Genomic DNA, 72,089 nt, shown 5'->3' with positions numbered 1-72,089 from the left:
TGTATCACTATCATCTTGCTGGTGGAAGATAGCTCAAACTGAAGTGCCGGGCCCGTGAGGGTGGACCAAGCCGCTGCCCCCCAAGTGTACTGTCGAGCCGTGGAGAGAGCAGGCATCAGCCGAAGAACTCGTAGCCACACCTGCTGGGTCGAGGGACAGTCCCAAAGACAGTGACGCTGACTCCACCAAATGGTCACAAGCTGCACATGCACAAGCCAGCTCCCTACTGCTGTGGCTCTATGTGCGACCAGCCACTGAAACAAGGTGACTCGCCTCGGCTGTCTGGAGTCCCACAGCCTCTGCCAAAAAGCTGCCAAGAACTCGACTGTGAGGTCCTCCTCCTGCCAATGACGTGCTGCAGCGGGGCGGGCCTCTCTCTGTGCTACAAGTATATGACGTCCAAGCCGAACAGTGTACTGAAAGAAGGGGACTCCTGGGCGGTCTGCAGAAGAGAAGGGGTCCCTCCATAGCCACTCACCAGGATCCCACTGTACTCGTGCCAGTGGACAGCACTCCCAAGCCCATAGCCTCCAGTGTCCTGTCTCAAGAGCTACTGGGTCAGGGTCTAAGATGCAAGTCCTCCCACAGATGCCCACAACTCGGATCCTCTAGAAACAGCACTCTGCTACCTGCGGGGCCTCTACTGCAACTCGCTGTAAGCGTCCCCCACCTTGAAGCTCGAAGAACATGCCTGGGACAGTCTCTGAGCAAGCCCTGATTGAAATGAGAACCTCCAATCGTGTGAAGGCTCCCATCCACCGGGGTGCTACTGGCTCGAGAGGCGTGAGCCACTCAGCTGGAACTGACTCTGAGATGTCCTGACACATGCTCTGCACCCCTCTCATGCCCTGTAGCTGGACAGCCTGCACCTCCTCCGACAAACCTGTGAACTCTAGCCAGTCACCTAGAGAGCTCGCTGGACCAGCTGCCATGGGACCCCAAGAAACATGAGGCCGACTCCCAACCAAGTGGCCTCTCTGAGTGCTAACCATGGGGTTCCAGACGAGGGGTTGTCGTAGGCGCTCCTCCGTGCACGTCGGCGGTCTCTGCTCTAGGCCACGCCGTAAGAGCTCCCAAGATCGAAGCAAACTCACAGCAAATCGGTCCTCCAGTCTCCTGCTCAAACCAACTCGGCGCAGCTATGTAAAGATCCATCTGGTCGAAGGTTGCCAAGGGCCTCCTGACTGAGGCACCCTGGCACGAAGCCTCTGCAGCAAGAACTCCTTCCAGGGCTCCTCGCCTGGAAGAAGTCCTCTGACGACGAACTTCCCAAGAAGGGCTCTGTTCTGCTGTGCTGGATCAATGATCCCAAGCCCTCCCTGAGAACAAGGAAGTGTGATGACCGACCAAGCCACCTTGGCTCGGGCAATCTGAGTGTCGCGACCTGACCAAAGGAAGTTCCTGATCAGCCTCTCTACCTGGCTGATACAAGAACTCGAGAAGATCCAGCAAGAAGGGATGTACCACATAGTCGCCAACAACACCTTGTTGGCAACTACTACTCTACCAGCCAGCGAAAGTCGTGCTGAGCTCCAATGTAACAACTTTCTCCTGATGGACAGGAGAAGAGGAGCAATCTGCTGCTCGGGGGACAAGTCCAAACCAACCTGACAACCCAAGTACCGAACTGCAGTCCCTGGAGGAATCCACCTGAAACCCTCTCCTGGCATCCAATCTGGCACAGGAGCACTGCCAACCGAGAAAGCCACTGTCTTTCTCCAGTTGATCAGTGCGCCCGATGCACAGCAGAAGGTCTCCAAAGCCTGCTCACATCTGTATAAATTGGCCTCCTGGCCCTCTAAGTACAAGGCCGAGTCGTCATCAAACTCAACGTCCAGAAGCTCATCTCCCCGTATAGGGAGTGCTAAGCCCCTCAGACCAACCTGCTGTGACACCAAAAATCTGCTCATCGCCTCCGCATAGAACAGAAAGAGAAAGGGGGCAAGAGGACAACCCTGTTTGACCGATCGTGTGAGCATGAAGCGCTCACCTCTACCGCCTGCCAAAAGCACCTGACTGTGAGCCTGTCTGTACAAAGCTGACACCCCTCTGATCCAAGCATCTGAGAAGCCCATCCTGCGAGCGTGCCCTCTAGAAAGTCCCAGTCAACTCTGTCGTATGCTTTCTCAAAATCGAGAAGAAGAATCACAAGGTCCTCCCCACGGAGTCGTGCTAGGGCAGAAGCCTCCCAGAAGATGAAGATGTTGTCAAGGATACTGCGTTCCTTGACAAAACCTGTCTGAGTCCCATGTATAAGGCTCTCCAAAAGTGGTTGAATCCTCAAACTCAGAGAGCCTTGGCAAGAATTTTGTAGGCTGAGTTTAGGATGGTGATGGGGCGCCACTGTCGAATCTCATCCAAGGAGCCACCCTCCTTTGGAATGAGGTAAATCAGGCCCTCACTCATGCTATCCGGCATCACTCCTGTGAGCAGAATGTACTGAAAGGCACTACACAGATCTGGGCCAAGCAGGTCCCAGTACTCCAAGAAGAAACTGGGAGTCAGCCCATCCTCACCTGGACAACTACCACGAGGGAGGGCCCTAAGAGCCGTGTGCAGCTCCTCAAGCTGAAGAGGTATCTCTAGCCTCTGGCGCATCTCCTCAGACACAAGACAAGGCATCTGTGCCCAAACCTGCTCCCTGCATGCATCCTGTCTCTCTGACTGGGGCTCAGCCGACAGTAACTTACGGTAAAAGTCAGTAGCAATTGCACGCATATCCTCGGGCTCACAAACGACTGACCCATCTGGTCTCCTCAACTGATTGACCTTGGCATGCGAGTGCCGAGGTCCCACTGTCTCAAAAAAAACACTTGTCACTCTGTCACCCACTTGAGTCCACTGAGATGCCTGTCGGTGAAAGGCAAACTCATGGCGCCTCTCCTCTGTGCAAGCAAGCTCATGTCGAGCCTGCTGTAACTGCTCCTCCAACCATGGACTGTCTGGATGCTGCTCCTGCATCCTCTGTAGTGAAGCAATGCCTCGTCTGAGACGCTGCTCCTCCTCTCTCGCTGCAGCCCGTCGAGCCAGAGACTGTTGTAGAAAAAAGTGGCTAAGCTGAGCTAGGCCTAAGGCCACTCTGTCTGCAGGTAGAGCCTGGCTGTCCATGCCCTCTGTCCAGAGAGCCTCTACCCTCTCTCTGAGTGCTGAGTCCAACAAGACCCGCTCTGGGATGCGAAGCATCGTGCTCCCACTCCTCTGCCTGGCTGCCACTGTGAGGATCACTGGTGCATGGTCCGAGAAGGATGTCCCTGCCAGGATGCCCACTGAGCCCCCCAAGTCACTGAAGTGGTTACTAGTGTAGAAGCGATCTATCCGCGATAGATTCACTCCTCCCACTCTGCGGTCCGATCTAGAGAAGGCAAGACTCTCTGGAGGCCTCACAAAGCCAGAATGCTGCCATGTATCCGAGACCCTCAAAGTTATACACAACCTCTCCCAAGCTGCTAACTCGACTCCATGCACAGTAGCATGGCTGCCTCCGATCCTGTCAGAAGGGTCCTCCAACATGTTGAAGTCCCCTCCTACACACCAATGGTCAACCTGTGGCAAAGACTCGACAATCTGTGACCAAAACTCTGCACGAGCACTCGCCACATTGGGCGCATAGATGTTCAGGAAGCCCACAAGGCCACCCTGAAGCTGCATAGTAATCCACTGAGCCCTGCCTGGCACAATAATCCCTCTGCCCACAATGGCCTGCTGCAATGAGTCCGCAATAGTTATACATACCCCACCCTGGATGCCTCCAGGTCCGAAAGCAGCTGACCAAAAGGTATCATACCGTCCACGCAAAATCTGACCACATCGCCAAATGCGGCTCTCAGACAAATGGTGCTCCTGAAGCATAAGGAGATCAATCTCTCCTCCCACAAGGCAACGCTGAAGCTCCTGACGCAATCGGCCCCGCTGTCGCTGAAACTGGGACACACCTAGTCCCTGCACGTTCCACGAGACGATCCTCATATGGAGCGAGAGAGAATAGATGCTGCCGCAGCAGCAAGACGGGCTATCTTCGAGGCTGGCTTGGATGGGGAGTAATCCGCATCCGAGCGTCCTCTAGATAGGCAAGACTGCAGTGAGTGCCTGGCCCAAGCCCAAGCAGAGCGAGCCGTGCGTAAAGCAACCTCCTTTGTCCAGGAGTCCTCATGAATGTATACATAGCAAGGCAAACACTGCGTATCAGCAAAAAAGTACACCACAATGTGTCTACATCCTGCTGAGTCTGGGGGTGTCACCGCAAACTTGGCCAGTGGCCACAAAGTCTGCAGCAAATCTATAACTCCAAGTTCTCCCATGTGGTGAGAGAACTCGAGAACCTGTGTATGCAACCATCCCACCACTGAGTCTAGGGACCACTCTCTCTTGGTCCTCCCACAGAGGGGGAAGGAGAAACCAACTGTTGAGTCCAAGGCCTCTGTTCCCCTAGCGGCGAGGAACAAAGCGTGGACCCTGAAGCAGGCTGCCTCGTGGTCTGCTGCGGAATCGCCGAGGAAGCGAGTGAACCCGTAGTCGTAGAAATCCCAGCGGCGTCGGAGGTCAATGCTCGTCAGACCACGAGGGATAGCTGCAAGGGAAGATGTCTGAATCTGCGGAGGGGGCCGCAAGAAGGGCTGACCCTCTCTCGCTAGGCGACTCGTGGCAAAGGCGCTGCCAAGGGATCTCCTAGCCGCCGGCGAGGGACCAGTTTCCTGAGTCAATTGTGGTACTGGAGCAGGAGGAGGGAGAGAAGGAACTGGGGGGGACGGAGGAGAAGAGAAGCGGGGTGGGGCGACAGAGACAGGAGGGCGAGGAGGGGAGTAGGCGGGAGCAGAGGGCGGGGGAGGGGATGTGGAGGAGGAGGGGAAATCTGAAGGTGGGGCGGCTGGCGAGGGTGAAGCTGAGGTGGAGGCTGGCGTAGGGGGCTCCTCCTGCTCAAGAGGACCAAAGCGGTTCCCCGTGGGAACCCACTGCTGCTGAGTAGGCACCTGAGGGCCACTCTGAGTGCCAAGCTGTCGCTGTGGCCCCTGGCGTCAATGACCATTGGCCTGCTGCCACCCCTCCTCCGTTGGAGCCCCAGGCTCGGAGGATGGCTCTGAATCTGTGCGCTATGCCGCTGGCTGTGGCTGCGGCCCAGCCTTGGCAGGCTGGGGCTGAGGTTGAGGTGCAGGTCGTGGCCTCCTCCGTGGACAGGCCTTCGCTAGGTGGCCCATCTGTTTGCAAATGAAGCAATGATTCGGGAGACCCAAGTACTCCACACTCTGTCTAAACCAACCCCCACTCACCCGAGGCAGAAGGATGACCTTCGGGAGCGTGTGGGTATCTCTGACCAAAACTCGAACTGAAGGGATGCCAGCCGCCTTGGCAGCTACTGATGCTGCCGTACGAGGTGTCTCCAGGACAGTCCCGATGGCGGAGCCAATCCTGGAGAGAAGTGGAAGGTACTCCCTCCGTAAACCCGGAAAGCAAACTGAGATGGGGATGTCCGCCTCCTGTACGAGCACATCCGAAGTCGGGTCAAAACCATGTCGCCACTGTCGAAAGTGGGCGCGTGATGCTCGGATGGCCAGTGGACTCATAGCTATGACCTTGGAGGCCATCTCGGAAGTCTCAAACTCGATCTGGTGGTACCCCCGTCCGAGAATCTGGACATCCAAGATCTTGCCCACCTCTGCGAGAAGGCGGGCCTGGAGAATGTCTCGCAGCTCTCCTCTGCTAGGACGGGTGCCGAGAACCTTGCAGATGACTGAAGTCGCCTGCAAGCGCTCTACCTCTGCGGCAAGGCTCGCTTGCTCTGTTGTCGAAAGAGCAAGTCGAATGGTGGGCTCAGCGGGGTCGGGCGAGGGGGCTTTAGGCGAGTCCCTCTATGGCGAACTGGAGCCTCCATCTGTGTCTACTGCTGAGTCGAAGAAGCGAACGGTGAAGGAAGTCTGCAACCGAGTACGCCGAGCACTCGTCCGAAGAAGAAATGTTGTAGAGCCAGGTGTAGAAGACCTTCGGGAACAGTGAGGACGACGGGGCGGGGGGGGGGGGGGGACGGAGAGAGCGGCGAGCGAGAGACAAGAGGCTGCAGGCGGGGTGGGGGAGAAGCGGCCAGGGAGGAGGGGAGGACAGCGGACGGGCTGGAGGGAAGGGGGGAAGGGAGCGGACGGGCGGGGGGGGGGCGGCACGGGGCGAGGGCGGCTGGTAGCAGTGCACGAGGGGGGGGGGGGGCGGGTTAGGCTAGGCAGCGCGAGGGTGAGGGAGGCAGCGTGAAGGCGAGGGGGGGGCAGCACGGGGTGGCAAGAGGCAGTGCGAAGGGGAGGGGGGGCAGTGCGGGGGCTGGAGGAAGCGCGAGGGCGAGAGGGGGGGGGGGAGGAGGGGCAGCAGTAGCGAGCTTTCTCCTAGGCATGACATATTGTACGTTGAGCACGTTTCACTCATGAATGAGCACGAATGTATGCAGATTGTTCATGAAAAGCTGAAAAGTATGCATTCAAGGAAGTCACATTTCATGTCTCTTCCTTGGCATGGCACATTTGTAGAAAGAGCACATGAAAGTATGAGCACCAAGCATGGGTATTTCCGTTGTGAATTGCCACAGTTGATTGCTTTAGATCATAAGAGAAAGATTCCATCTCATTGTCTGCGTGTGTGAGGCGAACGGTTTGGCACTCCGTCTCTTTGTTCATCTACATTGCATGCATAGACTTTGAGGAAGACACGATTTTTTCTACTCACTTTACATGGGGTATGTTCATGGTTTTGTGTTGGAAGTGGTTTCAGGAATTTTCAGCCTCGGAGATTCTTGAAGAAGGTAGACGCATGACTCTCGACAAAGTTGAAGCATTGAAGGAGCCACAGAAGACTTTGTGTCGCTTTCGGCGCGGCCAGGCATTGAAGACCTTTATGAAGTTCAAGTATCGCATGACCCACACATCAGAGTGGGCCGACGAAGAGTCTCTTCCAGGATTCCGGATGCTATTGGCGATCTCCCTCGACGCCATACAGTTCGGTACTAGTACCTCACTTTGAAAAGGAGGGGATGTCACGTGACACATCCAACCCTATGTGTCAGTGGATAAGCTATAGCATGATCAAGGTTCAGTTCAGTCAAGTCAGTCTAGAATAGGAAGTGATCTGGCACTTTTGTGAGTCTGTTCGCAGACCGTGCATGTCCAGACACTTAGTGTAGATGCATATCCTCTGGTTACACACAGCATGATCATAAGCATTCCCATCAAAATCTATCAGAATCCTTCAAGGGAATTTTCCAGTGTATTTGACCTATTTTCCGTATTTTTGACATTTTTCACTTATTATTTTTAAGTGACTTTTGTTAGAAAGTAGGCAGGGCAAATTGAGTAAGTTTGTATATAAGCAAACCTAGACTAGCACTAATTGGCAAAAGAGGCAGCAAGAGCCCAAGCTCAACAGGCAACTTCTCAACAAGACACTTGGTGGATTTTCCTCCAAGCAAAGACCATCTCTCCCCTATCGTTTTCTCATTAGGCATCATCGCCCTCATCTGCATCAGCCTAGTGTTTTCAGCAGGAGGTTGTCGCCACACCTACCCCAACATCTAGCGTTTTGAAGACCTGCAGCCCTAGCGTTTTTGGAGACTCTTGCGATTGCAGTTTTTCAGCAAATACAACCTCAGCCATGCAGCGTTTTTCAGCCATGAAGCACCTGCAGATTCAGCCCGAAAGGACGATCAGTTTCAGCCCTTAAGAACCTGCAGTTTCAGCCCTAAGGAAGTGCAGATTTTCAGCCCTAAAGACCACCAGAATCAGCGTTTTCATTAGCGTTTTCGGCAACAACAGATTTCAGCCCATAGCGTTTTTGGACAGCAGATAAAAGATTGCAGATTTCAGCCCTTAGGTTGGTCTCGCCATCATCGTCGTCATCGCCGACATAGCCTAGGCTTGCATCAGTCACATGCATTCAGTTTGTACCAGTTTGTGCAATCAATAGTAGACCACTCTCACCATAGAGAGTGGGGCCTTCGGAGGAGGGTTTTACAACGTCTCTGGTGTCGTATTCTCTTCTCTATCTCTCAGTCTCATGCACTTCCATTCACAGTGTCCATTCACTTTGTTTGTGTCCATTGCACTCCCTCACTAAAGGAACGGAAGGCTCTCCCTTCCGTAAGAAAAAGGAACCTTGAGCACAGTTCGGAGCACTCATCTTGAGCAAAGTTCAAACATTCATCTCCCTTCCGTAAGAAAAAGGAACCATGAGCACAGTTCGGAGCACTCATCTTGAGCAAAGTTCAAACATTCATTCCGCTACACCTAACACGAGCTTACAGTGTTACCATCAGAGAACGATGAGGAAGCGCAGAGACCAAGGGGGGGGAGAGAGAGAGAGAGAGAGAGAGAGAGAGTCTCCTGAACCAATCAACTTTGGCAATGAATAATTGAATGCGTAGTACAATGGAGGCAAGGGGTTGCATATATAGCAACCTCAATAAATTGCCCTACCCAGACTTTGACAAATAAGTAAAATAAATACCTTAAAGCCAAAATAAATGATGGGATCACATAGGGCAGTTCACTTGAGATGCCAAAGCTCTAACACCCTCTTTGCAGCTCATAGTGGACATAAATAGTGAGACCAAGTCTATGAAAAAGCTGCCATGGACACTCGAGCAACACCGGTCATGCTGGATACACCTCGGATTTGCTACCCTCAACTTTGTACCTTAGAAGAATGCCATCTTGAGCATCAGTTGCCTTTTTAGAAAATTTGAACTGTAGTCCACACTACGTCCAAGAATCCCCATTTATGAACTGTGAACACATCACGTCCAAAAATAATACTCCAAGATAATGAAGTGTGGAACACATCTTGACCGGCCATGGGCCCTAAAACCCTAAACACCAAAAGCTTGGCATTTGGAAGTGATTTCCGAAAATTGCGCTAGCCTGCTGACGTGGTAGGGTGTACGGAATTGCTTAGGTGGCATACTGCACGGATTGTAAATTGTGCTGCTGGTGTTGACGTGGCAGGTTGTACGGATTTCCACATTTTGTGCTGCTAGCTGCTGGCCGCTTATGGAGGAGCTTTTGAGGTTCAATGCTTTTCAACTGATTGCATTTGGGACTCTGCTTTTGGGCATCCCTTGTAAAGTTTATAAGAGCCCTTTAGGCCTCACTCTGCAGAGCATCTGGACGTAGAGTCTGAGAGCAGAGGACCCTCGTGAGTTTGACCTTGTTGTGATCAATAAATAAAGAAATACCGAAAGGGACGCTAGTCTTTGGGGCCAATGCTTCTAGGCGCGGAACTCTGCTGTGCCGTGTCTCTCTCTCTCTCTCTCTCTCTCTCTCTCTCTCTCTCTCTCTCTCTCTCTCTCTCTATATATATATATATATATATATATATATATTAAAGTTCAGTGATTTTGAAGTTTTTGTTCGTGTGTTGTTGCTATTGATTTCTTGCTTGGAGTGTCCAAGCCTGCTACATTGCAAAGCTTGTAGCTGTGTTACCAAGCTTTGTTATGGAAGAGCCGAGAGGGCTCTTTTACAGTGGTAGAGGACCATTTTGAGCGTGGTAGGTGCATACTAGAGGCGGGATGAGCACGGCGAGGGCTGAAGTTGCGTCACCAAAGCTTTGGTATGGAAAAGCCGAGAGGCTCTTTTGTAGTGGTAGGGAAGAGATATGAGCGAGGTAGGCGCATCGAATATCCTGCAACTAGATATGTTTACCTACAGATACTTGATAGCTTCATTAACAAATCATTGAGTCCTTCTACTTGCATCAGTCCAACAACTATGCCTTGGCTGCTTTCAAGCACGTTTCTTAATCCTCATGCATTCAAATTTTTGTGTCGTCTGTGACATGCTATCAGCTGCATAAGAGTCACTCATTAATACATGCTGTAGTAGCTTTTTGTGCTTTTGTAAAAGGGCACCACATTTGGCATACATATGAGCCAAAGAATTGGCAAGCACAACATGTTTCCAAGAGCCTTTGAGCAATAATTGATGCAATGAGCACACTGAGAAAGAAGATTGCAGTAGGGGAGTTGCCCTCATGTTGCATCCCAACAAAAATAGTTTAGAGCTTCCTCGGCCTGCTCTTGTTGGCTTACCCAAGAACACTCCAAGTGACTTCATTTAGCGAGAAACCTCAATTTGCATCCAATTAAAACAGCCTAGAGCTGCCTTGCATCAAGGATGTTGGGCATCTCCTGCACTTAACCTGCTGCAAGAGACGACATCCAAGGGAGGATGCCCTTCAAGAAGTTTTTGTGCTATTGTGAGGAGACCACATTTGGTATACATATTGATCAAACCACCGCGAAGCATGACATCATACTCCTGTCTAGCAATCACATCGTGAATTCTAATACCCATGTGAGCCTTCCATAAGGCCACATGCCTTTAAGAGGTGAATGCATTCAGAGAAAGAGGTTTCGTTGAAACAATCGAGATTTCTTGGGACAGGCATATTGGGCATGTCTTGCAACCAAGACATTGCAGATGATGACATACTAGAGAGAATGCTTATCAAGAACTTTTTATGCTTTCGTGACAATACCACATTTGGCATACATATCAGCCAAGCTCTGCCAACCATGACATCCTCCACCAAGAATGCCAAACCAAGTATCTTCTCATTAATTCTCTCACCCATGTCAATGGCTCGCATAAGGCCAATGGGATTCAAGGTGCAAGCATATGCATTCAAATTGAATTTGGAGAGATGCATCCAGTGAAAACAGCCTAGAGCTTTCTGGCCTTGCGCTTGTCGCGCGTATCCCACAATCAGTGCATTCCAAGAGGCAACGTTCCAGAGAAGAAGCTTTCTCAAGTGCACCACTTTTGGCATGCATATCAACCAAGGCAGTGCCAAGCACCGCAATTTTTTTTCAACAGCCTCTGACTAACAATATAATTGTGAATTCCTAGCCACATGCCTTCAAGATGCATGCTTAGGTGACTGCATCTGCAGAGAGGCCCTCCCTTTCGATCAAGAACATCTTTTTTCAACATCTGACTAACAATATAATTGTGAATATTTGTGCCCATATCATTATCTTGCGTAGAGCCACATGCCTTCAAGATGCATGCTATGTGATTGCATCTAAAGAGAGGTCCTTGCTTCGCATTCCTATAGCATCTTCATAGAGCCACGTGCCTTCAAGATGTAAGCATAGCCTTCGAGACGAAAGTAAATTTGGATAGATACACTTGCTTTGCATTCGCTGAAAACAACCTAGAGCTTTCTGTTGCGCACATCCCGCAATCAGTGCATTCCATGAGGCGACATGCCGGACAGGAAGCTCTTCAAGCACTTTTTGTGCACTTGCTTGAGCGCATCACATTTGGCATACATATCTACCAAGACACTGCCAAGCTTGACATCTTTCCCTTCGCATCTTGTTAAAACAGCCCATAGCTTCCTTTCCAAAGCCGGTGACGATTGCTTCTGTATGGATTTGCCGCAGCTGTGGGGACAAGAAACCGGTGACGATTACAGGATATTCATCAACCACGAAAATTAAGAAAAGGAACTGCGCGCACACTGTGCTGCTGGTGGGCTGGGCTGCTTTCCTGCTTGGGTTTCAGAAAGCTAGAGACTCCCTATATAAAGAGCCTTGCGTCGTCGATAAAAAGAGCCGGTGCGTCTTGATGTTGCCGTTGAAAAGGCCACGACACGTGGAGCAAGGAGATGCGAGATTTTTGAACGGAGTTGTATAAAAGAGCAGGTGCGTCTTGATGTTGCCGTTGAAAAGGCCACCACACAAGGAGATGCGAGATTTTTGAACGGAATTGTATGCTAACGGAATAATCAGAAAATTTTCTTTTATTGCATGATAGATTTCTGTGATATTAAGCCTAGAACAATTGTTCTCACCACTTGCTTCTTTTGTAAGCCCATGAAATGAAATATACCGACTTCAAATATGAGATATTTCTAGGAGAGGATGTGTGTGTGTAGTTGGCATAACGAAACTTGAATCCGTCACAAAAGCAATCATTTTGTGGAGGCTTAACATGCACATCAGTTGATTGTCCTATGCATATGAGGAGAAAAAACTTGTCTCAAAATCAGCTATTTTATGGAGGTGTCACATGTGCATAAATTGCTTGTCATATGCGTTGAAGTAATTATTCACTATGCGGAGGTTTATATTTACATAAGGTGTTGTCCTATGCAGTAATTAGTTTGAGATAAACTTTTATATGCTGGAGGTTTGATATGTTCACTGATTTGCTTATTGTTGTAACATTAATGAGAGGATTATATGTTTGACTCAAGGATCTCTGTGCATACTTTATGGGCTAGGGTGAACTGGTTGTGTGGCCTAGCATTGTGGCAACTTCAGATCCACTAGTTTTGTGAAGAAGAAGAGAAGTTCTTAATGTTGTAGGAACAATCCCAAGGGACCTCAAAGATCTGTCCGACAGGGCTTGATGAACTCTGGGGATTTCTTTATTACTGAAGTATCTATCGGCATAACATGTGCTCTAGTTGTGTCCTAGTACTGTAGCAACTTGAGACTAGTAGTTTTATATACTTGGGATGTAATGCTAATTTACTCAAAAGGGTTCTTCTATATATAGTCTAGTAAGTGAGCGATATGATCGAGCGACACTGAGCATAGCCTTTGCACTAGGGTCAAGTATTATGTGTCAACAAATTTAAAGCTCGTAAGATTCAATTATTATGGTATTTGCAGATGGTCTAGCAAGTGGTTGATAGCTATGCGTCCACATTGACATTCTAGTAAACTAAGCAACATATTATCTTTGAACTTGCATTCTCTTAGCTAGGCTAGCCATTGAGCATTAGATAAGCTTCAGCACTTGGTAAATTATGAACGTCACCAGGCTCCCAAGCATGTGCTCCATTACTAGCACACATTGCCCTAAGTCTCCTTGACCATTCATTCGAATTACAAACTCATTCTTGGATATTGCAATGTTGGTGTCACAAACGGGAGCAATTAACAATATCAAATATACTCTGAAGCCAATTGAGAGAGAGAGAGAGAGAGAGAGAGAGAGAGGGAGAGAGGGCTAGGTTTGGACGATGGGTTGGTCCCTCTCCCCCCCCTCCAAAAATAAATAAATAAATTTAAAAATAATAAAATAGTAAAAAATAAAGAGTATCTTTATTATTAAGGAGAAGTCATAATACCAGGACTTCGAAGCCTCTGTTTCTCAATCTCATGCCAAAGCCTTAATCTGAAGGATCTTTGTTCCTTATTGAAAATCCTCGAGAACGAAGGCTCTCAACTCTAGAACTTACCTTCTAGTCTTAGGGCATGGTATCCCTAGAACTCTATTCGCAAAGTCCTCTTTTGTAGAAATCTTAGTATCTACCTTGCAAGGCTTGGACATGAAGTCCTTGATGTACTCCCAAACTTGGGGTGTGGAACCCTTTGGGATGATCTGCCTATGTTTCAATGCGCTTTTCTCCTGCAGAGGTTCGTGCCTCCCAATGTGGAAAGGTATGTAAGGTACAGTTCGGTTTCAATTTGTAAGGTACATACCTTTGTATTGATAAAATTTTAAGGTATGTAACAATACATACCCTTTTTTTTCAAAACATAAATTCTTCATTTTTACAAACATTACCTAATGTCTGCAATTATCGTGCTCCATAGACAACCATTCCTAAACCTTAATATCCATATCGCATCAGAATTCATATGAACACTAAGCACTTAGCACTACAATTGTGATAGCATCAATGACAAAAATTCAAGGACAACCTCAAGAAACATAACATTGATATTTTGAATCTCTAGAAAATGCATGGATAAATCCATGGCAGATGCCATGCATGATGTCTAGTGCCATGAAAAGCTTCTCTGTTAAGTTTGTGTAACAGTTTTCTCAACTTGCAATAGCGGGGGGAGCTGGTGCAGAGCACAAATCCTTAGGCATAGGTGCGAGTAGTGATGATGGGGTTTGCAAAATCTCCTTCTCATAAAAGACAATTGAGCGGCTATGTAAGAAGCTGTGAAGCAAAAGGATGATAAAACCGGTAGGCTTTGATGCCCAAAAGATTACCATAACCCACAAAGATTACCCAAAAGATTTGGGCATCAAATCTTTTGATGCCCAAAAGATTACCATAACCCACAAAGATTCTTCTCATTGTGTGAGGCACGAGCTTGGATGAGGGGCATGTACGAAGAGCACAAGCTCGAGAGCCAAAAGTGCATAAATGTGAAATCTTAGAACTGTTGGGGATTCAATTTTTTTGTCTGGTTTCTAAGCCTGTGGGAACGCCCTCATAATACATGGAGCTATAGACCACTGATTTAGTGGAGTTTGCATGGCCACTTTTGCTTTATATTAAGATTTTGTATATAGATCAATATAGCATTATTTTTGTATTGCTTTGTCGTGCTGCGCTCGTTAATCTCTCTCTCTCTCTCTCTCTCTCTCTCTCTCTCTAAGACCATAGCTCTCGACAGTGATGCCCCGTTAACTGCACAAAGACAGGCGCACTGCAAAGCTGAAAAATCCCTATTCTACTTACTCACAGGCAATTAATAATACCAACCATTTATAGCTAGCTTGAGGACCTCCCTTCTTAAGCAAGAAAAGAGAAACCTTGTGCTCTGATACCAATGTAACATTTAATGGCCTAAAAACTTGTGTGTAGCGGAAATTAGCATGAACGTAGTGGGTATTTCATTAGAATAGATTCCTAATGAGAATTAAAAGAGTGCTTGGGTGGAGAGAGCAACAAAAAGCATAACACCTAGTTAGATAGCATGAACAATACTTTCAAAAGAGAGAGAAATTAAGCTATTGGCAACAATTGAGGACCGGATTTGCATGGAGCCGGTCCCCCCTCCAAAAGGCTTTGTATTATGTTTTCTCCCATCAAGAGAGTCATTGTACAATACAATTCTTTGTGTTCCTTCAAGACTAGCTAGTGCAATGAAGATGAAAGCTTCATGCACTAAGCAAAACACTTATCAAACACAACATCAATTCTCCCCGGTCTCAGACCCAAGACCTCACACACCTTCGAAGATGGTGAGAGCTAGCAGGGTATGAGAGTAGATTGAGAGGAAGAAGGAGTAGTCTTACGAGAAAGATGTACATCTCCTCACATAATCACTCATATTAGCATAGCTTAGCTTAGTAATTAGCATGGTAGAGGAGATGAGCATGCATTGAATCTTGGCTCTTGGTTGGATTTGCATCACAAAGCCAAGAGTTGTTGGTGTAGGCCTCCCTTCTCACAAGCTTGGAGTAGGTGGTAAGCTTTCCATTAAAGCTTGAGAAGGAGAGAGAGTCTTCTTTTCTTCACACATGAGATCGTGTGAGTGTGTGTGTGATAATGCCTTGCAAAAATCAGCCCCCTCTCTCTCTTGGTTGACCCCTCTTGCTATTTGCTCATGCTACCCCCTCATTTGACCTCCCTAGGGCTAGCCAATGATAATTAAGCAGCATAAGTGATAGCCTTCTGACATGTGTCCCCCTTTCCCCTTTTGTGAGAGCTTTAGGTAATTTAATAATTCAACTAAACTCTCATTGGACCCCTTTGCCTCCTGGCCAATAGGAATCAGGCAAGCCATTGGGCTGCTGAATGCTCATTGGACCCCTTGGGAGATTGTCCAATAGTCTTCTAGAGGACTTAATTCTCATTGGTTCTTTTATTAAGTGTTTTTAAATTAATTAAACTAGATTTACTCTAGCCTAATTCTCATTGGTCCACCTCCAAGGCCATCCAATAGGAATTGGGTACACCTTGTGGGCATCTAGGCTAGGGAGCTGACATGTGTCCCTCATTCCCTTTGTGTAAAGGGAGCTTGTGTGTGTGTGACTTTCTCTCTCATCCCCTACAAGAAATGCTCGCCCCCTCCTAAGTAGGGATTTGTAAAGACTTTTTTGACACACACAAAGCATCCAATTCCCCCATGGTTGACCTTTGGACACAACCTTTGAATTTTTGGAACCTTAGCATTTTGGAAGTCTTAATGGGCTGAACCTTAGGGTCTTTTTAGCCCATTTTTGCACATGGCTCTTTTTTAGATGGCCCCCCCTTTGGATCCCTATTTTCCCTCCTTTGGATCCCTACTGTGGCCGGGGTCTAGCCGGGGTCTGCTAGCTTAACCAATATTCTAGCTTTTTCTCCCCTGGCACTTCCCCATATTAAATGATCATTTTAACATGAGAAAATTATTTAGGAGAATTATGTTACCATATACACGTGGTAGTGATGTGTGTGAACACACTAGGACCGCCGGGGCATTTTTGCCCTCTTTAGGAGGTTTTTTCCCCCGAGCATTGTATATACGCCCATCACTCTAGGGCTATCTATCTTTCCAAGTGTCTATTATCCTTCACTTGCTAAGAATCTCATCTTCATAAAGTACTTAGGCCGCCCACTACAAGTCTCTAGTGAGGATGATAGCTTTCAAAAGGCAAAAGATTATTGGGGTATTAGAGATAAAAATCTCTAATGCTCGCAAGACCACCATTCCTAATTCTATTATGTTCCACTTTGTCACAAACCATTGACGTGTCAACCACTAAAGATCAAGAGGGCTAGGACTCCCTGAGCTTGCAACCTGCACATCTCAGTTGAGGGGCCTAGACCCTAGCATAAGTAGAACAAGAAGAAGTTCTCACCAACTTACAGATTCTTGCCAAATGGCCTAAAGATTAAAAGGGGTTAGGATTAAAAATCCTAGCCCATCCAACTTACAGAGCAGTGGGGTCGAGGGGCCTAAACCCTAAATAAAGTAGACACACACACATACTCACAAGTTTTCATAAGAGTTGATGATGTGTCATGTTGTACAGACTGTCTGCGCTTTATAGATCGGCATGAGCATGATGACATGGCAACCCTGAACGGACAACCCTTTGGCACTAGCTTTTGTACCAGAGTCTTTAGACTTGATGCTTTTCATGTACTGCTTTCAGGTGAGGCCAAGCGCCTTTAAATAAGTTGGATGGGCTCTCTCTCTCTCTCTCTCTCTCTCTCTCTCTCTCTCGGATTCTATAGTGTGGAGAAGTAAACCAAAGCCCCAAAGTTATACCTTGTTCAAGAAATACCGAAACGGGCACTAGGGTTTGGGACTAGTGCCATTTGGGAGTGGAGCTCCGCCACATCATGTCTTTGTGTGGATTCTCTCTCTTTCAATTCAATTGTTTTGAACTGCCTACCTAAAGTCTGTCCAATCAGTTCTTTTCCATTGGCACGTGGTGCCTTCCCATTACAAAGGTATTAGAGCTTCAACAGTGTGCTTTTATCAAAGCATATTGGTCCTCCAACAGACTGAACAAGATGGTGTTTCTAGATTCCACAAAGTACCTACAATTTTTCCTTGACAAGCTTTGTGACATTCACTTGAAGCATCAACAAAATCTCCCGATTTTTCAAAGCTTTCAATAGTATTTTGAATCGCATGTTGCCTCATATGCTGCCTCAAATTGTTCCTCCTCCTCCTCTAGCACCAAAAAGAAAAAAAAGGCTTCTAACTGACAACTTACTTAGTCCTAAATTTCAATCAGGGAATTTTTCAAGAACATGGTTCAATCACCTCCTCTTTACCTAATGCAACTGCTTCTTCCACCACCGTTGCCACCACCTCCACCTGGATACAATGGTTGGAGTCCTGACTCCTTATGGTTTTCCCTACTATTATCCACATCTTGGATATCCACCAAATCAACCAAAGGACTTCAACGATGGTGGATTTACTGTAGAATTTTTTTCGACATGAAAGATAGGAAGGAAGCCTTACAGTTCCTACAACAATTGGATTACATCCAAGTCTTCGAGAACTACACTAGAGAATCAAGGATCTCTTGAGCTGCAAGATTTCTCAAAGATAACGCTATGAGATGGTGGAGTTCTATAGCTACCTAGCCGCATGCTCCAAGGACTTGGTAGGCTTTCAAGAATATTTTTGCTTGGATCCACATGTCATCTCTATTTGAAGTACAACTTCTGGCAAAATGAGGTAACCTGAATCTACTTTCCACAAACACAATAGAAGAGTACAATCAAAGGTTCCTCGACGTTTACCCTCCGGTGTCTATCTTCAAGTTGATCACTGCGGAGGACAGTGCGAGCGATATACCATTGGGCTTTCATCACCTCTATAAGAATATTGTCTATCTAAACAACTGTCTACTATGCAAGCACTAATGGACCATGTTGGAGTTGGTTACAACTTATGGAAGGAGAACTAGAATTTCTTACGAAAGAGCAACCGACCAACACTTACAATCCTCGACCACAACGAACAAATTCTCAAGATTCTCATGACAACTCAACTCAACTAGCAAGACCTCGTTTGACACAATGCCAATGAGACACCTTGCTACAAGAAGCTCGATGCTTTGAATGTTTCCAAACGAGAAACACTTACAATAAGTGTCCTACTAAAAGGGGATAAGCCTCCGGAGCAACCTCATGCTAAGAGAGCCCAAATTGCGGTGGGACTTGTTCTTGATACTTATGGCATTGCTCTTGAAGATTCCAACAAATTATACAGATCTCATGGCAAGATTAATGGCTTCAAGGCACTTAACTTCTTCGACCCATGAGCCATCGATAATTTCATCCATCCAGAATTCCTCAAATAGATGGATTTTAAGTAGGATCAACTCACTGGAGAACTTGAAGCCGAGCTAGCCACATGGCAAACTCAAAAAGTTGTATCCCTCATTGGTGCTCTTTCGGTCACCATTTAAGGGTATTATGGCAAAGAAAATTTTCACATCATGAAGTTAGGCAACTGTGACACTCTTTTGAGCATGCCTTGGCACGACAAGAATGATGCGACCATCCAAATTCAAAACCGTACCATCACTTTGCAGCAACATGACAAGCATGGTATGGTATGGTACATTTTTGAATTCACCCCAGAGGGCTGTACCATAGTACATACTTGCTCAAGGATGTTAGGGAGGAGGTTGCACCCTTCATATATAGAAGTAGGGTTATCTCTATGGACTTGGCATCGCTAGACCTTCTACACATGTACTAGCATTCTTTGTACACACACTTGCTCAAACCACTTCCATCAGGTGGCGCTATCCCTTTTCAATCACATCAAAATTGCAAGCTTGTCATTGGTCTTCCACTTCAACTCTCACCCCTACCTTTCAATGAAGCATGTGCATTAGCCAAAACTACTCGTGCCAAAATGTTCTTGAAGCTCATTCATGTTGATCCTTGTGGCCCTATGCCCCTCAACTCCCTCATAGGAAATAAGTATTTTTTCACTTCCATTGATGAATACTTGGGAAATACCTATTTTATGCATGTATTGCCTCCACCATCACCATGTTTTGTTGATACAAAAACTTCGCAATGGCAATGGAGGCAAGTACGATACTTTTGGTGAGTATCAACACCTTTGTCATGATATAGGGATTTGCCATGAATTCAATATCCCTCGCCATCTTTAACAAAATGGTGTTGGGGCAAGAAAAAATTCGCACAATGATGGAAGCTGCTTGTGCAATGCTACAATTCACCAACCTTGCCCCCGTCACTTATCGGTGGGGAGAATTGGCCATTGCATTCTATATCCAAACTACGGGGCTTGCCTACGGCTTAACCACTATTGAGCTATTAGAAGCTTGACAAGAGCCGGTGGTGTTTTGGTGTTGAACGACCCTCTCTTCTATTCCTTGCAATTAATGGTATTCGAGCCACGGGTACAGTAGCTTGAGTGCTTTTTCTAAAGGGGTAAAGAGGAGTAGCAACTAGGGCTTGAAGTGCCAAAGTACACCTAAAAGTTGTTAGAATGGCTGACAATAGTAAAGAGAGTGAAATTAATGTTGATAACTTTGATTTTGCTAATGAGCAAGCTACTAATGATGCTCCGATGCTTGTTAACTACCTTGTTTCTAGGCTTCAACAAGCCATGGGCAATCCATCTCTCCAAAGTGAAGTGCAACGGCAGCTCCGTGCTCATGGGATTCTCCAAGCTCACCACCATGACGAGAGAACACCTAGGAAGCCTCCTTGTGAGACTCCCAAAAGAGGTCTCTCTCCGATTCGGGAAGAAGAAGAGAATCCATACGAAGGGCTCAAGAATTTACTTCTTGATGATGCATCTCCTTCCCAAAGGAGAACTCAAGAGCCTCCACCGAAGGAACGAGAAAGAAGTGAGTCTCCCACCACCTCGGTGGAGATGGCTCCACGAAGGCGGCGGGCTAAACGCTCTCCATCACCACCAAAGCGGAGAAGACCATCATACCCTTCTCCACACCATAATTCAAAGAGGGATGATAAAAAGCAAGAGAAGAAAAAGGCGAGAAAGAGGACACCCTCTTCTCCATCTTCTTCATCCTCTTCCTCTTATGAAAGTGATGGTGAAGACGACGAAGATCAAGACTAGAAAAAGGCGAGAAAGAGGTCACCCTCTTCTCCACCTTCTTCAAATTCTTCACCTTCTAAAGAAAGTGATGGTGCAACCTTTGAACCATCAAAAAGAAGAGGCCATAGGAAATCCTATGCCGCATGGAAGAGGTCGTCCAAGCTGAAGAAGTTCAAAGAGGGAGGGAAGAGCATCTCTTTCCTTACCTATGATGGCACCTTTGGTGCTACAGACAAAGTCTTGGCCTTTATCCAACAGTTTGATGCGGCGTTTGGAGATGAGGGCTTCACGGAGTCCTCTAAGCTACGCCATGTAGCTATGCACTTTCAAAAGTCCGCCAGGCAATGGTGGTCTAGCCTACGAGCCAACGGTGAAGCTCCGTGAACATGGAAAGCTTTAAGAGATTCCATTATGAAGCAGTTTTTGGCCACCGATGCCAAAGATACTCACCGAATGGCAAAGCTTAAAGCTCTCTCCCTATGAATCCATGCACAAATATGTAGACAAGTTTTGGGACCTACAACTTAAAGCCACTGTCTTCAAAAAGTTGGATTTTGGAGAGCAAAAGCAACAATTTTGTGCGGGCTTAACCGAAGAAATGGTGGAGTATGTCAACTCCCAAAGGCCACGTACCATATCGGCGGTAATACACCATACTATGGTGGCCTCTTGAATCAATTTCCAAACGGGGGCTAAAAGAAATAATAAGCCCACGGAAAACAAGGGTTCCAACGAGCCTAAGGGGAAGGACAATGTCCAAAAGTCTCCTAAGGGCAACTCCAACAAAGCTAAAGAGAAGGGAGTTTACAAAGGTAAAAACAAACTCTCTCCTGAAGAGCTTGAGCATTATCGCAAGGATAATCGGTGTTTCAAGTGCAGCGAACAAGAGCATGCATACCGCGCTTGTCCCCAAAAGAACAACCGCCAAGATCCTCCTAGAGCTACCTTGGTTGAAATCCAAGAGGAGGAGACTCACCAAACTCACCACAAAGGATCTCCTCTATGCCATGCTTGGGGAAAGGTAAGAGAACATGATGCTTTTATTCTCTTTAACCCTGGTTCTACTCACAATTTTATATCTATAGAGTTGGCCACCAAGCTAGGCATACAAGCCTACGAGATGGGAGATGTCCTACCCGCAGACAGTTCCTTCAAGGGGCAAGAAGCTTCAGTCACTCCCTTAATCGGGAAATATGAGGCTTCATGTCCAAAGCTATGTGGACAAAGAGGACTTCTTTATCTCTCCTCTCAAGCATGAGGATGTAATCCTAGGGGCACCATGGTTTGATCGCCTGGCTGCCAATGTTAAATTTCCTGAAAGGAGAATCTCCTTTAAGTTCAGGGAAAAAGATATGTATATAGATGCTAAGGAAATGGGTAACACTATCCCCATTGTACATACACCAGCTTTCAACAAGTCAATAAAGAGCTCTATTTCCGTGTACATGTTTTTTGTTAAAGATTCTCAAAATGAACCTAATGCTTTAGCAAAAGAAAACAAAAGCAACCAAAAGGAATTAGAGTTATCCAATATTCTCAAGGGGTTTCAAGATGTTTTTATTGACGACATCCCTTGTGAGCTACCTCCTAAACGAGGTAATGATGACCATGCAATTGAACTTCTTCCAAGAAGTTCATCGCCTAATAAACCTCCTTATAGAGTTTCTCAAGCTCGACAAGAGGAGATTATGCGGAAAGTGCATGAGTTAGTTGAGAAGGGCATGGTTAGGCCTAGCTCATCTCCATTTTGCTCACCTGTGCTATTAGTGCAAAAGAAAGACGACACATATCGTATGTGTGTCGACTATAGAGCACTAAATAGGATCACTATCAAGAATAGGTTTCCCGTTCCACGGGTAGAAGACCTATTTGATAAGCTACAAGGATCGACCTACTTCAGTAGGATTGACCTAAAAAGTGGTTATCATCAAATAAGGATAGTTGATCAAAACATTGTAAAGACTGCATTTCGCACCACATTTGGTCTTTACGAATACATTGTCATGCCTTTTGGCTTGACCAATGCACCAACCACATTCAACTGCTTGATGGAGAAGCTGTTGAGGCCTCATCGAACCTTCACTAGAGTGTTCTTTGATGATATTATCATCTACTCTAATTCATTAGACGAACACAAGCAACACCTCCAGGTAATATTTCAAGTTTTAAGAGAGAATAAACTTTATGTTAATCGAAAGCAAAGTGAATTTTTCTTGCAAGAGATTCAGTATTTAGGTCACATTATCTCTCAAGATGGCATCCAAATGGATCCATCAAAGTTAGAGGTAATAAAAGGATGGCCTAAACCAAACAATCTTCATGAACTAAGAAGCTTTATAGGTATGTGTGCATACTATAGACGCTTCATAGAAAAGTTCTCACAAATTGCGAGACCATTACATGACCTAACAAAGAAAAGAGTTAGGTATACATGGTCTGCTAAGGAGAACAATGCTTTCGAAAAGCTTAAAGAAAAGCTTATCTCTCAACCTGTGCTTACACTACCGGATCTCTCAAAACCATTTGAGGTCCAATGTGATGCTTGTGGTGATTGCCTTGGAGTTGTTTTTCTCTAACAAGGGCACACCATAGGCTATGAAAGTCGAAGGCTTGACCCTGCTGAGCAAGCTCTAGGCCTATATGAAAAGGAACTCCTTGCAGTTCTACATGCCTTAGACTCATGGAAGCACTATTTATTGGGGACTCCTTTCATTCTGCGAACGGATCACCAAAGTCTTAAGTACTTCATGACACAGACCAAGCTCTCCGACAAACAAATGAGGTGGGCAAATTTCCTTTCGCAATTTCATTTTCATATTGCTCACATTGCTGGCAAGCATAATCAAGTAGCTGATGCACTCTCAAGACGGCCGAGATTGAATGCAGTTTCCATAGCAACTCACAATGATCTATCTTCAATGATAGATGAGTATGTTATTGATCCCGATTTTAGAGATGTGATTTCAGCCCTTGTATTAGGGAAGAAAGAAGAACCATTTACTTTACAAGATGGTTATCTTCTCTATGGCAATAGACTATGTGTTACTAATTCACTACGTGAGAAAGTAATGTATGAATCTCATGCTCCACCTTATGCAAGGCATAGAGGGATTCAGTCTACCTTAAAGGGAATTGAAACATATTTCTATTGGCCTACCATGAAAGTGAACATACGAGAGTATGTTTCTAAATGTGTGGTATGCGAAAAGACAAAATTTGATAGAGGGAAGCAACTTGGATTGCTTCAACCCTTGCCAATCCCTAATTCACCATGGTAGAGCATATCCATGGATTTTATCTTTGGATTGCCTAAGTCTATCCATGGGAATACAGGAATATGGATGATAGTAGACAGGTTCAGTAAACAAGCTCATTTTATACATGTCAAAAAGACTATCAAAGCCCATCAAATGGCAACTCTCTTCATTTCACAAATTTTCAAGTACCATGGCTTGCCAATGTCCATAGTGTCGGATAGAGATCCTAGAATGACCAATAATTTTTGGAAGGGTCTCTTTGAGAATTTAGGGACAAGGCTAAACTTCTCTTCGGCCTATCATCCACAAACGGATGGCCAAAGTGAAATAGCTAACCTAACAATTCTCGATCTACTAAAAGCCTATGTAACGGAAGTAGATCAAAGATCCCAATGGGAGAAGTACTTACCCTTAGTGGAGTATGCTTACAATAACATTGTACATACTTCCACGGGAAAAGCACCTTTCGAGGTAATGGATGGAAGATCAAAAAGTCCCTTGCTACGTAAGGTACATGGGAAGATCTTCGCTGCAGATGAGTATAGCCGAGACCTACAAGAATCTTTTCAAAAGATTAAGGATGCTATCTCTATCTCACAACAAAGTCAAAAGGCTGCTGCTGACAAGCACAGAAGAGCCCAAGTTTTTAAAGAAAATGATTGGGTCTTATTAAAATTCCCCAAGGCTCGATTAAGGCACACGACGTACAAGAATCCTACGGGACACCAAAAGTACTATGCCAAACTAGCAAAAAGGTACTATGGTCCCTTCCAGATTCTTAGGCCAATCAATGAGATGGCCTATCAACTCAAGTTGCCCAATCATTGGCTCATACACAATGCTTTCCATGTGAGCCTATTAAAGCCTTACAAAGGAGAGCCACCTCAAGAACCAACTACTGAAGACCCACCGGAGATCGAGGACCAAGAGGAGGTGCTGCAGCCCGAGTCCATTCTCCGACATGAAAACAAGGTACTAAGAGGCGGTAAGACTATCCGACGATATCTTATTAAGTTTAAGAATTATCCTTTTGAAGATGCTAGATGGATGCAAGGCATACAATTAAAGGATAACCTAAACCTTGTCAATACTTACAATGCTTCCCAAGAGTAAGCAAATGTACAAAATGTTAAAAATGAACAAAGATTTTGTCTTATAAGACTCTCTTTTTCTTTATTGTGCACAAAAATGAAGTAGTATGCATGCTTAGATCAAGTTTGCAGAGACGACGTCTCCCAAACACCAAGTAGAGCTTATCACTCTACTATGGAAGATTGATAGAACTAATGTGCAGACATGCTTGCGGAAGCCTCAGGCTCTCAAGCGCCAAATGGATTAGTCATCCATTGTGGAATGATGTCGTAGGGTAACATGGGGATCCTCTACCCGCTAAAAAAGGACTCATGAATATGCTTTATCTTCTCTACACCATAGTCGAGAACGACTAAAAAGCTAGAATATTGGTTAAGCTAGCAGACCGGCCACAGTAGAGATCCAAAGGAGGGAAAATAGGGATCCAAAGGGGGGGCCATCTGAAAAAGAGCCATGTGCAACGATGGGCTAAAAAGACCCTAAGGTTCAGCCCATTAAGACTTCCAAAATGCTAAGGTTCCAAAATTCAAAGGTTGTGTCCAAAGGTCAACCATGGGGGAATTGGATGCTTTGTGTGTGTCAAAAAAGTCTTTACAAATCCCTACTTAGGAGGGGGTGAGCCTTGCTTGTAGGGGATGAGAGAGAAAGTCACACACACACACAAACACACACACACACACACACACACAAGCTCCCTTTACACAAAGGGAATGAGGGACACATGTCAGCTCCCTAGCCTAGATGCCCACAAGGTGTACCCAATTCCTATTGGATGGCCTTGGAGGTGGACCAATGAGAATTAGGCTAGAGTAAATCTAGTTTAATTAATTTAAAAAAACTTAATAAAAGAACCAATGAGAATTAAGTCCTCTAGAAGACTATTGGACAATCTCCCAAGGGGTCCAATGAGCATTCAGCAGCCCAATGGCTTGCCTGATTCCTATTGGCCAAGAGGCAAAGGGGTCCAATGAGAGTTTAGTTGAATTATTAAATTACCTAAAGCTCTCACAAAAGGGGAAAGGGGAACACATGTCAGAAGGCTATCACTTATGCTGCTTAATTATCATTGGCTAGCCCTAGGGAGGTCCAATGAGGGGGTAGCATGAGCAAATAGCAAGAGGGGTCGACCAAGAGAGAGAGGGGGCTGATTTTTGCAAGGCATTATCACACACACACTCACACGATCTCATGTGTGAAGAAAAGAAGACTCTCTCTCCTTCTCAAGCTTTAATGGAAAGCTTATCACCTACTCCAAGCTTGTGAGAAGGGAGGCCTACACCAACAACTCTTGTCTTTGTGATGCAAATCCAACCAAGAGCCAAGCTTCAATGCATGCTCATCTCCTCTACCATGCTAATTACTAAGCTAAGCTATGCTAATATGAGTGATTGTGTGAGGAGATTTACATCTTTCTCGTAAGACTACTCCTTCCTCTCAATCTACTCTCATACCCTGCTAGCTCTCACCATCTTCGAAGGGGTGTGAGGTCTTGGGTCTGAGACCGGGGAGAATTGATGTTGTGTTTGATAAGTGTTTTGCTTAGTGCATGAAGCTTTCATCTTCATTGCACTAGCTAGTCTTGAAGGAACACAAAGAATTGTATTGTACAATGTCTCTCTTGATGGGAGAAACCATAATACAAAGCCTTTTGGAGGGGGGACCAGCTCCATGCAAATCCGGTCCTCAACTGTTGTCAATAACTTAATTTCTCTCTCTTTTGAAAGTATTGTTCATGCTATCTAACTAGGTGTTATGTTTTTTGTTGCTCTCTCCACCCAAGCACTCTTGTAATTCTCATTAGGAATCTATTCTAATGAAATGCCCACTATGTTCATGCTAATTTCTGCTACACACAAGTTTTTAGGCCATTAAATGTTACATCTTTGCTTTTTTGGACCTTGTTGTTGTTGATGTTGAGGTTGTTGGGGTGGTAGCTGAGACTTCTCAGTGTTCTTGTATATATATACCCTTATGCATACATATATACATACATTTCTATATAAGACTTGTGAGAGCATAGCTTAGCTCACATAGGGTGACGAATCTCCTCTTAATGAATATGTGCAACCAAGCCTTAAAGCTGCAGGTTTTCCACAGTGCTTGGGTGGCAATAAATGCTCTTCACAAAGCGAGTTCCAGAGCGGCGAGTAGAAGCATAGATTGCAACTGCTTTGAGACCTTTGATCGAGAGGTTAGAATCTCATCAATAAGAGCCTTCTAGTTATCAAGAACCTTGGCAATGGCTTCATGTTCCTACATCTTTGTGTTAACTAGTGTCCTAATCAAAGAGACTTGATAGATGAGTTTAGTAATCTTATAGCTACGCTCAAAATATTTCCAAATGGCTTGAGCATTGGTAAGGTATCTTACCATTTGCATTTGCATGTTGTGGCACTGCTATATGGGATTTCCAAGTTTCGTATGCCTTAACTCACTACTAGGTGCTCTTTCTTTGGGTGACAGAGAACCAAAGTTTGAACCTTAGATAATATCCCAGAGACGAAGCTGCTAGAGATAGAGATCCATTCAAAACTTCAATACTTGGTAGTTTGTGTCGTTGACCTATTCTGGTGTGATGGGACTTGTGAAAGATAGTTGAAGCATATGAAGAAACTATGCAATCCATTTTAAGGTTCCAAATTCCTTCTAATAGAGTACCTTGCATGGAGGGCTAGAAGATGCTACATGGATCTTAAAAGAGAAGACTAAGGAAGATGATGGTCTAATACCATGCAAAAACTAATCAACGAACCTTGACACTAAAAGTATACACAAGAGACAACATGAGAACACCAAGAGAAATGAGAAAACGTGAAAATTGACTTCACTACTATAAAAGACAAACCAATACATGATCATGAAAAAGGGTTGTTGTGTCTGGGAGTTGGTGGTACTTGTGATTGAAGTACGTTTAGAAACTTCAATGAAGATAGGCATGTACATCATTTTTCCAAATTACAAAAAGATAATTTACCTTGACATTATATTTCATCACGTTTCAACAAACAGCGCCCCCCCCCCCCCCCCCCCCCCCCCCCCCCCTCCCTCCCTCCCTCCCTCCCTCCCTCCCCTTCTCTCCCTCTCTCTCTCTCTCCCTCTCTCTCTCTCTCTCTCTCTCTCTCTCACACACACACACACAAGCCTAGATGTGCATACCCACAAAACACACAAACATCAAAGACAAGCAAAGGGAGGCCTCTACAAACTTCCTAAAAAAGGGGCAACAATTTGAGGTGACCTTATGGAGCTTCATTTTCTTTCAAGAAGGCCCACTACCAAAACCCTTCTTGGACCTTGCAGGGAGGTCTCATATCTAGCCACAAAACAAGACATAACAAGCACAAGTCGTAATCTCCCCTTGATGTGATTGTTACAGCTCATCAGAATGAAATACTTAAATAGCCAGAATTTTGCATGTATAAATTGCAAAGAACCACATCACCTCATCATTTCAAGGACTGAGCAATAACACTAACAAAAAATCATATTGTGGGTGACAAAGTTCAAAATGAAAATGTTGATATTTGTTTAGCCTGAGTTCTTTAAATCATTAGCGAAAGAACCCAGAAAATTGTACATACCAAAATCATGACTATAAATGTTCAAGGTCCACCACGATGACACAAATATTATCCTTGTTGTCCGTAGCAAGGGCTAGCTTGGTGAGGAGAGAAGCTACTACATGAGTAGGTGAATCCTCTACATCAACACATCCATGTGGAAGAGAGAGTTGACACTTTGATATCTTATTCTGCTCAGGGTCTCTATGCTTTCTGCGCCATCATGCAAGAGCCTTTTGAGCTACACCACATACAGATTCATTTGTTAGTTTATCCCAAAGACCATCGCTAGCACAAATTAAGCCATCACCTGTCCAGATAAACAACAATCTAATCATCAATTGAACAAGGTAATGAGTGCCTTTTTATTATCTACTAAAAAAAAGCTTCATTTTGAAAAACTTACAAACTCACATGGAAGAAAAATGAGTTGCAACCTCGTTCACTATATGTGAAGCCTCCGTATCACATGCATCAAAGGCAATCACACCCTTTTCTAGTTCAATCTATATATGACAAAACACTTTTACACATGTTGCGTAGCTCATATTAGGTTGCAAACTTGGTTATCCTGATTTTTCAGGAGAGAACAATTAAAACTATTTTAATCTACAAATTCAAAGGACCCATACTTGGAAGCTAAGAGCAGAGTCTTGGAGTCTTGGAACACGTAGAATGAGCTTATCGTCAATTATTTGGGTCTTTGATGAAATATATGTGTCGTGATATCTACATCAAGGCAATGCCAGAAAGATTCCCTTTGCATGCCACTACAATTAAGGGTGTACTCTTCATGTGGTAGATGGTGTCCTCAAGCCTTTTGCTTGTGGACATCTTGGAGCTTTTTTTATTGATGAAGATGTCCTTCGAGAGTCATCAAATGAGTAGACATGGCTTGACATTCTTGCATGAGAGCCACCAAGTTAGAGCTTCCATTGTGTGACAAACGCTTGTAGTAGCCCAAAGGTCCTTGCTCACCCCTACCCACATATTGTAAGGATGTGGGAAGATTAAGGAAAGGGAGCAATTTTCAAATCATTTGATCGACGGGGTATAAACAACCTTTCGTCCAAAGGTGTACATTGGTTTGACCTACATCACGATGTTCTCTTGGTGAGGCCACTGTGCCATTGTCATTTTTGTTTATTGGAGCAAACTCTGGAGTCTGACGAGACGAAATGAGAAAGATGTCAATGAAAGAACAAGGAAGAGGCAATGAACATGGTTAGTGATATTGCCAAGCTCACAAAGTGTGGTTTAGGGTGGGGGAGTTCAAGGTAGATTCTTGATGTCAACCTCTTTTGATGCGTGTAATGCCAAATAGTATGCATGATGTATCTACCAGCTCCTAACAACATGACATTTCTTCTCCCCTTTAAAAAAGATCTTCGTTCTCAACCTCTTCAATTACCAAATAGTATGTATGTGTCGCCCAACTCCTAACAAAATGACATTTCTCCCCTCTTAACAAAGATTTTCGTTGTCAAAAATAATGTAGAGAGAAGTGAATTGGAAGTTGGGAAATGTTTTTTGGAAAATTCTTACTTGCTCTTCAAAAAAATATTTCCACTTAGCCAAACACTTTTTGTACATTGCATGTCTAGTTAGCTTTTCTCGAGTGTCTAGTATTTGCTCAGGCTCATGAGGAAGAGACTCAGTGTCAAAATCAGCAATTTGATCATCTTGGACCAAGGCAGTGGAATCTTCCAATCTTCTATTAAGCCTATTAACATGAAACTAGGTAAATTCCACATCTTTGATAGGTGGAGGTTATAAGCATTATCCCTTATCTTCTTAAATCTTGTATAAGGACCACAATAACTTTGGACATAGTCCACTTTTCATGGTCTCTAATTTTTAAGTTACTTAAAAGTAAAATGGTTCTTCCTCCTCAAAGGTAAGAGGTCTCCTACGAGGATCAAGGAAGAGAATTACCGGAAAGAGAGCAAAGAAATCTTAGCAAGCAACAGAAGTGAGCGATGAATGTGAGCAAGTACTTTCCATGTATCCGATGATATCAATCATAATTTCTTGTTCTATGTAGTAAAAATAGCCCATAAGCCTACCATGAAGTGTACAAATAGTGGTATACTCAAAGCTTGATTGAAGCAAAATATAGTGCAATAGAGAAATTACGTATCATGCACATATAAGAAATTCAAACTTGAATTATGTATCATGCACATATAAGTGGTTAAACCTGAGATAATAAAATAATTTCCAACCATAGAGAGTCTAAACACAGTATCAAAATCCTTTAAGCCTAAGCAAACAATTTTCATAGGTGAAGTCATTTGAAAAGCCTCTTATCTCAGGCGTCCAAAAAGACACTCTTAAATTTCCTAAACCAAGGAAACGATGGAATCACAAGAGAAGTATTTGTGACATGATTGATCAACTTGATTGCCCATATCATAAGAAAATATGCTTCTCATCATGCAAACATAAATTAAATCTTGATGATATAATCCATCATCTATAAGCTTATGACAAAACCTAATTTTAGAGGTGTGAATGTAATCAATATTTGGATCCATTATTCACCAAGAATCCACCAAGTCCCTTTCTCTTTATAAGGATTTACCATTCATATAACCTCAAATATATAACTCATGCATTTCATAAGGTAGCTAACCATTAAAGGGGTCAGTCAAAAGCCGAGTCCTTGTCATGGGCCCATTGACCCCCAATATATAAAGTGGTATTGCTCCACTTTAGAGGCACATCGGGAGAGTGGCTCCATCGTTATCACGATTATGATCAAATCGTGATCTTACGATGTGGGGTTCAATCCTTGTTAGCTCTCACGCCTCTAATTCCCCCTTGAAGGTCTTCTCTCTGATACCCACTTTTGATACACAAAAATATGAACTTCGCGTCATTCTTCAACTATGGTTTGTTGTTCATGTTGTTGTCTCTACGTGAGATTCCTACTATGTGCAGCTTTTTCTTGCGCTCCTTCAAGCTCAAAGTAGTTCATCAAACTGTGCATAATATATTTAGTTGAATAATGAAAAAAATTGTATAATTCAAAAATAAAAGTGTATTCTTGAATTATATGCGATTAAACGATTAAAATATTAATTAATCAATCAATATAAGCTACACTTATAGAATGGAAAAAAATTACTGATTGATTACGTTATCGATCTATATTGCATAGCTCCCCCCTCCCTCTCTCTCTCTAGTCACTTACAAACACACTCTCTCTAGCTTGCGATCACACTCCTGTTAAGTATGGAGCCTGATTTACCCTTGTAATTTTCTGTGGTAAAAGCGCACATTTGTAAAGCCCCCATTATGAGGAGAAGCCATCGTGCGTGAAGGAAAATCACTCACCGGAAACCAAGAATCAGGGGCAACTTTAGAGGCCTTGGGGACGGAGGCCCCCGAGACTTATTTTTCCGCCGGAATATTCCTTTTCGCCGGAATATTATGGCCAAACGGCGGCCGTAAAGTGGTCGGAAAACAACCGGTCGGTTGGCCGGTGGCCGATAGTCAATGGTCGATGGCCGGTGGTCGGAAGTCAATGGCCGGTGGTCGGTGGTCGAATTCAAAAGCGGACTTGTCTTCTCAAGGGCGGCCACACATGGGCGGATTAGAAGGTCCGATTTGGACTTATTCGCACAAGGGCGGCTACACATGGCTGTTTCTCATAAGAGAGGGCAGCCCTTTTGACCTATAAAAGGAGGCCATTTCTACACACATTTCATAGTGTGAAGTTGATGCAACAAGGTGAGTGTGAGGTGGTGAGAGTGAAGCAAGGCGGGAGCTCTATCAAGGGTTTAATCCCTTTGTAAACTACTTCTTCTTTTGAAGTGCTAAAACCATTGAGTGACTGCTTTCCCGTGGACGTAGCCCACATTGGGTGAACCACGTATATCCTGTATACTCTCTCTCTCTCTCTCTCTCTCTCTCTACTCTATAATCTCTTGTGTGTGAAATCTATCTCTCTCCATTAAGTAATCTACTCAAAAATCTATTTAGCTACGTCTTATTTTCTAACAACTGGTATCAGAGCAAGGTTTGCTCGTAGCTAAATTATCTCAAGGAAAGGATTCCTTGAATTAAGTGGAAGTTATGGCGGAGGAAGGGAAGCTCAAGATTGAGAATTTCAACGGCAAAAGCTACCAACATTGGAAGATGCAGATTGAAGACTGTCTCTACCACAAGGACCTCTATTTGCCACTAGGCGGTCTTGCGAAGAAGCCAGCAACAATGGCAGATGAAGCATGGATTGTCCTTGATCGAAAGGCACTGGGAACAATCCGGTTAAGCTTGGCGTCAACGGTGGCCTTCAATGTTTCAGAGATGAAGACCACAAAGGACTTGATGAAGTCACTTGACGACTTCTACGAGAAACCATCGGCATCCAATAAGGTATTTCTTATGAAGCGCTTGTTCAATCTAAAGATGGCAGAGAATGGTTCAGTTGCAGAACACCTAAATGACTTTAACACAAACATAAGTCAACTTCGATCAGTGAAAATCAATTTCGATGACGAAGTGCGAGCTCTCCTTATACTATCATCTCTACCGGATAGTTGGGACAGCCTTGTGATGGCTGTAAGTAATTCTATTTCTGGCACAAATACTCTTAAGTTTGATGATGTTGTGGGTGTTCTCCTAAGCGAGGAAATGCGAAGGAGAAGCACAGGAGAATCATCAAGTGCTGCATTGTCAGTAGAAACAAGAGGAAGGCCTAAGGAGAGGTTCAAAAACCAAAAGGGTCGTGATCGCTCAAGACGGAGCAAGTCACACACAAAGTCGGTTCTTGAATGTTGGAACTGCGGCAAGAAGGGCCACGTCAAGAAGGATTGTTGGTCCAAGAAGAAGAAGGAGACAGAGTCTCAAGACAACAAGCCAACATCGGAGGCCAATGTGACAGGTAAAGTAGAGCAAGATACTCTAATTCTCTCATTAGACAATGTGTCTAATTCCTGGATAGTAGATTCCGGGGCTTCATTCCATGCGACACCACACAAGCAACATTTCCAAGACTACACCAAAGATAATTTTGGGTATGTATACTTGGGAGATGATGAAGCTTGTGAGATTGTCGGCAAAGGTACAGTTTCTGTCAAAACTGCTAACGGAAATGAATGGAAGCTTAAAGATGTTAGGCATGTTCCTTCTCTTCGCAAAAATTTGATCTCTACAGGACAATTGGACGATGAAGGTCACAACATTGCATTCCGAAACAAACGGTGGAAGATCTCAAAGGGATATTTGGTGGTTGCCAAGGGAGAAAAGGTTGGTACACTTTACTTGTGTACTGTTAGCACGCAACCTTCAGCTTGTGCAACGACTACAGAAGTTGACAGTGCGGTGTGGCACTACCGACTTGGGCATATGAGTGCCAAAGGAATGTAAATGCTTCAAACAAAGAAGCTTCTACCAGGTTTGAAAGAAGTGGACTTAGAGTTCTGTGAAGATTGTGTTTATGGTAAACAAAAGAGGGTAAAATTTCAAAAATCAGGAAATGAAAGAAAAAATAAAAAACTTGAGTTGGTTCATTCTGATGTTTGGGGTCCTGCAAGTACACCATCACTTGGTGGCTCATTGTACTATGTAACATTCATAGACGATGCGACTAGAAAAACATGGGTTTATGTCATGAAGAATAAATCCGATGTATTTTCCATATTTCAAAGGTGGAAAGCCTTTGTGGAGAATGAAACAGGTACCAAGGTTAAATGCCTCAGATCCGACAATGGAGCCGAATATTGCAACCAAGCTTTTGAAAGCTTTTGTGCTAGCAATGCAATTCGGAGGCAAAGGACAACCCCAAGGACACCTCAACAAAATGGGATTTCGGAAAGGATGAACAGGACAATCATGGAACGAGCACGAAGCATGCGGCTACATGCAGGCCTACCGGTTGAGCTTTTGGCGGAAGCTGTAAGTACGTCTGTGTACTTAATCAATCGGTCACCCTCAACGGCATTGGATGGGGGAGTTCCAGAAGAGGCATGGACAGGTAAACCGGTGAATTATGCATTTCTCAAAGTGTTTGGGTGTAAGGCTTTCATGCACATAGATAGAAGCCTAAGATCAAAGCTAGATGCAAAGTCCAAAAAGTGTTTCTTCATTGGCTATGGAGAAGGAGACTTTGGGTATCGCCTATGGAATCCTTAAGATGGTAAAATCTTAAGGAGTAGGGATGTAATTTTTAACGAACAAAATATGTACAAAAATTACTTGGAAAGAAAACAAACAAAAGAAACAGGTGATGAGTACATGGAGCTTGAGGACGGTGAAGACTCAAGGACTGCAAACGGTGACAATGTGCAACAACGTCAACCAAATGAGGAGCCTCAACCTATTTCCCGAAGATCTACAAGAGCAAGTAGACCTCCAGAAAGGTTTGTTCCTTCCTTCAACCATCTCTTGATCTCAGATTCTGGAGAGCCAGAATCATACGAAGAAGCTATGCAACATGAATCCAAAGAAGAATGGACAAAGAGCATGCAAGTGGAGATGGACTCACTACATCGCAACCAAACATAGGAGTTGGTTGAGTTGCCTAAAGGTAAGCGGGCACTTCAAAACAAATGGGTGTACAAGCTGAAGGAAGAAGAAGGTGGGAAGAAAAGGTACAAGTCTAAGCTTGTGGTAAAAGGGTTTTCTCAAAAGAAAGGTATTGACTTCAATGAAATATTTTCTCCTGTTGTAAAAATGAACTCAATTAGGCTTGTCTTAAGCCTTGTGGCTGCTCATGATCTAAATCTCGAGCAAATGGATGTAAATACGGCATTCCCTCACGGTGACTTATAGGAGGAAATCTACATGCTTCAACCAAAGGGGTATGAAGTAAAAGGTAAGGAGAAAATGGTTTGCAGATTAAAGAAGAGCTTGTATGGTTTAAAGCAAGCATCAAGACAATGGTACTTGAAGTTTGATCGATGGATGTTGGATCATGGATTCACAAGATGCAACTCGGATCACTGCGTCTACACGAAGAATTTGGGAGATGGGAAATTCATCATCCTAATGTTGTATGTTGATGACATGTTGATTGCAAGTGCTAACATGCACGACATCAAAGACCTAAAAGAGGAGCTTTCCAAATCTTTTTCAATGAAAGATTTAGGTGCTGCAAAGAGGATACTTGGTATGAAAATATCAAGGGAGAGGACGATGAAGACAATAAAGCTATCTCAAGAAGGTACTAGAAAGGTTTGCAATGCAAAATGCAAAACCAGTTTCTACACCTTTTGCTGGTCATTTTAAACTAACGAAGGATATGTGTCCAAAGACACAAGAGGAGATAGCCTATATGTCTAAAGTTTCATATGCTGCAGCGGTAGGTTCTCTAATGTATGCTATGGTCTGGACAAGGCCAGACATTGCACATGCAGTGGGAGTTGTGAGTAGGTTCATGGACAACCCAGGTAAAAAGCATTGGCAAGCTGTGAGGTGGATACTTAGGTATCTAAAAGGGACAACAACAAATGCTTTGTATTTTGGAGGAACTGATATTTTTCTAGAAGGGTATGCTGATGCAGATATGGCAAGTGACAAAGATACTCGAAGGAGCACTACTGGCTATGTGTTCACGGTTGGAGGCACAGCAATAAGCTGGGCTTCAAAGCTGCAGAAAGTGGTTTCACTTTCTACCACGAAAGCAGAGTATGTAGCAATGACGGAGGCAAGCAAAGAAATTGTGGCTTCATAGATTCTTAGAAGAGCTTGGATTCAAACAAGACAATTGTGTCTTGTACAGTGATAGCCAAAGCGCTATTCATCTTGCGAAGAACTCAGCCTTTCATTCAACGACAAAGCACATTGAGGTGAGATATCACTTCATACGCACTCTTTTGGAAGAGGGAAAGCTAAAGCTAGGAAAGGTGCATACAAGTGAAAATCCTGCAGACATGTTTACAAAGGTGGTCAACAAGGAGAAGTTGAGCTTTTGCTCATCTTCAATCGGCATTCAAGGATAAGAAGCCAGAATGGAAAGCAGTCACAGGTTTGGTTTGGAGATTAGTCTCCAAGTGGGAGATTGTTAAGTATGGAGCTTGATTTACCCTTGTAATTTTCTGTGGTAAAAGCGCACATTTGTAAGGCCCCCATTATGAGGAGAAGCCATCATGCGTGAAGGAAAATCACTCACCGGAAACCAAAATTTTCATGGACAAGAATCAGGGGCAACTTTAGAGGCCTTGGGGACGGAGGCCCCCGAGACTTATTTTTCCGCCGGAATATTCCTTTTCGCCGGAATATTATGGCCGGACGGCGGTCGGAAAGTGGTCGGAAAACAACCGGTCGGTTGGTCGATGGCCGATAGTCAATGGCCGATGGCCAGTGGTCGGAAGTCAATGGCCGGTGGCCGAATTTAAAAGCGGACTTGTCTTCTCAAGGGCGGCCACACATGGGCGGATTGGAAGGTCCGATTTGGACTTATTCGCACAAGGGCAGCTACAAATGGCTGTTTCTCATAAGAGAGGGCAGCCCTTTTGGCCTATAAAAGGAGGCCATTTCTACACACATTTCATAGTGTGAAGTTGATGCAACAAGGTGAGTGTGAAGTGGTGAGAGTGAAGCAAGGCGAGAGCTCTATCAAGGGTTTAATCCCTTTGTAAACTACTTCTTCTTTTGAAGTGCTAAAGCCATTGAGTGGCTGCTTTCTTGTGGACGTAGCCCACATTGGGTGAACCACGTATATCGTGTGTACTCTCTCTCTCTCTCTCTACTCTATAATCTCTTGTGTGTGAAATCTATCTCTCTCCATTAAGTAATCTACTCAAAAATCTATTTAGCTACGTCTTATTTTCTAACAACTCCCTCTCTAGCTTGTAGTCTAGATCTTGTCTCTAGCTACACATGAGTGATTCATTACACTTTATAATGTAAAAATATAAATGTTTTAATTATTTTCAAATTATGTGTACATGTATGCCCGTTTGATGCGTTTTTTATGTGTCCTACTTGTATATGGGGTGTGTAGAGTAGATACACACTACCTGCAAGGTTTGATTCACCATGGTGTGTCTACCCTAAAGGTAGTTTAAGGAGTTGGGGTTTAGTCATTACTATGGATTGTTTTTATTCAATACAATCTACTGCCGCTTAAAGCGGATAGGTCGTGGATTATCACCCACAGCAAGGTTACGTCCAGTCAACGATTGATAACAGAGGTCACTTTTTTGTAATCTCATTTTTGTAACCCTCAAGCACTATTGATTAATACATTGAAAATTATGCGTCTTTTGATTGTCAAAAATGCTTATGTGCTTCTTTAAAATGATAGTTGTTTTGTGTTAAGTATTAATTTTGTTTGTCTACTAACTCTTTGGTACCGATGGATGTTGTACTTCAAGTTAATGGTTTGATATGGTTTTCTTTGACAGGAAATGGCCACAACCCAGATTCCGAACGCTGGTGCCGAGATTGAATACGATAAAGCGCAATTCACTATAGGACGAGTCCCACACGTTTGGCGTGGAGGGTTTGTCTTGCTTTTTTGGATAAGACGTGGAGCATGAGGGGCTATAGGGTGAGCCTATTGACCACAAAGAGTGCAGTGACCTTTGTCCTTCATGGTGGGTCAAAGTGTCTGGATATGCCAAGTGCAACTCGCTATTTAAGCTTTTAGACTCGTGGCTTAAGAGTTTGGCAAGGTGGTTGTTGGTGCACTTCATTCAGAAAGAGCGCACAATGCCAAACAACAATCCGATTGCAATGTACCTCATACAATAGGTTTTTGTACTTGAAAAGATATCTTGAAACAAAGGGTGGACTGGGCAAGCATACCACACAATGCACGTGTGGGCTTGGGAAGGGCCAAGGAAAGGTCCCAACAACGAAGAGAAGAGGTGCCCCCCCCATGAAGAAAGAGGCATATTGTGATGTTGCCAGAGGAGCATGATCAGATGTTGGAGATGGTCATCCAGGGGGCCACATTGGTGAGTCAAGGGGAGAACATAGCTTCTCTACAAGCCAAGATTTCACTAAAAGCAACATGGATAGCAAACCTTGAGGCTAGAGTGGCATGATACAAGGCCAATAAAGTCCTCTTTCCCTATCAATTGCATCAAAGAATGATGTCTTTGGCATCGATGAGCTATTGGCTGATGAATATGAATGCCAAGGCATATGAAATACCATATTTTGTAACGTTTTCAAGTTACTTTAGTTGTTTCCATTGAACCACCTAATCAAGATTGTCATTGAGACTTTGTTTTGTGATCACAATTATTTATATTAATGGTCAAATCAATTTAATAAATTCTTTGTACTTTGGTCTTTGTTATATCAATTTGAATATATTTCAAGACTAACTAATTTGAAGATTTAATAAGTCAAAGAGTGCTCAACATTTATATTTGGGGTTGCAAGAGTAAAGAACTTAGATAGTAAAGAAAGATTTGATAGAGTTATAGACAAATGACGTTTGTGATGATAAGTGAGGAGTTACTGATAAGAAGAGCCAAAACTTGTTTGGGTAGTAGTAGGATGAGAACTCTTTTGAATTCGACTTGATTATTACCTAATATAATATTATTGGGGCTTGCTCACCTCATTGTCCACGCACATCATTTGAGCTTGTAGGAAGTCGGCATACTTGATTGCCAATCAATTTGTGTCACGCCTTTGCACACAACAACCACATTCAATTTGGCAATAAAGTATGTGGACTTTCTACAAGCACAGATGGTGTGCTCAATTGAATGAGGTGCACTTAACCCAACAGATCAGAGCAAGCGTTTTGCAAATAATGTATCATGCCACCTAGCCCTAAACCGGTTCCTTTACCCTACATAGTAGCCAAACCACCACTATCTCTTCACGGCCAAAAGTGCATCTAGGAATCCATCCATCCTTCAGTGCCCTATTTGCATAAGGTTTGTTAATTTTATATGTTTAAAAAGTGAAATAAGATTATTTAGAAGTCATGTATTTTGGAGTAATCTAATTGTTTACTTTGTTACATCTTGCAACCATAAAATTCTCATCTCACCATCTTGTCCAACAACAATCTTTATCTTCTTGCTATATATCATTTATCAAGGTTATGTTCCTTGCTCCTTCCAATGGTAAACTAGAGTACTTTTTTTCCCACAAGAGTATATCAAAATCATAGATGTCTTGGGATGACCTCCATAGATGAGCACAAAAGGTGGTTAGAAGCAAAAATTGACCTAGCCAAACAACAACTCAAGAAAGTTTAAAAAGCCAGATTACTCCTCAGGCAAACCTACTTGGGGGGCAACCAGAGACGAAAAATCAAGCACACTTCTTCAGGGCCCTAAAAGTTGAGAGAAGTTGGGGTCTTATCCAGTCGCTCAACGATGGGGAAGGAAATGTAGTGAAGGACCAAGATGAAATGGCTAAACTGATGTTGGATCACCTATGCCAGATAATTGGCCAGCTTGAGGCTCGCTCTCTAGAAGTGGATGAAGCTAGGGACAATCTTTTAAGGAATGTCAAGAAGACAATTTTGCATTCAAAAGCCATCACATTTGAGAAAGCTTTCATTGAGGAAGAATGCTCCTTTGTGCTACAAGCTTTAGGCAAGAAGAGATCCCTGGATGGGATGGATTGATCGACCACTGAGTTCTTCAAACAATTCAGGGGGAATCTCAAGTCCTCGATCATGTGAATGGCTAACCATGACTTGATTGATGGAGTCCTTGACTCAAGCATCACAAGGGGCCTCATAAAGCCTATTCCAAAGCAAATCTCTTGCTCTCATCTAAAACACTCGCGACCCATAACAATGATGTCAGTGGCTTATAAATTTTTTGCCAAAGTTGTAACCCTTAAGCTTTCTCTCATTTTGGAAAAAGCAATTACTCCCCACCAACACGGATTTATCAAAGGGAGGTTGCTCTATGATAACATCCTGGCAACAATGGTTGGAATCGAGTACACAACCTTAACATGTCACAAATCAGTGATGTGGCATGGCTTGGCTATGGACAACAGTACACACACAAACCTAACTGGCAAACTGCGATGTGGCTGGGCTGCAAGAAACCATAACTGGCAAGAAAACCCTAATTTGCTGACGTGGTAGGAAACCCTAATTTGTTGACGTGGCAAAGCTGACACGTGGCAGCTGTACTGACCCCGTGAATTGCAGCGTGATTTTCGACAGCACGGTAGAATCAGCAACAGATTTTTGGCATTCCTTTTGTGCTTTGATTTCTACGCAAGATGAGAAAGAAAGGGAATTCTTTTGCTTTATTCTAGTAAAGCACCAGATAAAGAGAGAAAAAGACCTTTCTTTATTTTGAAAGCTTTTAATCTTAGAACCTTTTGGAGTTTTTGATTTTCAACTTTTGGGCTCTGCTTTTGGCATCCCTTGTAATCTATAAATACGTGAGCAGGCCTCTCACAACCAAGAAAGTGTATATCCTACTTTAGCTAAATCTGGACAAAGCTTATGATCGGATCACATGGTTGCTTATAGAAGATGTCATGAAATCGTTGGGCTTTGGGCCACGGCTATTTGGCCACAGCTACATCGGTTGATTCACACCCTTGTGCTGACAACCACTATGAGATCTTATTTAACAATAGAATTGTGGATGCATTTGAGTTCAAAAGATCAATCAAGCAAGGATGCCTGCAGCCCCACTTATTTTTTCCATTGGCTACCATCCGCTAGTTACCATGCTCAAAGACAGTGCTATGAGAGGGGAGATCAAAGGGTTGACCTTGCCTAGCAATGACCAACTCATAATGAAGCTCTTTGCGGATGACTCCCTTCTCTTCCTCAAAGCTTTCCCTCAAATAGTTAGGAAGGCTCCGAAGATAGTGCAAATGTTTTCCATAGCCTTTGGGTCAAAATGCAATATTGATAAACCAAGATTGATTTCACTATCAGAATCCAGTCCCTCTATGTGGAAAATGAGAGAGTTGTAAAAGGGAAGATCTTTTGCCACCTGGGTGCTCTGTTGGGGGTTGATATAAATCACAAGAAAAGATTTCATTGGGGTCTTGGATAAGATATGGAGAAAGATGCAAAGGTGGGAGTATCTGCTTAATTTCTTGAGCCGGATGAAAGTGATCAACTCGTTTATGATCCCATACATAGCCTTCACTACTCAACTCCTTAAGTTAGCCAAGTGTAAGTGGAAATATTCCTTGATACCAATAAAAATATTTTTATGGAAAAATAACACCAAGGACTTGACACCCTATCAATGGGCCAAGTGGGATTCCGTCATGAGACCAATGGAGCAAGTTGGCATCGAGATTCTGAACCTTGTAATTCATGCGGAGGCCTAGTGTGCCAAATTATTGGCATCAATCGCTAAGCAAGATTAGGCATTGGCTATTATGACAAAGGACATGATTGATAAGGCAAAATTCTCCTTGCAATGTGGTTAGGGGAAGACCTAGAGGTGCATGAAAAATTGCTTGTCCCGTAGTGGACCAATCTAAGACTCGGCGGGCGAACTAATATGGAAATGTACTAGAGCAATGGAGACTCTGGAGTGGAGAGAACTAACGAGGTATTTTGACATTGTTCTCCCTGGCTCTCTAAAGCAAGAATCATCCTCTTGAACCCATTTTGGAGAGAAAGTTTTAGTTATATGCAAGTGACATTTTAAAAAACTCACTTACGAGAACTCAAGGCAACTCGATAGTGGTGCTACACTAGCGACTTGCATTGCATGTACATGTGCTTGCTAAAGAAAGTTTCAAAACCCACAACATAAAATCCCACACATCATTTTGACATCAAAAGTCACGTCCATATGTACGAATTTACAAAAAATGGGGTGTTCAAAATGCGCACAACATAGTTTGCCAAACCCCCAGTCTATTGGAGCATTCATGCTCAGTAGTAGACTATGCACAAGCTTATGTACAAAGTTACATCATGTACAAAGACATTAGCACCATATACCCTTACCACAATCAAATAAAAAATTATTAGCCCTTGCATCCATCGGGCATACATAATGGCATCCTTCAAAATCACAAGGACAATCATCAATCACTAATGAGCTCCAACCATCAAGGTTGATGTCATACATACCAAAAGACCATGGATCAACATTCTCAATACCATGAGATGTATCACTCACATTAGGCCAAGAAAAAACATCCATCGTATCCATCTCATCATAGTTGTCCCAACTTTCCAACTTACAATCCCCTTCAACATCCACACATGCATGTGAGGTTTTCCTAAGCTTTTTCATCCTTGACAATGCATGCCACACACTGACTTGCATCTCCTCATCCATCTTAACTTGTGTATCATCAAAGTCTTAATCAAGACTAACACATTACAATCCACATCACTCAAACCAACCTCTTGCTCACAATGAAAATCATAACTAGCAAAAAACTCAGTGCCACCAATAGCATCATCAACATCACAAACTTTAATCTCAGCATCCCAAATGGGTTCATATGTCCACAAGTCATATGGATACCATCTCAACTCATTTGAAAAAGGAGAGAAAATGTCACCCAAAATCTCAACATGCATGCCGTTTTCAGCCAGGAGGAGAGGCAACAAACATGTGATCCAAATTCATAGAAGTATGAAAGACCTCATCTATATAAGCTATAGGAAACCAAATCATCCATGTCATTGCTCTCTTTTTCATACATGCACTCCAAGGTTTTTTCTTTCATAATATTGATTGTACATAATTTCTCATTAAAAGCTACATCATCAAGAGACAAAACCTCATCTTCTATGTTTGAATCAACCTCATCATCACTGCTACAATCATCACCAATGACAGAGGAGCTATTGTGTGAAACCCATGATGAAGTAGAAGAGTGATTGACATCTTCCAACCATCTACCTTGCTTCAAGAAATCAACAATTATCCTCACACCCAACAAGTTAGTGCAAGTAAAATCAATGCCCAAACATCCTGGCAGAGTACCAATGAACAAGAACCTCTCTTACTTTGCATCAAGAACCATATCCTCAAGAACCTCTAGCTCCAGTTTTAGAGAGAAAAACCTGATGTAGTGCATGTCTAACTCTGCTACGTTGCTTAGCCTTAACTTATTTGTCATATCATTCATCCTTAACAAGGTATCTCTCAGCTTGACCATGGATGCACTTTTGTATGAGCCACCAAGATTGAAGGTAACTCAAGCCAACACTCCTCCGTGGGAGCACCAAAACGCTGTTGGGAAAACAAGAGCAAGGGGTACCTCTATAGCAATTTCTCCCTATAGCGCTCAAAACACAAGATCAACACCACATATGGCATTAAAAGAACCCCAAAAAACCACAACTCAAAGAGAAGTGATATCTTGGGAAGTTACAAGCACATTTCCACCCAAAAGAGCACCATGGAAACTAGGAAGCACCTGGCCTATCATGGATTTATAGCACACACCAACCAATGCATTTGAGAAAGAGATCTTACACCTTCACCAAATAACTTTTCAAAACCAAATTTTTAGAGTGTATACGCACCACCATACAAGAGAACTCCCACAACTCACACTACACCAAACTGCCTGCGGGTTGCCATATTATGTATCCTATGGGAAACAGATTGTATTTCCCAAACCGCAACTCCAAAAGGGACGATTTCAAGTGTCAAAAACTCTCTAGATTTCCTACAAAAAAATTTTGAAGACCACAAATGTCAAATATATGAACCTCTATGTGCAAAATTGGTGCAAACAGCAAGGTGCCATCACCCGACTACACATAGGCAAGGCTAGTTGAGGGCAAAAAACTGCATCAAAATGCATGGAGGAGGCACAACAACCCAAGACCTAGAAAATTATGATATTTGGTTGAATTTTTTTAAATTTTCTATATCATTAGGGAAAATATGAACCCCAAAAGGGCCCTTTAGCGTCAAAGATGCTTTTGGAATATACTTACTACACCAATGAGAATAGGCTTGTGGCCACGATCCACCACTTTTTGCATTGTTTTTAATGGCCATAACTTGAGCATTTTAACTTCAAATTTGTCGAACAATAGTGCATTTGGAGCGCATTACCGATCTCTTTCCATAGATATGTTACATGATATAGTTTTGAGGTACGTAGATATGGGCTATTCATGCCCCCTCTTTTATGTCCTATTGTTGACTAAAATCCAATTGGTTGCTCTTACAAGGCCCCTTTGGGGTTCATAATTTCCCTAATGTACAGGTGGCACTTCAAAAAACTCACTTAAGGGCACTCAAGACAACCCGACAGCTGGCACTACACTAGCAATTTGCATTGCAGGTACATGTGCTTGCTAAAGCAAGCTAAAAAATCCACAAAATAAAATCCCACAAATCCTTTTGACATCAAAGTCATGTCCACATGTGAAATTTACAAAAAATGGGGTGTTTAAAATGCGCGCAACAACATCTACAAGCCTAATTTTCATATTTGAGTGCTTAAATCACTATTTTTTTACGTTTCGACCAAAGAAGAGTGTTATTGGACCTCAAAGAGACCTGTTTGGCTATTCTGTTGCAATTTTTGTGACCTGATTCACGATGAATCGCGATCCATGTACCTTGTCAAAATGAGACCAAAGTTTGTAGACTTGTCTCTTTAGGCAAAGTGAAGCTTCCCTTTAAGCCTAGTGAAGCTTCGGTTAAAGTTTCCTGACAATCCAAATCCATTTACTCAATGAAATGGCATGATAACCAAGAGTGGTGAGAAAGGACATAGGCACATCTCCGGATCATTGAGTGGTGATTTGCTTATTAAGTTGATGTATTTGTTTGTTAGGTTCATTTCTTGAGGACTGACAACCTCAAAGACTCTCTGTGCACCATTCGAGTCTTGACCTAGCACGTATTTTAAGTTTTGTTTCCCAGAGATTAGTCTTTTCATTCCATGAACAACAAAGTAGCTAAACGAGGGTTTGGTACTTGATAGAGTCTAGAATTCAAGGACTAGATAGATCTATTCTCAAGAGGTAAAGAAAGTTGTGAGTGAGATAGCCGAAAGCATTTCATTCTTTGATTTTCTTATTACTTTTAAAGTGTTGTACCATTTTTCATTTTATGACTTTATTTTGTTCTATTTTTCTTGTTTTTATTTCTTGCTTTCTAGCACATAGGAGTAGGATAATTAGAAACAAACACCATCAAATTGGGCTACAAAGATCTGGGCAAAAATGGTTGAAAACCACATTTTGGTGAAAAAGACCATAACTCTAAAAAATTAAAAAATCGGAAAGATCAAAAAGCTTATTCAAAACCAAAAAGTTGGTGCTCAAGGGCCTTAGAATACTCAATAGGAGCAAATTGATAAGTTTCAACAGATTCTGTGGAGGAACATGGATCGTGATCCATGTACCTCAAAGGCCATTTTTGCAAGAGAGTTGTTAGGGATAAACTGTATCATTAGAATATTGCTATGATAAAGTTTTGTAGCAAGAAATTTTCAAAAAACACATCAAAATTTGTTGATAGGGCAAAAAATAGTGAAACAAGGCTTTTAGACACAAAATTGGGCATATCTCTTGTGATCCAAATCACAAAAGATTTTCAATAGCTTCAAAATAGAATGGACTACCAACTCACCAAAGTTTCATGTCAAAATGAGGTCAAACATGGATCCAATTCATGTCCCTCATCATAGTTTTTGGCTGAGATTTAAGTAGTAGGTAGTTGAGATTTAGACAAAATGCTTTTCTTAAAAGGCACATTGGCAAAAAAAGTGGTCAAAACAACCAAAATCAAAAAATTATCAAAAACCACAAAGCAGACCCAAAAACTCTTTTGGTTGGCAAAAATTGATCCAAATTCAAAAAGATTTTGGGGATAGACTACAAACATCATAACCAATCAACATGCCAAATCCCAAGTCCAGAAGTGAAGGAACATGGATTGTGATCCATGCATCTCATATGAGTTTCTAGATAGAAACTATATCAATCTGTAGTAGAGACCATTGTGAGCAATACTTCCCAAAGCAAGGTAGCCAAAAAAGTTTAAAAAGTGGGTCAAAAGAATCGAAAACACTCCCAGGCTAAAAATCACTAAGATAGACTTAGGGTTTCACTTTTGGCTGATGAAAACTTGTACAATCCAAGACTACAAACATCATAACCAATCAACATGCCAAATCCCAAGTCCAGAAGTGAAGGAACATGGATTGTGATCCATGCATCTCATATGAGTTTCTAGATAGAAACTATATCAATCTGTAGTAGAGACCATTGTGAGCAATACTTCCCAAAGCAAGGTAGCCAAAAAAGTTTAAAAAGTGGGTCAAAAGAATCGAAAACACTCCCAGGCTAAAAATCACTAAGATAGACTTAGGGTTTCACTTTTGGCTGATGAAAACTTGTACAATCCAAAAAGATTATGGGGATAGCTTAGAAATACCTTCATCTATAAGTGCTTCAAATCTGGGGTCAGAAGCTCCCTAAACATGGATTGTGATCCATGTACCTTTTGGTAAATTTTTGAGCCAAAGCCTAACCACCTTGCTCTACATGCTATTTCTAGTCTAATCTCAAAGTTTTATCTCATTTGGACATCAGAACCCAAGTCAAACTTCCAAATTTGTCCAAGTACTCTAAGCAAGTGCAAGAATTGACCTTATTTTCAATCCAAAGGTCCAAAGCCAAAAATTTGATCCCATAGCATTTGGTAATCATGTTGATCCTAATGGTATCAAGAAAAGTCAAATTGGCCTCCAAACGTGGATGGCGATCCATGTACCCATGGTCACAGCTTGACCTAGAAATTTCACAACCTGTAGTATATATACATGGAAACATATCCCCAAGTTGAAAAAAATCAAAAAATTTGGGTTAAAGGGCATCAAAACAAAAGACAAATTGAAAACCACAAAAAAGACCTAGGATTGGGCATTTGACCTACCAAAAATTTTCCAAATCCAAAAAGATTTGAGATATAGCTTGTAGACATAGGGTGTAACAAGATCTCTAGAGATCATATCCAAATGTGATGGAACATGGATCCCGATCCATGTACCCCAACCTCAAAATTTTGGTGAAAATTGATACGAAGCGTATGCATGACCTTGTCTAGCTATTGTCAAAATTCAAAGTCAAAATTTGACAATGGAACATGGATCGTGATCCCATGTACCTCTTCATAGTGGAAGTATCTGATTTGATGAGCTTTTTGATATACTCAAGTACATCCTATATCTCAAGTTTGAGCTAAAAAAACCCTCTAGAAACTAATATACAAGAAAAAACTCATGTATCCTGGTCTTGAGACTGTTTTGAGTGTTGTTTCAAGTGCAATTCACTAAAATTACTCTAACTTTTGATACACAACTCCAAATTGAGTCAGCTAAAGCTTAGATAAAAGCTTGTGGACACTGTTTTGGTTTTAAAGACAAATTTTTTTAGGATTTCTAATTTCAAACTTTTAGGGTACCCAAAACCAATTTCCATAGACCAAAGGGTCACACAGACCTGGCCTTTTGAGAGACCTGATCGGGAATAAGTTGCACTAAACCAAGATGGGTTTGTCAAAGACAATCTTGACAGTATTGAGTGAGCATTAACCATGACAAATCATCTACCACAAGGGTTTTCTACTCACGTAGAAGAGAAGCATCCGTTGATCAACAAACCCAATGTGAGATTCATCAAAACCAATGAATCCATGAGCGTTGCAATAGATTATGCTCATGAGGGTTTGTATGAGCTCACAAACTGGGATCAAGATAACTCCTACAAGTGTGTAGAACCCAATGCTAGAGGGTTGATAGACCATAAGAATATCTATGCTTTCACGTATATAGATACCCAAGGAGTGGAACTTTAAATTGTAGATAAGTATGGACGAGAGTACAAACTTGTTGATCCAATTGACCTAGAAAGATATACATACAAGGGTACTCCAGTCTTTACTTACTTTCAACCAGGTGTGAGTGCACATGTGATCCTTGAGACCAAAATACAAGGATTCGTTCATGGATTCCCAACGACAATGTCATAGCATATATCAGAGAGGATTCTACCAGAATTTTCTCCAAAACAAGATGAGAGAGCGAGAGATGTCTTTGCAAGAGACCCCAAATTGGTCATATTGCTGACTGAGCCACGACAAATGAGACCATCTCAAGTGGACAAATGTGTCAAGACCACGTAGAATGGGTCAGGAAATCCATATGCTCATGTCTCACTCTTCAAACAAGTTTTGAGGGCTAAACAAATTGCAGATTTCCACACATAGTACGAAGGATTTGGGCTAACATTGGAAGGAACGCCCTTGATGTGGTTCCAACCTTTGAACGTAGATAATTTTCCAAACATAGAACAACTCTTGTGAAAATTTGCAGAGGAATTCTAAAAAAGGGGCATCAAGCACAACCGGTGTCACAAATCTATGCTTTCAAGCAAAGAGAGAATGAAAAAGTGAAGGAAGCTTTGCTTTGATTCAAATAGTACCTTGAGAGATATCCCACACTAGAGTTACCGTAGGACAAAAGATTATCAATTGTTTTTATAGAGGGCTTGAGGAATGAGATTCTCAAAAAGTACCTATACTTTAAGGCTTGCACCACCTTTGAGCAAGTCACTAGAGAAGCCGCTATATCTAGTTGATAGTGTAAGGTCTATGAAGAGGTGACCAAGGATGTAGACAATGCAACTAGTAGTGTCTCTTCTATGATGAGTGAACCCACAACAAAGCAGAGTGTCCAAAATCCTATCACACCGAATGTTGATCAATTGGTCAAAGAAGTAGTAAGGATAATGAAACAAAACCATAGACTAAAATCAAATGTACGATAGACTTAATTGAGGAGATGTGAGACTTGTGGAGGCAATCATCCCACTCCATGGTGTAATACTTAGCAAAGACCGTAGAAAATGCTAGGGCAACAACCACCTCTTCTAAACAATAGTAGAGTGGTAGTCAACTACACTCAACAAGTTCAGTATGTGCCGAGAACACACCCATGTTCATAGCCAATCAAAAGTATGGATCAAAGACCATTCTTACCAGACATGAATAACCATCAGTTACATCACCAGCTACACAACAAGTAGGACCATGTTACGTGTGTGGAGGAAACCATTGGGCAAGAAGTTATCCTCGCTAGGCAAAGAACATGGAGATATTTGGATATTTTCTAGAATGTGATGCTACACACCTCATTCCTAATTGTCTAAAACACCCAAACAACAAGGGAAAAGAAACAATGAACATTGTAGGAGTGTTACCTTATTCAAGCAGATATGAGGTAGAACCTATGGTTCCTATAAATGTGGTGACTAGAGCTCAAGCTCAAGAGGCTGCCAAACGTGCACCTGTCAAGAAGGAAAGAAAACTACCTATTTAAAAAGAAATTGAGAGTACGCAAAGGAAATCGTGGAAAGTTAAATGAGACAAAATGAAAGCAAAAAGGATAAAACCACCATAGAAGTTGAGTTGCAACAAACCAAAGAGCAGCTAAAACCTGAAAGAGAAAACAAGAATCAAACAGAAGGAGCAGTGTCTTGGCAAATATCATCGAGAAGTTTAGTCTTAGTGGACAAGGTGCTAAAATCCTTATAGGATCTATTGCAGGCGCACAAGGCTAGATTGAAGACAAACCAAACTTTGGAGAAACTATGATTGACATATCCACATCCTGAGTAGATCCTACTTGGAAGTGAAAGTATCATCTCATAACAACCAAGAGGTACTCTTGTCCACTTGAAAGTAAGAACAAAGGTTTGGAGCAACCAAGAGAACTCCTCACAGCAAATCATTCTTAGCAGTAAGAGTGAGTGCTCAAACAATGAAGAGACCGATTACTACATTGTTATTCAAAAATCATTATCAAGGGGTTAACTTTCTACATAATCCAAAAACATAACCTCTATTTCTTATCGTAATCCCCAATACTCTAAACATATATGATGGGTGTAGCGCACATAGTGTGTCGTGATCTCTACAGTGGGTGCTCCTCAGTGCAATGTGCGTGACAATCTCACTCAAGCAGACTGAAAACAAAGGAACAAATAGACAAAAAATGAGCTCACAGAGACACAACAGCAGACCACAACAGCAAACCACAACATATGACTCGATTATCTCAAAGAACTGATACAGACTCTGGCGTGGCAGTACACTCAGCTCCAACCCAGGACTCACAGGTACAATGGGGTGTCGAGGCTCACATGTGCAGGGATGGTGAAGCAGTGTTGTGTGTATAGACTCACTACCCCTAGACGACAACGCTGGACCATATATCCAGAAGATGATCCACCCCTGGGGGATTCACTATTAGTAATGGGGGGATGTCACCTGCGTGCATCAAATTTAGAGAAACCCCCCTATGTACGATACCTTACATGCTAACCCACCCCCCTACATACGGACAAGATACGAACGTTCTCGCAATGAGCCATCCCTCCTCATACGGATTTCGTACGCAATGTAATGACCCACTATTTTATGTATACTAGTAACATTTTAGAAGCACATGCTTTTGCAAAAATACATGTTGAACTGCAAATGAACAGAAGTGTAGATTTTAGTGTGTTTTCATTTGCAATAGATGTTAAGAGGACAAACCATGAAAAGCAACAAATGTAATGAATACTAAATTAAAATAAACCAATCGATTCAATGTAATTTATCAAAAGACGGACATCATTTCCCCTATAAACTGATACAAATCTCAATTTCAAAACAAATGATACTAGCCACCTACTTAGTAGGCTTCCCACATGGGATTTAAGGCACACATATGAAATGGATTGTTCTCTAAATAACAAATAATGGTATGCTCATAAACAACCATTGAAAACTTCACTTATTAAATCAAAACAAATTACAAAAGGTATTAACTTATTTTTTTCTCTAAATGTATCTCTTTCTTATTAAAATCTCTCTCTCTCTCTCTCTCTCTCTCTCTCTCTCTCTCTCTCTCTCTCTCTCTCTCTCTCACACACACACACACACACACACACATCATGTACCAAACTCAAACGTTTCTATTCATTCCAACTTTTGTAAACAATGTGTAATAGAGTATTAGAACTATAAAATAAAGACAAACTAAAAAGTCTCATGATTTTAAGGTCAAAATTTGAAGCTTTTCCTAAAAGCGTTTCCGGTTCACTTTAAGGCAAGCTTGCAATCAAGCTGGGTTATTAAAATTCAAAGGACCAAAGCCAAAATTGGAGAAAATTGAATAAACGATCTAAATAATTTTTGTTTAACAAAAGAACCAGAGTCTAAAGACCAATAGCAAGAAAAGAGCGACAAAAGCGACTTCATATGAAAAGAACCATTAACCAATGAATCGCAAAACCAATGATTGGGTAGAAGATTGTCCCAAGCTCTCTGAGGCTCATCATTTTCCTCATCATCATCAAAGCCATCGTCAGAGGAAGGGGACTGTCAAATACAAGTAGTACTAATATTGCCAATAAAAACAAGTAACCAAGCCTCTTTCTTTGTGATAGCAACATTTTTTACAGAACTTACAAAGACAAACATTTACGATGCCAGACTCGCAGGTATCCATGACATACACCAAACTGTAGATCCCATTTTTCTTTGACTTCCCCTTTGCCTTATTTGCAACATTTTTGCATGGGACATGCAAGCCCCTTCCCTTCCTTGATAGACTCTGCCAAAACAGCTTTGTCACTAGTATCCTTGTCTTTTAAAATCATCTCTGACACAATCTGGATGATAAAAGTGACCACACATGGCTGCATCACATAACTAGTACCGCTCACTCATGGCTTAATATACAAGGGGTGAGAAGAAGAAGAAGAGAATTTTGAAACAGGTAGCTTTATGGAGTTAAGAGATAGCAAGACCCACTCTTCGACATCTCAGAGAGGCTAGGAGTGACGAGACCCTGTTCATTAAATTTACTCGTCACTTGTGATTTGAGTGCATAAGCTACACATCATCAAAGGGCAAGCATAAGCTTTGCGGAACCACCAAATGAAAGAAACACACCATTAAGAACTGTATATCTACCTTCACTAAATAAACACTTACTTTTCAAAAGCAGAAGACGCTCACAGGGTCAGAACCAAGAGCGAAAGATGCTCGTAGAGGAGAAGAGATCTGAAAGTCAGTCAACTCGCCGATCCAAGCAAAGAAAATGTCGTAGGGCACGGGCCTTCTCTGCATCGTCGTCCTGAAAGTCTCCAGATGCCCACCTGCGCATTTAGCAGCCTATGGCTCGTCACCCTCCCAAAGAATGCAATGCTTGGTAGATAGTACGCCACTCTTGCTTGCCGGCACTAACAGCCATCGATCCCCTTTGCTCAAGTCAGCCACACCCCATTTCCCGGCCAACTATGGTGCCGTCGAGCTCCTTGCAGCATGTGAGGTTTACCGTCGATACGCTAGCGGTAAACAAAAGCTTTTCTTTCAATGTAGAGCGCTAGAGGTTGAGGGTGTCTTGGGTGCAAAGCTGCACACTCAGAATGGCAACGACGATGCCGTGCAAGTACACCAGGAGATGAAGTCTCAACGGTAAACAGTAGAATCGCAGATATAGGAAAGCCATTCTTTCTATGTAGATACTAGAGAGCTAGAGGCTGAGGGAGTCGGAATCGGAGTCGGAGTCGGAGCCGGAGTCGAGGTGTCTTGGACGCAAAGCTGCACTCATCAGAATGGCAATACGCTGCAAGTACAGCACTGCAGCAGTGAAGATGGGACAAGGAAGTCACAAAAGGCTCTTTGTTTTGGCCTGCCCAAAGTGCCCGCGCCCAGGATATTTGCCCCTTAAAGGCATAAGGTAAAGGGGCCAATATAAGGCACCCTCAATCTCTACTGGAGTGATAGGATTTGAAGGGCTACCCCAAATGTCTAATGACAAGCATGCACATCTTATAATTCAAAATCGTCATCATCAAGACAACAAAATTGTTCAAAAAGACCAATCTAATATGCTTGTCAATTTTAGGCCCTTGAACTTCCCAAGACAAGCTTTAAAAAAAAAAAAATCTAATTTCTGAGCACCAAGCATTGAGCAAGACTCACTCACAATGATTTGAGGGTCAAGGCTTGCGTGAACTGCTCTCTGTCAAGACTCAAGCGTGAAGCAACACACGTAGACCGCTCCAGAGTGCAGGCGCCAGAAATTGCGAGGCGCGAGGCGTGAACTCCTGATCATAAAGCAATATCACAATTTTAAAAGCTGTAATATACAGATACTAGTCGAGGCTTGTTTTATTAACTAAATCTCTCAAAGCAAGTAAGGTTCTGTGAAGTTTAGAAATGCATTGAATTTTATAAAAGAGATTAAAAATGCTAACAAGAATTCAACATTACCTTTTCACAAACTTTTTCACATCTAATGGGAAAGACGAGGCTGAGGGAGGCTTAATCATACCTTAGAAATCTGTGGAAATCGTGAGAAACTAGGGCCAACCTCCCCGCTTCCCTGTCCACATCTGCTGCAAGGAAAGGAAGAAGAAAAACGCATCGACACCCCACTGTAGCGTAGCATCCTCAATATAAGTGCGAAATGGAGAGCTTCCCCCAGGCTGGTGCTCAAAATCATATGGTTCCCTCGCATCACCGGGGTCCTTTTCTGTAGAAACACCTCAATGTAAGATTTTTCTCCTGTACCGTTTCCCCATAAGTCCAAACCTTGATATGGGTAAAGAAATGATTCTCATCTTGCTGGAGATGGGCAGCGATGATAGCTTGCCATGTGTAGACACTCGGCTCTCCGACTTTGGAAAAGACGAGGCAGGCTTCAAGCAAGCTTCCGGGCTTCCACAGGAGGAAAATACTCTAATGACGGGTCCCCTAGATGGGCAAGGGCATGGGCAAGGGCCTCGAAACCATGGCTGATGCTAAGAGAGTGGAGTCGCCTGTTCAATGATGAGCAACTCAATGCTAGCTTCTGAAATAAGGCCCATAACCACGATTGCAAAGAAACCAACAGGGAGGCCGAGCAACTTCATGGTTGCAGGAAGCGCCATGATTCCTGCACCTATGATGCTTGTAGCCAGATTGAACACTGCCCCACCAAGCCTGCTCCACTTTGCAAGGTATGCACGGATGGTGGTAGAAGGGGTAGAGTGTCTATGAGAATTAGAGGGCAACTCAGAGCACGCGTCAGGGCAACAGTCCGAGGGAGAGAGAAAACCTTTGCTCTCAAGTGATATGGCTCTGTATTTTACCATATCAGCGGATCTGCAGCAGGAAAGTGGACACCGGAGACTCAGACCATAGTAGGTTGACAACGCCGCAAGTGCACTCGACGGTGGACATGTCTAAGGTCATAGCAGCGGCAGTAAGTGGACTCACTGTGAGCATTGAGACTTCAGAAAGGTGGGAGTCAAATTTTAGGATGTGTCTTTTCACACGGCCATCGTTCACACGGCCATCGGGTCTGGACAAACCTCAAACTTCAAACTTGACACTAATTTTTGGAAATTCCCAAAATACTCCTCAAATTTCAAAAAATTCCAAAATACCTTTGTATCTATTTTGGTTGGATTGTTCAAGATTTTCTTATCTTTATTCCTTTTTTACAATTGCGATCCGTTTTTTAGTGCTTGGCATGTAATTTGTCACAAATTACCTCCCAAACAAGGCAATTATGTCTAAAAATAATGAAGCAATTCATCTCCAAAGCCTACATAACCAACTCAAATTCTAGTTTTAGCATCTTGTATGATAGACAATTAGTCTTCTTATGGAAAGCTTTTACTTTGGAGAAATTTACTCTCAACCAAGGATATTTTGGGAAATTTGGAAAATTTGAAGGGTATTTTAGGAAAATATGACAAAATACTAGGGGTATTATGGGTATTTTGGGAATTTCCACAAATTAGAGGGGTATTTTGGTAATTTTCTCTAAAAATTATCATGAAACTACAAACCATAACTAATGGTCTTGTAAACTTTGAATTCGCATTTTGAATGACAATTGGATGGTCGGCCCTTCTAATGACGGATCAGACAAATTTCCTTCCTTCGCAATTGAAGGGCAATGTCAATTTGATCCCTTCAAATGTAGGGTTCTTCACGAGTCAACCCTTCCTATGCAAAGTTGACAGCCATTTGAAGGGCAAAAGGGCATCAAAAACTATCGATGGGACTCTCTAGCCCTCTACATTGAAAGAATGGCCTCAGTTGGTGAAACATTTGTGATATAACCCCAAGGTTGAGGATTCGAGACTCACGGGTTGCGTTCTCTTGGGTGTATTCTCTTCCTTTATTGGGGCGGGTGGTTCCCACAGTTGCCTCTTGAGGTTGTAATGTACATCAGTGTACAATTGTAAATACATGATATGTGTAAACAAGGATCTAGATGAGAAGAAAGAGTTTGAAAAGCTACTAAACAATGCACGCACATGCAAAGATTGGGAAACTTATTATAGATTACAATGAGTGGTATCGTGGGTGCAAGAGAAGCTCTTGATCATGCCATTGGTGTTGCTATTGAGTTTACATATGAAGAAGAAGAAGAGAAGAGTGACCCCAACAAATCTAGAAGCTTGTTGAACAAGTTTTAAAGATGCTAGCTAAGGGAGAGGACAGGGAGGTACCATATCTTCTTGTTTGTATAGCTATCTTAGTTTGCTAGTGGAGTAAATTAACCCTTTGAAATACCAAGAACAATACCCTCATGTGAAAGATTCTTTAATTGGCTTGTTAGGGCATGTGTCTTATGGCATAAGCACTTAATATCCCCCTCCCCATGGGGTACGTCCCCCCCTCCCTTATGCATACGATACGAGCATGAAATAATGGGGGGCTACCCCTATTGTATACGCTTATGTTTGACCTCTAAAAACCCCCCTCTTGTACACTCACGTGATACCATACGGAAATCCATAGTGAATCCCCCTGGGATCCACCAACGGCCCATAAACGTCGGCCACCTAAGCCAATCTCCAAAGTGAGTGGTGGTGACCTAGCCATGATGTCCACTAGACCACCGTCCGTATCCTGCCATGTGTCACTGCCCAGCCTAGAGAGTCTATCCAGTGTGAACCTAACTGAGTGTCCTATGAAAGTGACACTGTAGCCTGCTAAGGTTGCCCACCACAAGACCGCTCGCCATCTCGGTGAGAGGAAATATTGAAAAACTAGGAAATAAAACCACTAGGTACCGCATAGTACATCTTTCTTGAAGCACGTGCTAGGCCCAACCATGCAATAAATGATTGCAGCTAGCAAGAGAATTCAACACTTGGAGGAGGAGGTTTCTCTGCTCGAACACAGGATGGCGGATTCTAATGCAAAGATGTTGACAATTCAAGAGAATTCATGGAAGTATCAAGTAGAGTGTGAAGAGTTGCAACAAACTCTTGGTATTTCTCGAGCTGAAAACCAAAGAAGTGTAGTTGCTCTGAAGGAGACATATGAGAGGCTCTTGAAGGAGTTGAAGAGGCGAGTCGTAGTTGTTGAGGAAGAGAATGAAGGGTTCAAGGAGCAGATTGAAATGCAGACTACTTGTCAAAAATTCTTGGGTTGCAAAGGGAGCTTGAGGCTACTAAAGGCAGCAATGTGGATCAGTGGGGTGGGGGGAGATGAGATTGAGGCTGGTAGGGGTGGGGAGGGCTAGATAGGGACGAGAGGGGAGAGGGTAGGGGCGAGGGGGTGAGTGGCCAGGAACGGGGGCTTGCGAGGTGAACTAGTGGCGAGGGGTGGGTAGGTGGGGCGAGGGGGTGTGAGGGAGGGTAGCGGCGAGGGCTAGAGAGAGGGGGCGAGGGTAAGTGGGCAGGGGCAAGGGCTGGAGAGGGGGGACTAGGACGAGGGGGTAGGGGCGAGGGTTGGTGAGGAGGAGGGACTAAGGGTGAGGGGTGGTGAGGGGGACTAGGGAAGAGGGCTGGTGAGGGACGAGGACTAGGGCGAGGGGGTGTGAGGGGGAGGGTAGGGGAGAGGGCTGGTGGGGGGGGTAGGGGTGAGGGCTGGTGAGGGGGACTAGGGCGAGGGGGGTAGGGGTGAGGGGTGGTGAGGGGGACTTGGGGCGAGGGGGTAGGGACGAGGGCTGGTGAGGGGGAGGGACTAGGGCGAGGGGGTGTGAGGGGGAGGGTAGGGGAGAGGGCTGGTGAGGAGGGCAAGGGGGAGGGACTAGGGGTGAGGGTTGGTGAGGGGGACTAGGGCGAGGGGGGTAGGGGCGAGGGGTGGTGAGGGGGACTAGGGGGAAGGGGGGTAGGGACGAGGGCTGGTGAGGGGGAGGGACTAGGGCAAGGGGTGGGTAGGGGGGCGAGGGGGTGTGGGGGGAAGGGTAGGGGCGAGGGGTGAGTAGGGGGTAGGAGGGTGAGTAGGCAAAGGGTTAAGCTGGTTCTGTAGGACGTGAGTTGGTATGCAGCAGAGTCCCCTTATTGCCACAACTAGTGTGAACCCTAAGGATGTGGGCATTCTGATTGTGTGTAGGGTCGAGGGGATAGGGGTAGATAGGGGCAAGTACGGAGGAGACAGCTATCATGAGCAAGACAGCTATCGTGATCTTGGAATTCAGCAAGCAAGACGGTCTCTATGAAGGGAGTTTGCTAGACGCAGAGGAGAGCTTTGTTCTGGTTGGAGAAGCAGACACCAAAGGGGTTGATGTTTGAGGGGTGGTGAACTCCTCCAGAGGAGATTTCTATTTTCTTCTATGCTTCTTCATAGGCTCATCAAATTCAAAGGCTTTCACCAAGAGCGCATCAGGAGTAGCTTTTGTGACCTTCAACTTTTGAGCTGGCTCATTAGGTTTAATTACTGTGGAAACATTTGAGGAGGGTGTACCTTCAGGCAAAGAGTGAATAGAGACTCCATAACAAGGCATAGATTTGGTAGCCTCCAACCACACCAGCAGATCTTTGTCTAACCCTTCAGGTGTAGTAGGTTGTTCTTGTTTAGGGTTGGTTTCCATTGACAAAGAAACTTGTTGCACCACGCGATCCATACCTCCTTCTAAGAGAATGGGTTGCATCGGGGAGCCAGAAGTATGTATCCACATTGCATCATTTCCCCAATCATGAAGTGCTTTAGTGTGTCCCAGCCATGGTCTTCCAAGGAGCAAAGGAAATCCGCCCTCAACATGGGGAAGATGAACCACAACAAAATCCAAGTTAAAAATAAAGGATTGTACCTACAGAGGCACATTGTCAACTATGCGCACTGGGTGGACTGTTCGCTGGTCGGCCAATGTAACTGTAAAGGGAGCACGGTGAGTAGGCTGTAGACCTGTAGGCTGTAGACCTAGAGCTAACATAGTGAACTCGGGCATCAGGTTGTAGACCTGTAGGCTGTAGACCTAGAGCTAACATAGTGAACTCGGGCATCAGGTTGTAGACCTGTAGGTTGTAGACCTAGAGCTAACATAGTGAACTCGGGCATCAGGTTGATGCCAGTTCCACCATCCACTATCACTCCTAAGAATTGCCGACCCAACACGGACACTGTCAGGCGAGGGCTTCTATAATTAGTGAGTGGACCAATGGGATTGGATATCATATAGGACTCTGATGGTCACACTGGGAGGTACCCGCCACTAGGACCTACTCCGGGGTAAAGTGATTGAATAACAGCAAGGGTGTCACTTCTAAAATTCGCATCTAGTCGCAGCATGTCATAGAGGGACACTTGTTGGAAGGTGTTCTTCAAGACTATCTCTGCTGTAAGCTTTTCCTGTTATACCAGTGGTTTCTTGGGTACCTTGATCTTTTGTAGATCGAAAACTGCTTCCAAGAAAGCTTCATCAATATTGGAGAGCAAAGATATGGATTCTTTCATGGCACTGGGGGATGGTTTGTTCACAGTTGAAGGCAGGGTATCCACTGGTGTGAGAATGTGTGGGGGAGTTGAACTTGCTAGAATGCTAAGATCGAGAGCGGCTCTCTCGGCCAGGGTGAGGATGCCCAATGGCTCCTCTGCCAATTGTGGTGGCTTATTTTGAGGGGTAACCACGTGGGTAGAAGGGGGCGGCTGAGGAACGGTGCTAACTACTATCAAATTGAGCTTGGGAAAGGCAAACTCATTCTGGCTTTGACTTGGGTTCGAAGCCGTGGATGCACAAATTTTAGGGCAATCCTTACTGTAGTGATCCTTTGTTTTGAGGCAATGACGGTAGGGAGGGGACCCTTCTAGCAAGGAGCCTTTGCTTTGGTAATGCCCATATTCCCCGCATCTGTAGCACAAAAAGGGCAAATTCAAAGGGCGAGTCGAAGGGCGAGGTGGTCCTTGCTCCTGGTGCATTGAGTTGGAGGTGGAGGCATAGAAGCTTTGAGGTGATGAGGGAGCATGGGTATGATAAAATCTCTGAGAGGGAAAAGTGCTTTGCATACCTTGCATAGGAGGGGCTGTCAACAAAGGTGGCATATGGTGTGGATGGCCACAGGGAGAAACCATGTTGGATGCAGGTGCTGGCCCTTGTTGAAGAGAAGGACCAAGACTTTGTTGTATTTGTTGCAATCCCTTGAGGTAGTAGTAGTCCTTGTCCTCATGCCCAAGACTTTTTGCAGAAGTGGCAATAAGCCCGAAGGGGACAGTCATGTGGAGGGTGTCCTGGAGAGCGACACAAGCTACAACATATCATAGCCTTAGTCTCTTGCTGAGACCGAAGCTCTTCTAGCTCCCTCTTGATTTGATCCAAAGCCTCGTGATGTGGAGCCTTCTCCTGTCTGAGAGAGATTGATTTCTCCTCTTGAAGATCTCGTTGTAGCTTAACGGCTTCCAATTCCCTGCGTAAAGAAGTTAACGGATCGAAAGAACTTTCCAAAAACATTGAAGGGGTCTCTACGTGAGGAGAGTTGGTAAACAACTTCCTAGCCCCCTCTATCCTAGTAGCAGCTGCGATAAACTCCTCTAGAGTGGCATCAGGTCGGAGACTCTCTCGGAGTTTTTGCTGAGAAGTTTTGGGAAGCGCCTTCTCCACCCACTTCTTAACTATAAATTCGCCGGGTTGCTGGGGAAGCTTGGCAACCAAAGACTTGGTTTTAGTCATAAGCTCTGCAAAAGTCTCCTCTGGCTGGAGCACCATGTTGGCCAACTCCTCCAAAACCTTCTCTAGGTAGTCACCTAGCCTAAATGCTGCACAGAACTGTTGTCTTAAGGCTGCACAAGTTGCAAAATGGTTCTCTGCAAACTGGCTGTACCATTTGTCTACTAAGCCATCCAAGGTAGATGGAAAGAGAACCAAATAAGCACCTTCTCTGTTAAGACCACGACCCCTACAGAGAGATACAAACCTCCTTGCATGGTCCTCGGCATCTTCTGAAGAGAGTCCTTTGAAGGTAGGGAACTTGATGTTTACCTTGGCCAAAACACTAGCCAACGCCTCCATGGCCCCTTGCTCAGGAGCCCGTTGCTCAATAGCCTGCTGTAACAGAATAGGAGAGAGCTTCACTGGGGAAGGTGATCGGGAAGACGTGGAACCGGATGGAGGAATGGGTGATGTCGTCTGTGGAGGTATGGGTGATGAGGTTGATGGACTTCTACTAGGTACCAAGGGTCGTCTTCTGTTGTAGTACTTCAGAGGACTCAGTAGTGCGCATTGACGCTCGATTGACCGCCTTGTATGTGTCATGTAGCGACCACCAATCCACCCAAGCTTTGGGCAAGAAACTTTGAACTGGCTGAAGACTGGTCTAGACTCTCCTAGACCAGGCAAGTGACTAGACCTAGGCGGGACCAGGGACGAGGAGGACTAGACCAGGGTCGAGGAAGGACTAGACCAAGGATGAGGACTGGTTGGACCAGGGCAAGAGATGACTAGGGCGAGAGAGGACTAGACCAGTTGGACCAGGTTGAGAGGAGAACAATGCAAGGCAAGGTAGGCGAAGCTAGATAGACCCAACTAGCTTCAAGATTTGTACCTCACAGAGTGAGATTTCAGTTGAGGTCCCACCGTGATCACCTGTAGTGCGAATAGTGTCTCATGCTCTCTATAGTGGGTGCTCCTCAGTGCAATGTGCGTGACAATCTCACTCAAGCAGACTGAAAACAAAGGAACAAATAGACAATAGTTGAGCTCATAGAGACACAACAACAGACCACAACATATGACTTGACTATCTCAAAGAGCTGATACAGACTATGGTGTGGCAGCACACTCAGCTCCAACCCAGGACTCACAGATACAATGGGGTGTTGAGGCTCAAATGTACAGGGATGGTGAAGCAGTGTTGTGTGCATAGACTCACTACCCCTAGACAACGACGTTGGACCCTATATCCAGAAGATGATCCACCAACGGCCCATAAATGTCAGCCACCTAAGCCAATATCCAAAGTGAGTGGTGGTGGTGACCTGGCCACGATGTCCATTAGACCACCATCCGTATCTTACCACGTGTCACTGCCCAGCCCAGAGAGTCCATCCAGTGTGAACCCGACTAGACCAACTGTACTAATTGAGTGTCCTGTGAAAGTGACACTGTAGCCTGCTACAATGGGCTAGTCTCTAAACATAACACATGACTGAAAATGCTTTAATTATAAGTAGGCAAGAGATTTTATATGCCACACTATTGATAGCAATGCCAAAGGTTTTCCAACGGCATCAATTATTTTTACGTATCAAAAATGGATGCAGCAAAAAAAATCTATATAGCTCAATATTGTATTTCTTGAAAAGGCAAACTAAAGTATCCTATGGTCCAGCTAAGTTTAAGTTTCCAATTTAGGAACTGGTTTAAAACATCAATTATTTTTACGTATCAAAAATGGATGCAGCAAAAGAATTCTATATAGCTCAATATTGTATTTCTTCAAAAGGCAAACTAAAGTATCCTATGGTCAAGCTAAGTTTAAGTTTCCAATTTAGGAACTGCTTTAAAACATCAATTTGATGATTTTTCAATAGAAAGTCTCTAAACCTTTCACTTCTTGGGTTAACCTTGTAGTTTAAAGAAGGTGAGAGATAATAAACCACATAAAATTGACAGTTTTATACCTATTTAAATCAATCAATTAAATTTTTGCTGAATATGTAAGAAAAAATACAAGAATTTTTTTTAAAAGTGATGTATCGTTGTATAATACATTTAAGTAATATTATTGTTAGAAGCTGGACACACCCCACGGCATCTAACTATTCGGAGGATTATTATTTTTGTAATTATTCATTCATTGAGGAAAACCTGATTTTTCACCTTGTAATTATTGGGACTTACAGAAGTTTCCAAATTGTATCCCAGTTTTGATAGTTAGATTGAGTAGATGGTTGATTTTGGAACTTTAGGGTTTGAGAAATTGTAAGGTATATATACCACTTTTTGACCTTAATGAAAAAACCTTTTGTCATTTAAAAAAAACAAGTTTTGAAGTCTGGGAGTGAGCGTATTGTGTAAGAGAGAGAGAGAGTGTGTGAGCTTCATCTTGATGCTACGTGTGCTTCGGTGGTCGGAATCAGGTGCGGAGAAGTGCAGCGTGTTGCCCTCGACGAGAGCTACGCGCCGATACCTACATTGCGTGCGTACGGTCTGGTTTTGTGAGCTCCTTCTACGAGCTTCATCGGGTGGTGTTTGGGTGAGCATACGTTGTCCGATTTTGCATTGCAGCATATCCACGCGTTCACATTGAGTAGAACTACACATTAGGCACTTTAGATTTCGGAATCAAAGACCTGCAAATTTCGGTCATCCTACGTGTTTCTGCACCGGGTGTTTTGGGGTGGGATTTTGGTTCATAGACCTTAGGGAGAGCGACCTATAGGTATTAGTAGGGTCTCCTTCAAGTTCTATGGTGTTTCGAGATGGGTGTTCGGCTTTAAAAAGCATTGTAGGAAGTTTCCTCTTATGCACTCTTGAAGGCTGTGACTTAGACAATTGGTAGAGACCTCTGTAGGAATTAGTTAGGAGTCGGTCGAGTGTAGGTTAACACCTTATGTTTTCTTCCATGCGCCTGCGGGTCGAACTTCGTCCTTAGCTGACATTACATGTTAGGTGAGTTCTCGTTGTGCTGACGTCCGTCACGGCGTATCCGTCCAACATTGGCGCTGTTGCCGGGGATGAAAACCTTAGGTAGGTGACCGAGACTAATCCTTGAGGATTGGGATTTTTGGCTTGCCAAGAGTCTTGTTTTACATTTAGGTAGGATCAGAGGGTGGAGGACTCTCTAGGTCTTAGAGGGAGTCTAGGAAGCGTGTGCCTGGCCTAGATCCTTAGACTTAGGTAGATTAGGTAGACCAAGGTAGTTTTAGGTAGTAGTCGAGTTCTAGAGTAGGAGTTGGAGTGGTAGAAGCAGTGAGAGGAGAGCTTGACAGTCCGGAGAGGCCAAAAAAGCAACCAAAAACACCATTTCACATGATAAGTAGGAGTAGAGTAAATAGGACATCATGATTCAGGATCTAAAGCATTTCATGCATGTACACTTACTTGGTAAAGTCATTACAAGTTTGTAAAAGACGCAAAAAGACGCAAAGGTGTGTTTGAAAGCCTAATTGAAGTCCAAAAGTTACTGTGAGTGTTTTTGATAGATCTACAGAGCATCAGAAGCATTTCTGTCAGGAAAAAAATTAATTTCAAGCGAGAAGACATCCTACGCGTAGGATGTCTACAGGCTAATCAGGGAGGGATTTTGGGATTTTGAGTTTACTAGTGTGTTCAGAAGGTAGGGTTTACCCTAATTTCAACTGGAAAGTGGAAATTTGGCCATATCTTGACAGGATATGGCCAGATAGACTGAAATTGCTAGACATCCTACCCAAATAGTGCCAAAACATTATTTTGAGACCAAAACCATAAGATGGTTGCATGAGCATATCTTGCATGATATATTGAGTGACTGAAAGGGGTTTCACCTCATTTGGGTGAGAAAATTGGGTTCAAAGCGGATTTTAGCACTTTTGACTGAAAAAGGCAAGAACAGCTGAAATTTGGGACTTTTGACATCCAAACCAATATTTAAGCATACCACTGGGTTACTGACATCAAAGAGAAGTTGTGGGACAAGTCTGGGGTCAAACAGGCCAAAAAGACATCCTACGCGTAGGATGTCTTCTGAGTGATTTTGGACTCCAAACCAAATTTTGAGTATACCAAAGTGATCAGCAACTCAAGGGGAGCCTGGGCTTTGAGTTTGAAGCTATTCTGATGAAAAAGACATCCTACACGTAGGATATCTAAAGCAAGAAATTGAAGCCAGACTTTGACAGTGAGCATAGCCAAGTGTTGTATAGCCTAAGGCAAGCCTCCTAGTCAATTTTGGTCCAAATTGGAGTTGATTAGACTGATCCTCAATAGCAGCAACATGCTATCGGAACAGGTTTCTGACTCATTGACCAGCTAATAGGTGTCCAAATCAAAAAGTAAAAGCAGTTGTAGTCTCAGCACAACAAGAGAAAATCACAATGCAAAAGTCAGGCAAAACACAGCAGGAGACATCTTACGCGTAGGATGTCTATTGGGGCATACTGCAAAGAAAATTTGACCTGGCATAGACAGTGAGATTCCATTTGGCTTAAGGGTTCCAGAACTTCTTTCAGAAGTGAATTTGGACCTTGTTTGCCCATTTGACGAAGCAAAGACTAAATTCAGACTTTTTCGCGTAAATTGACCAACATCTGAGGGTAGTACAGTTTCAGATTAGCATACCTAATCCAGAACATCAGCAGTGTATAAAATACAGTAGTGGTTGAGATTAACTCTCCAGTTATACCAATCATTACTAAGATAACCTCTAGCAGATAAATGCTTTGACTCAATTGTTGCCGAAATTAAAACGCTTATGTACAGGTATATTCAACAACGAAGCAAGAAGTTGTGCAGAAACTGACCCTTTGCCAGGTGAGTGGTTGGATTTGTGATAAATTGCATTGCTAAGTTTGATGAATTTAAGATCAGGAAGATACATTGTTAGAGACCAGAAGGTGGCAGGTGACCAAGGTAGCTTAGTGTCCACCGAAGAGAGTGTAACTCAGGCAAGGCTAGATCCACTAGCACCGATTATTGAGGAAGGTAGTGATACTGACACTTCGTCAGACAAATCTTTCTTCATGATGGGTAGTCAACAGCCAGGAGGTTTCACCTATGATGGACCTATGTGAGGAGGAAGCACCTCCCAAAATCCTTTGAATGATTCCAAGCTCACTGTGATCTTCTTAGAGGGAACAAACTCGAGAGGAGCCCTAGTCTATTCTGATTATCGAGGACGCAAGTGCATTTGTATCAAAGAGAGACCAGCTCAGGGATTGGAGATAATACGAGTATATGATGATGGAGATAGATTTCGAGACGAAAAGGGGAACCACTATCTAATAGTTAGTAACCCTGAAGATTACAACAGATATGGAGATAACGTGGCGAAAGGGAAAATGGTTTCAAAAACTCAAGAACCGCCACCAAACATTGATCGGCCCGGAGCTATTTTTATGTATGATAAGAAAACAACCAGGGTTTCAACTTATAACGAGAACGTGGGAATCTACAAACATGAGAGTGAAGGTATAGTCTCTTACTTTCGTAGCAAAGAACCATACGTGAACGAATTCAGCAAAGACAAGGTTCTTTACTTATTCTCTTATGAAACTGCTACGGGGAAGGGTATAGTTTTTGTTGATAGATACGGGCGAGAATACCAACGTATTCTCCTAAAGGAGGTAGAGAGGGCAACAGGTCCGAGAGCATCAGCATATGCCTTGAGGAAGTGCCAAGAGCCACCTACACCCCAAGCAAGTCAACGAATCCTTTTTCAGATGAGTATGACACTACCTCACATTCCACCCGACCACAAGCATTCAACAGCCAAGACCAACCGGCAAACCAGCCATCATTGCAGGCATGGCTTCGACAGAGTGCATCAATGGAACCAGACCAAAACCGAGATGGTTATCAAGCCGCACAAGGGCTAAGGGATTTGCAAGAATCACCACTCTATTCAAGGTATCAGGCAGAGAGTAAGCCAAAGACTCAAGGGTCAACAGAGCCTGGAGGACCACCCGTAGAGCAAGTTCGAAGAGAAGAACCACCTCCAGCGAGAACCGTTAGAAATTATGGCTTAGGAGCACCACTGGGAGAGGAACCAGCCTATTACAGAAGACCTGAGGAGGTATATCGATTAGGACGGGGAGATCCAATGATGAGGTTTCTAGATCATCGGAGAATTAGGCCTTCTCAAGTGCAAAAATGGGTAAACAAGAAATACACAGGAAGCAGAGACCCAAGAGATCATGTAGTAGCCTTTGTGCGTGTAATTAGAGCCGAAGAGGTGTTAGATTTTCCTACCCAATTTGTAGGGTTTGGACTAACCCTAGAGGATGATGCTGCCACTTGGTTTGAATCTGTAGAGCGTAGAGACTTTGAGTCTATGGAGGAAGTGTTTGACGAGTTTATCAAGGAATTCTCACAAAGGGGAATAGCTCATAATACCGTCTCACAGATCCATAAATTCAAACAGAAAGATGGAGAATCTGTACGAAAGGCAGCCCTAAGACTAAAAAGATATGTTAAGTTCTGTCCTGTTGAAGAACTGCCAACTCAGTCGAGACTTATGCTGATATTCATCCAAGGACTAAGGAATGCAGATCTCCAGAAAGACTTACATATGAAGAGGAGCACTACGTTGAATGAGTTGACCAAGGAAGCTCTTTACCTGGTGGACAATTGTGCGGTCTACAAAGAAGGGGAGTTCAAGGACCTTGATGACGATTCCTCTTCACAACAAAGTGGAAGCAAGTCTTCTAAGACAACACCGAAAAGAGAAGTAGCGGTAACCCAGGAGCAGCTTGTAGATGAAGTGCTAAAAAAGATCAACTTGTACGCCAAACCCCAGGCTAAACAGCCCAAGTGGTGTGCTATTGAAAAAAAATGGACAAACCATGGGACCGAGGAATGCTATTATAACAAGGGATATGTGAGAGAGAGACCTTACGCTCCCCAAGCTCCAGTAGCTTCCCCTCAGGTTCCACCGATGCCTAGATATTAAGCAGGCAACCTACCAGGACCTGTAGGTGTAGAAAGACCACAACCGGTGTTGGGGCAACAACCACCCCTACCAGGATTATGACCAGTTGGTATAAGATACAAACCAACAGTAACTGAATCAAAGGATAAGGCTTTGGTGCCTATGCATGCATATTATGAAGATCCCAATGGATATGCGGCAAACCCTGTCTATTATCCATTGGAAGAACCCCCGACACCAGAACCATGGAGTATGATAGGAAATACAGGACCACCAACTGCTGCACAGGCAGCCGGAGAAGAAAGATACAGCTTAGATGAACGAACACTGATGTTCATAGCCAATGGAGGCATGGGTGGACAGAGACATGCTTACCAACAAAGAGGAGCTCAAGGAGCACCTCAACAACCCAAGGGACCCTGCTACAAGTGTGGTGGAGACCATTGGCTGAGAGACTATCCTCATGATGAAATCATTAGAGTCCATGCGTATTGCCCAGAATGTGGAATTACTCATTTGATTCTCGATTGCCCCAAAAACCCGAGCAAAGGAGCAAAAACCACCTTGAACATGCTAGAAACAGTACCTTCCAGTGGAGGATCGGAAAATGAAACAATCATACCCATTCAGGCGGTAACACGAGCCCAAGCTCAAAGAAGGACGAACGAACCCATAGTTGAAGAACCGAAAACCGATGCCCAAAGATCAGAAGCGAGAAATCAAAGAAGCACTTGGAAAGCTAGAAAGGCGCGTAGGAAAGCCAGGAATGAACGAGAGCAAACAGCTCTATCCGAGGAGTTAAAACATACAAAGGAGAGATTAGAGCGGTTAGAGGATCTAGCTAGCTTAAGCTCACACACCACGGCAACCATAGCACCCAAGGAAATAGCAGAGCCCAAAAGTGTAGGATCAGGAGGATCTGTACTGGCTGACAAGGTAAATGAGCAGTTGGATGCACTGCTAAAAGCTTATGAAGCTAGACTTAAAAAGAACCAAACCCAGAAGCAAAGGTGGATGACTTATCCATATGCAGAAATAGAAAAACAGAGGTTGGATATGTGTAAAAACATGATCGAGACAGCTCAATCATTGATGGAAGACCCGCTGGGTAAACCTGCAAATTGGCATGAGGCACCAGCTCCAAGCCCTGTCCAACCAACTTTAGAGAAACATGTGGAAACAAAGGAAAAACTCACTAATGCCTATGAGTCCGGAGGAGAGCCTATCATAGTGCCAAATACCACAGATGGAACAAGTGACGGGTTCCAGCCTAAAATATTGGTAGAAATGGGTAAAGATGGTAACGGTCTAGAGGATCTGTGGAAGCAAATCCGTGAGGCCAACGAGGCTAATATGATGAGTAACCACATGAATAGCACGAGAAAAAAAAAGAATATGATCTTACCTCCTATTGAAGAATTTGAGGCGGGATCACAAATGAACTTTGAGATACATTCACAAGGGGGAGACCAAGGATCAATTAGTTCAGGGCACAGCCAACTAGACTCGCTGAGAACTTTACCCTCTTACCTAGGAGAGTACGAAGCCAAGTCGGAAGTGAGAGCAATCCCATCTCAAAGACTTTCTTCTAACAAAGTAATGGATTCGCAAGGATTGATTGAGTTGTTGTCCACTCCGGTGGCATGCACAATCACATTAGCAGAACTCCTAAGGTTACGACCAAACATGTGGACCACAGTAGGTAAATGCTTAGAAAAATTTGGAGTGAAAGACCCCACCTTGAAGCTTCAAGAAGGGATCAGAGAGTTGGACATGCCTCAACTAAACACTAGGCCAGTACCATTGAACAAGGTTGGAGAATATTGTGAGGGAGAAGATGGAAACACCACGCTACCATTAGAATTCCAAGGAGTAGTTTCCAAAGCTATTCTTGACAGTGGAGCGGGGGTTGCTATCGCCACCAAGAAAATCTGGAAAAAAAAATAAAAACCAGCTTTGAGGGCTACCTGAATGAAACTGCAATTGGTAGATGGGTTCATGGAGAAGCCTCTAGGACTCTTAGAAAAAGTGATTGTCACTTCGTGCGGAATCGAGTATGAGCATACATTTGCAATAGTCGATTTCGACAAAAAGAACAATTATGAGATCATCTTGGGACGACCATTCATGCGACAATTGAAGATGGTCCAAGATTGGGGTTATGACCACATATACCTCAGACATGGCGAGACAACAACTAAAATACACCTGAAAGACCATAGTTACAAAGATGTGAACCAAACACCTGTGGAAGAGTTTGATTCAACTACAGTAGCAGGATCAGAACTCCCAGCATGGTTAGGGCAACCAAAAGAGCTATGGATGTGCGGAGCTTCACATTGTGGAAGCTTAAGAAGAGAGGAATGCGTCTTAGAAAGAGCAATTGAGGACAAAGAGTATATTCCGGAACCTTTCCCTGAAGATGCCTTGGAACCTCTCGAATGGGAACACATACTAGCAACATTGGATGTCTGTACCATTACCGACAGTCCAGCAACAAAATTTTGCGATAAGGATGGCTATGATGTATTACCCTATTACATGGTAAGCGTTATACCAAAAAAGAGACGGTAGAACCACCAGAACAAGAAGAGTTTTACAACTCCTCTGAATATTTGGAAGTAAATGATGATGCAGATAATGAATGTTTAGACACCTCAAGTGAGCGGGGAAATGAAACCGAGAATATCAAGTTTTATGATTTTGCTAATCAACACCCTAGACGCCAGGAACGCTATAGGAGGAAACGAGCAGGAAACAAAACGAGAGAGAACCTGATGCCCAAGATAAAAGGTAAAACTCACTATTTGATGCTTGTAAAAGCAGAAGATTGTGTTAAAAATCAAATATCAGGAGGATTCTCAAAAGATCGAAAAGAAAGAACGCGAGAGGAAATAAAACAGGTACAAAAAGCTAAAACCGAAACAAAATCAAAAAAATCTCAAAAATAAAAAAAAGAAACAACAAAAGACCAAGAGTGGAACAAACTGGAGCGTAAACAGAAATACCAAGAACTGAAACGGTCTTTGATAGAGATATGGACTACTGAAGAAGATAGTGATGGTAAAGGGGAGTCAGAAAAGGGGAACATGAATGTACCATCACACTATCGAAAATTTACTATCCAGGACAGAAAAATCATCATGACATCACCAGTCAGGGAAAGAACCAACCAAGAATCTTATGATGGGCCTGAAAATGCAAAAAAGATAGACCTCGCAGAACTAGGTGAAAAGCCTCAGCCGGTCTATATAGCTAACGATTTAGAGCCTGAAGAAGAAGAATGGCTAACACAACTTCTCAAGAAGTATAAGGATGTGTTCGCTTGGTCCTATAAAGACCTTAAAGGAGTTGATCCATCGATATGCCAGCATACAATTTCTTTGAAATCGGATGCAAAACCTAGCAAACAACGTCCTTATACATATAATGACACATTTGCTAAACGAATCAAAGAAGAGATTGATAAGTTGATGGAAGCTTAATTCATCTATGAGATTGAACATACAGATTGGGTGTCACCCATTGTGGTAGTTCCCAAAAAGAATGGAAAACTGCGAGTGTGTGTAAATCTCAAAAAGGTGAATGCAGCAACCATAAGGGATAATTATCCCTTACCAATCACAGAACATGTACTTGAGCGAGTGGCCGAGAAACGGGCTTATTCCTTTCTGGATGGGTTTTCAGGATACAACCAACTGGCAATAGCAAGGGAGGATCAACACAAAACAACATTTGCCACAGAATGGGGGATTTATGCGTATCGAGTTATGCCATTTGGCTTAACTAATGCCCCAACCACTTTCCAAAGGTTAATGACGCACGCAGTCAAGGAATAACTAAGAATATTCTTCGAAATTTACATGGATGATCTTTGTGTACACTCTCTTCTACGAGAGGAACATATTGACCATTTGCAAAAGGTCTTTGAAAAATGCAGAACGTATCGAATCTGTCTTAACCCGAAAAAGTGTGTATTCATGGTTAAGCAAGGCCGAATCTTAGGACACATTGTCTCAAGAAATGGCATAACCACAGACCTAGACAAAGTCAAAGTCATTGTAGATCTACCCAGGCCTACTAATGCAAAACAAGTGCAATCCTTCATGGAACACTGCAAATATTATCGAAGATTCATATACATGTATGCGGTTATCGTACAACCTCTGTATCATTTACTAGTCAATTTTGATTGGACCGAGGAGTGTGAAACTTCATTCCAAAAGCTGAAGGAAAACCTTATATCAGCACCTATACTAAAGGCACCAGATTGGGAAAAGATATTCCATGTTCACATTGATGCTTCAGCATATGCCATTGGAAGTATTCTAGCTCAACTTGGAGACGGAACAATGGATTTTCCGGTTTTCTATGCGAGCCGACAGTTAAACAGTGCGGAAAAGAGAAGGGTTAGGAATGATTTATGTTGTAAAGAAATTTCGGCATTATTTGCTCGCAAATAAATTTGTGTTCTTCACAGATCATCAAGCTCCTTTGTATCTGGTAAATAAACCATGCAATATAGGGAGAATCGTACGCTGGTTTATTATATTGCTAGAATTTGACTTCACAGTGGTGGTCAAAAAGGGTAAAACCCATCTACGAGCGGATCATCTTTCAAGGATACACAAGGGGGAAGCTCCTGAAGGAGTAGATGATGACATATCAGATGTTTATCTTTTCAATATTGAAATGGCAGCCAAATGGTCTCAGGAAATTGTTAGCATTATTTCCTTTGGAAGTAAGTTTGATAATACGGAATATAGATCCAAACAGCAAACAATTCGACAAACAAAAAACTTCCAGTTGATAGCCGGACGGTTGTATCATCTTGGATCGGACCTAATCCTACGATTATGTATAAATCCGAAAGACTTCGAGTGCTACCTTGAAGAGGCACACGTCCAGGGTTGTGCATTTCATTGTTCAACAGTGAAAACACACCAGAGACTGAAACAATTAGGGGTTTATTGGCCAACTATGTATGCGGACAAACATTCTGATGTTACCCATTGTACTATATGTAGTGCCAAACAACCAGTGGATCACACAACTTTGTTTCAGGTAAACATAGCACCTGCATGGAGTCAATATATCATTGACTTCTTAACCACCAGGACGTTCCCTGAGAACATCACAAGAGCACGGAAAAAAGCTATAGAGCTAGAAGCTCATGAATTTCAGTTAATTGGGAA

The 72,089-nt window shown here is 43.4% G+C and overlaps 1 long non-coding RNA gene across 1 annotated transcript; it reads right to left on the bottom strand.

The window, feature by feature from the left end:
• Positions 1 to 28,056: 28,056 nt before the first annotated feature.
• Positions 28,057 to 54,365, bottom strand: LOC147418196 (uncharacterized). Its single transcript, XR_015187281.1, has 3 exons — positions 53,436 to 54,365; positions 53,088 to 53,208; positions 28,057 to 28,434 (listed from the first exon to the last, which is right to left on the bottom strand). It is a non-coding gene; the product is annotated as an uncharacterized LOC147418196 (long non-coding RNA).
• Between the last annotated feature and the right edge of the window lie 17,724 nt (positions 54,366 to 72,089).

The sequence above is a fragment of the Adiantum capillus-veneris genome, chromosome 30 (assembly GCF_014529385.1).
Source record: "Adiantum capillus-veneris isolate H3 chromosome 30, ASM1452938v2, whole genome shotgun sequence".
NCBI lineage: Eukaryota > Viridiplantae > Streptophyta > Polypodiopsida > Polypodiales > Pteridaceae > Adiantum > Adiantum capillus-veneris.
Note: the sequence above shows the minus strand (reverse complement) of the source record. Positions and strands in the feature narration are given on the sequence as shown.